A 69,672-nucleotide genomic window follows, 5' to 3' on the forward strand; every position below is an offset into this window, starting at 1 on the left:
AGAAAGAAATATGAAGAATATGGTGATTATTTTGCTTTTTTTCAAAAGAAACTATAAGATATGTTTTAGTATGATATTGTGTAGATTGAATGGTATTGTTTTGAAAAAATAAAATAAGCAAAAAATCTATTTAGTTTAAATATTTAGATAATATTATAACAAAAATTATATTTCAATAATTTTAGTATTCATATTGGAAATTTAGTCAATTTACATATTAAATGTATTTTTCCAAATTTTCCCTTTGTGTCTTTAACCCTCAAATCTTTTTTTCATACCTCGCATTTACTACTAATTCCTATTCATCTTTTATTAATTCCTATATATATATTAATTTATTCTCTTTTCCTTTGGTGCAATTTGCAGGGGTTGGCGTAGGTTCAGGCGTGTTGCTTATAGGTGCAGCCTTTTGGCTATACAAATTGATCAAAAAGCACATAAAGAGGAACCTCAGGGAAAAGTGTTTTAGGCGAAATGGTGGTATGTTACTACAGCAGCAGTTGAGTTCAGGGGAAGACTCTGTAGAGAATACAATGGTATTCACTTCAAAAGAGTTAGAGAAAGCGACAGAAGGCTTCAGTTTGGGGAGGGTGCTTGGCCGAGGTGGTCAAGGGACTGTGTATAAAGGCATGTTAACTGACGGAAGGATCGTAGCAGTTAAGAAATCCACTGTCTTGGACGAAGACAGAGTTGGGGAGTTCATAAACGAACTGATCATCTTGTCTCAGTTAAACCACCAGAACATCGTAAGAGTTCTTGGTTGCTGTTTAGAGACAAAGGTGCCGTTGCTGGTATACGAGTTTATACCCAACGGTAATCTCTTCCAGCGTCTTCAACAAGAAAGTTCTGATCAGGTCTTAACATGGGAAGTAAGAATTGATATTGCTAAAGACATAGCCCGAGGTCTCTCATACCTTCACTCTGTTGCTTCGCCTCCCGTTTTCCATAAAGACATCAAGTCCGCAAACATCATGCTTGACGAAAAATTCCGAGCAAAGTTGGCAGACTTCGGTACGTCTAGAGTGATAGCTGGTGACCACATGAGCCACATGACGACAGTGGTTTCGGGTACTCCTGGATACGTTGACCCCCAATTCTACCAGTCCGGCAGATACACTGAAAAGAGTGACGTGTATAGCTACGGAGTAGTTTTGGCTGAATTGGTAACTGGAAGAAGACCATATTTCCAAGGAGACAGCACTTTAGCATCTCTCTTCCTCCAAGAAATGAAAGAGAATAGACTTTTGGACATTCTGGATCCTCGTATCAGAAACGATTGTGACCTCGAACAAGTCATTGCCATGGCCAACATTGCGAGCTCGTGTCTGAATCTCGAGGGGGAGAAACGCCCAACGATGATACTCATTTCACTGGAGCTGGAACGTACTTTTCTTTCCCATCCGGATACCGAAACCACGGGCAAGGACAAGGAACAAGTTGCTGAAGCTAGCAGTAGCAGAGGCAAAGAACCGCTGAGCATTGACGTCGCTTCAACTTCAACGTCCCAATATGAACTTTCGTGAAGCTATGCGTGGTGCGATGATGCTGAACCCTCAACGACGACCCAACTATCTGATGTTGCACCTATCAAAAAAAAAAACTATCTGATGTTGTTTGTTAACTATGAGATTTTAAATATTCTTCCTTTTTCTTTTCATTTCGAATATTGTATTGCTAAGTGTTTGTGGACATAATCATATTACGGATATTTGGTGACTAATGACTATAATCAGTTATTTATGCTTAAAAATCAAATTGAACTTATCATTATATATTTATAACATTTTATTCATTAATATGTATTAGGGGTATCAAAATGGGTAAACCAACCCAAACCAAACAATATCCAAATGGTTTTGAGCTTATATGAGCTTATATGGGTTATGGATTAACCCATTTAAGTTAATGAGTTAATGTTTTACCCATTGAAAGTAATATTATAGTTTGAATGGTAATCAATTAAAAACATATTAAACTAGTGAATAACATATGGTTAGTATGTTATACTTTTACATAAATTTATAAATTATAATATGGTCTTAACAAATAAAATATGTTAAATATGAAAATAAAAATATATTAAAAATGATATTTTCTGATTTTTTTATAGTGGTTAGTAACTGTAGTGCATTAATTTATTTGAAGTTATTTAGTTTAAAGTGTAATAGCATAAGTGGTTGTTACTAATCAATTTAATAAAAATAGAATAAAAAGTCGATAGTCATAACAAAATTAATTTAGTTGGAATTTAAACATAAAACAAAATTGATGTTTTATATAGAGAACATACTTATATTATTAATTATTAAAATAACTATATATGAACTATAAAACTTTGACTAATATATTAAGTTTAAATAATAGAAAGATGGAATACGTTTCAAATTTTATAAAAAAGTAATGGCGAAGTGTCAATTTTTGGTAAAATAATTGGTGAGTATCTAATATATATTTCTAAAATTTCCATGTGGACTTTTAAAATATAGAGGTGCGAGTTGTATGTGTTACTTTAGTTTCAAGATCTCTCAAAAAGATGTATCTAAAAATAAAAAACATAAAATTATTTTCTATATTAGTTTTGTTATAATGGAAGATTTTGTGTATGTTCATAACGAAATTCTTGTTTGTCCACTCTTATTTAGAAATATCAACGAATATTAATATGAATCTAAATATGTTTTTTATCTAAAAAATATAAATGGTTCCTAAACTCTTCTATTTAATGGATAACTTCTATTTTAACTGAAATGGAACAATTTCACCAAATCTTCCTAGTAAAAGGTCAATTTGTTAATTAGTAAATGATATGTTAGCATCTATAACAATCATGAGAAAGACGATTTCTAACTATCTGTGACATTCGGGTTTGCTGACTTGTTGCATTTAGTAATGGTTTTCACAATAAATGGTTAGTGTGGTGCAAATAATTAATGGTGAGAGTGGTGTGTGGTTTACATCAATTTTAATAACTTTAGCAACCAGACAACGTCTTTAAATTTCTCTCAGATTGGAAGTAATGATTCTTTTTTTAGTTAAGCTTTAAGAGTATATTAATCATGTTCACGCTTTTTAAAATGTAAACGCGGATAGCATGCATCAGAGAAGTTATTAGTTTTCTTGCACAGTGTAACATGGGAAGATACCATAGAGTTTATGTGTCAACACCAATAGACCAAATATTAGTCTTTTGGACTTGAATCACCATCAATCACTAAACATTATTAGAGTGGGATGAGTGGAATTTCTAGATTTATTATATGACGGTTACGTCGATTGCGTTAAAGAAGGAGAATCGTAGAGGCTCCATTCTCCATCGTCGACATCAAATACAAAGAAACCCTATAAACCGGTATTTTGACATCCGACCCGGACATTGAACCGGACGATTTATTGGGTCTCTGGATCATTGGGTCAACCGTGGGTGAACCGCGGTTTAGTAAATGAATTAGTTTTATTATATAATAATATATTAACTACGAAAATAAATATATAAAAACCAAAGTTAATATTTTAAATGTTTTCAAACATAAAGTAATAGTTTGGATATGTATCTATTTTATGTTTAATTTTTTTTTGCAAATACATAACTTTAGTTTCCATTTTTGTATTTTTATTTGACATAAAAATATTAAAAAATAGTTTAAAATATTTAAAAAAATATGTAACATAAGAGTTATGAAATCTAAAAAAAATCAAGACATAAAATTCATAATAAATTAAACTTCCAATCTAAAATTAAAACATCATTGTAATAAATTGTCAATAACAAAAATAAACTAACACCTAACCATAATTAACACCAAAACACATTAAATAAAGTTGAGAAAAGATTTTAATTATTAAAAAGAGAATGTCCAAGGAGATAAAAAAAACTCAACTTTATTAGTATAGATTTTGGCTGAAAAGAAAAATATTGTTTAGACATTAGAAAAACATGGATTTATGGTCTTAATGGAAAATATAAATTTTCTATTTGGCGGAAGAAAACAAATTTGTAGTTTTGACGGATAAACTATATTTTACCGTTGACATAAAAATACAATTTTTGTAGGAAAACAAAATTTTATAGTTTTGACGGGAAATCTTGATTGACGGTTTTGGTGTAAAAATTCGATTTTACGGTTTTGGAAAAAACTTGATTTTGCAGTTTTTGCGGGAAATTTTGTTTTTCCAGTCTTGGTGTGAAAACTCCATTAAGTCTACAAACTCATTTTATCCATTAATCTATTTGTATCCAATTAATGGGTCAATACAAACAAATAGATTAATGAATAAAATGAGTTTGTAGACTTAATGGATTAGTATCTTTTCATGTAAAAATAAGATTAAAGAAGGTAAGGAAATTTAAAACTGATTACCTTTCTGCAGAAGTGTTTCCAAGCAGAGCTTTCAATAAATGAAAGAGGAAGTTCTCCTAGCACAATCAACTCATTTGAAGCCTCTCTGAAAACAGCCTCTGCCACTTTTGATGACTTCAGATTGCCATCAGTGTTAATCTCCATCTTACTCGTGCCTTGACTGGTAATCCATGCTTGGTACTCTTTGCAGATGGACAAATGCTTCTGGAGGTTTGATGTTCCTGACTTGGTAGCGCATGAGAAGATCTTCTGACAATAGTGGCAGATGCATCTGTCCCGATCTTCCTTGGTTCGGGTGAAATGCTTCCAGACACCAGACCTTGGCACAACGACTTTCATCACCTTCTTTGACTGAGAAGAGACACCAGAAGTTGCATCAACAGCAATGGCCTTCCCTCGGTCTTGAGTTCGTTGGTTCTCGACTCCTTGAACTTGAACATCAACGTCCATGGATTGCTCAACAGTCTGTGGGATTCGGGAGGATGAGGAAACCATCTGCAAGAGAATGAGAAACAAAATTACCATTAGTGACATCAAAAGAAACACACAATATCCGTAAAACAAAACAGCTCATTGCTACATGTAGAAACATATATATCCGTAAAACAAAAATAGTTTACTAGTGATGTTTGTTCTTGAGACAAAACCGTAAGTTCATGAATCATGAACAAATGAAACAAAACATGAGACAAAACCATCAGTGACATCAAAAGAAATGTTTGATGCTTGATTACTACAAAACAAAACAGAACCGTAAGTTCATAAAAAGTTTTATGATGCTTGATGTTTGATTACTACAAAACAGAAAGCAAGATAAAACTAGCTTGATGCTTGATTACTAGATGTTAAAACATAAACCGTAAGTTCATGAAACAAAACAGAAAGCAAGATAAAAACAGAACCTATTACTCGTGAATGTTTGATTAATATGAAACAAAACAGAAAACTTTCTATCTTAACATTTCAAAGAAAACGCAAAACCTGAAAGCAAGAAAAAAATTTGAAACAAGCATCGAGTACTCTGTAAAAGGAGGAGTACCTTTGCTTGATTACTCGAGTTATGTGATGGAGGAGACGATGATGATAGCAGAAGTATATATAGTATCTTAGACTAAGGGTTTCGGTTTCAAATCGAGGAAGAGAATCGGATACGATGTGAGAAAACAGTTGGAGATGTGATACGATAATCGGAGATAGGAAATAATTCGGTGAGAATATCTTGGGAGATCGAGATTTAGGAAAGGTTTCATGATTCTCTCCTTGAAGATCAAGAGAAATCGATTTTTGAGTATCGACAGGGAAAAGAGGGGTTAGGGTTAACAATGCTCGGGTTTCGGGTGTAACCATTAGGTCTCTCGGGTTTTACCCGCTCCGACCTGACACCCGACATTCTCAATAAATCAGGTCCATTCGGTTTTTATCACAGATCCGGTACCGACCCATACCACCTTAAACGGACCGGGTTCGGTTCGGGTGATCGGGTTCGGGACTTTTGCCCAGGCCTAGTAACGAGTTATATATAACCAAACCAATAAAAATTTATCACAAACTTACACTTAATTCAAATATATAAACAAAAAATAACTTCAAAAAAAATTATAAACCAATTTTCCTACACCAAATTTTATTAATTTTTCACATGTATATAACTAATTTTAATAAACTAAATCTAACCCAAAAAAAAACTATAACCAAGCAAATAAAAAATTGTAACCAACATAAACTCAAATCAACTATAAAAAAATCTCCAAAATTTTAATAGATATTACTAATCCAAGTTTTAATTTAATTTTATCATATATCAAAATCAATTTGAATCAACTAAATGTAACCCAATTTTTCATTAATTTTTTGTAGACACACAATTTATCAACTAAATACATATTATACGTTATTTCTTATTAAACTTTAACCTTTTTCAAAAATCCATAAAATCACGTTTTCCCGTCAAAACCGTAAAATTGAGTTTTTCCGCCAAAACCGTAAGGTTGAGTTTTCCGTCAAAATCGTAAAATCGAGTTTTCCCGCCAAAACCGTAAATTCAAGTTTTCCCGCCAAAACCGGAAAATCGAGTTTTTTCCGCCAAAACCGTAAAATCGAATTTTCTCGCCAAAACCTTAAAATTGAGTTTCTCCATCAAAACCGCAAAATCAAATCAAAATTGAAAAATCGAGTTTTATCACCAAAACCGCAAAATCAAGTTCTTCCCGCCAAAACTGTGAACTTTAGTTTTTGATTGAGTTTTCTAAAGCTAATAAAAAAGAGTTAAGTTCTTTATGTCGAATTAACTTTCAATCTTTGAGATTCTATAGGAACTAGATCCTCAGAAAAGTGTATCATACATTTTCCTCTTGGATTCTTCTGATCTAGCCAATTTCCTCGCAGCTGATGGGCTCGCAGGGTTTAATGGTACACAATGTCTTTTGAGGTCAACCCGGGCTTTCTTCTCAGTTGTTCTTCAGGTCTTCTCTCGATATATCACAACCGGAGCAGATTTTGGTGTGTTATCTTTAATTGCCTATTGAAGTATGGTAATGGCCATGTTATAATAATTAGTAACGGTCAATTATGATTTGATTATTTTGTCATTAACTACCTTTTTTTAGCATGTAACTAATTGATAATTATGTAATACTAGTGGTGTTCCGGTGCTACGCGCCGGGTTCGTACGTTTTTTCTTAAATGAATTTATGGATATGAAAATAAAATACATTGAGAGAGTTATTTTTTTTTCTTAATTTATTTTATGGTTTTAGTAAACAAAATATGTTCAAAAATATGAAAATAAAAATATATTGAAAGAGTGATATTTTTTTCCGATCTGTTTATAGTGGTTATCGACTGTGGTGTATTACTTTGTTTTAATGTTGTTTAGTTCAAAGTGGTTGTAACTAATGGATTCAATAAAAGTATAATAAGAAGCCGATATACTCAATTTTTGTCTGGAAATCTTTGTGATTTAGTTGTGCCATGCCAAAGGTTTTCGCTTTGATTGGGGTAATTATTACTTAAGTTCTACGTTCTGTAATTGCGTATTGTCATTGATTGATACCTTGGTTTTGTTTCAGAGGTATATGCAGCAGTAGCAATAATATAGTTGGATTCTTGAGTGTCGCCATTACAGCTAAAAACTCATATATCGGATGTGTATCAAATAGTACAACAAAGGGAGAACTCATCAGTGTTTTGAAAAGCAGATGAAATGTGGTGGTATGTGTTATCCTCGGCTATGAAATCTTGAAGTCCTGGTCTAGTATACCCAAATGAAGTTGTAAAGATGAGAAACAGAGTGGTTCTGTAAATAGAGTTATGGTGTAAGTAGGTTGAAAGCAAATGTGTACGCACACTTGTGAAAGATGATAGAGCAGACAATAAAATGCCAGGTAGATATGAAACAAAGTTAGTTTTTTCAGTGTCAGTAATTATTGTATCTTTGTACTATTTGCTAACTTACAAACACATGACAAATTCTCAGGAAAAAAGCCTATTAGTGATAACAATGGTCAGTGATGGTCAAGATGATTCATGATGACATAGCGAGAAAGATACGACGTACCATTGTGAAAGAAAGCAATCTATACAAAAAGAATTGTAAAAAAAAAGAAAGAAAATATTGCATAATGGAAAATCAATTTAATACAGTTTTTTCAGAAACTATCGAGCATCCGCTGAGGAACAGGAGAACTGATGACCTCCAAGATCTGAACAATCTCTGCAATTGTAGGCCGATTTGAAGGAATCTGAGAAGTACAGACAAGAGCAAGTTTCAGAAAAGAAAAAAGCCCATCCTCAGACTATTCTTCCTCCACTGTAGGATCAAAACACTCAACACATTCCCTTGTTCCAACAAAACTCGAACATTATGCTTAGTATCACAAAGCTGTCTTCACCGTACTCCACGGGTCTCCGACCAGTCATGTATTGTGCCTTATCGGCTGTTGTGACTGCACATATAGTGACCTAAAAGTCTGTCTTTATACAGAGTAAGAGACTCATTCATATTAAAACATACAAAGTAAAAGTAAGCAAGAACAAACGACCTTTGTGACAGCGCAATTAAATCTGTAATAATAATTACCAGAAGTCTCTGAATAGTTAGCTCGATCAAGAGCTCTAACATCGGACCACTGTATGCGTTGTCTCTGATTGCCTTGTAAGTTAACTGATACGGCCGAAGAGCGCCACCTTCACCGCAATTGAAGAAGTCTCACCTCCCATCTCTATCTCAGTAAACTCCACTCTCTCTCTCTGTGTTTATATCTCTTACTCTGTCTGTATATGCGATTCGTGTTGGTAAGTGGTGGTGTTTCAGAGAAGAATACGAAACTGGTGATGATTATCATGCGTTAAATATCAAGTATTGAGATGGCTGAATTGAAGGATCTTAATTACATAGATTGAATGCAGAGGAGAGGCGTTACGAAGACGTTTCCTAGCCGAAGAAGAGGATGGAATTCATATGGACTTTTGGTGGGCCAAGATTGGTTGGCGAAGAAAGAACCGTATTTTCGTCGGAAAGAGACAGTGACAAGTCGTAAGCCTATTGCAATTAAATCACTGAAACTAAAAAAAAAATCAAACGAAAACAATAAAAACAAAGAGCTGGACAGGTGGCATAAAAACCCCCACCCTTCTTGCTGATGTTGATGTGGCTGCATAAGGTGCTAGAATAGTCAACTTTATATATACTAGAGTCGGCCCGGGCTACGCCCGGGATATTTTCTATAATATTTATTTTTATTTTATATTAAGCATATATTAACATTTAATACTAAAATATAAGTCATCAGACAATTTTTTTAAAAGTGATCTTTAAAAAAAAAATGGTCTACCAAATGTGAATCTTCTACTGCTCAGTTATATGTTATTTTTATTACTGTAAATTATATATCATGTAATATGAAAAACATATAAAAATGATTTAAGCTTAGTTTAATCTGAATTTTTTTATCTTACTTATTTAAGTTTAGTTAAAAGAAATTTTGTGAACAATCCGTTTAAATTTTATTTTGCTTTGAAACCATTAAATTATAATTTTAAGGATAGTATAGCATTTATCTTTTGTTTTTTTTCCTCCTCATCCTCATCCTCCGTCTACGTTAATGTATTTGATATCTATGGGTTGGTGATCAAGATAATTATTAACAAACTAGGTGTTTTCTAGCACCATGTGCAGTAAAAAAATTTTAAAATATTTTTAAATAGATAAATATAAATTATATTATTTTTTTATTAATATTATAAATTTTCTTTTTCTTATCAGTATTTTAATATAAATTTGATTTAACTGAACATTAAAATTAAAATAAAAACAATTTTGTTTATTTTGAATTATATTTAAGAATGTGCATGTATATATTTAAAATTATAATCTTAGGTAGATTTTTATATCTATTTATTTTAATTAAATATATTAAAAAATATGTAAAATTTCATAATTGTCAAAAATTAAAATTAAACGATATTTATAAAGTCTATAGATATATATAAGAAACTAATGATTTTACGATTTAATTTGATTTTATGATTTATTTTTTTTAATTTTCTAAAAATATGTATATATTTTTGAAATATTTTTAATTTAAATGATATTTCGAAATTTGAAATACCATAATTTAATATATTTATTTTAATGATGATTTATGAGTTATTACCATATTTTTAAAAAGTCCAAAATATAAATCGACAACAAATGTAATATATGAGTTATTACCATATTTTAAAAAGTTTACCAAAAATATAAATTAACATTAAGTATAATTTTCTATGTCATATTAATATATAAGACATGTCATCAATTTTAATAGCCATGTCATATTATTTTTGTGAAAATAATTGTAGAAAAGACATGTGGCAAAATCACTTCTCAAATATGGTCTAAGGGATGTAAAATTTCATAATTGTCAAAATTAAAATTAAAAAATATTTATAAAATCTGTAGATATATATAAGAAACTAATGATTTTACGATTTAATTTGCTTTTATGATTTGATTTTTTATAATTTTCTAAAAATATGTATATATTTTGCAATATTTTTAATTTAAATGATATTTCGAAATTTGAAATGCCATAATTGAATATATTTATTTTAATGATGATTTATGAGTTATTACCATATTTTAAAAAAGTCCAAAAATATAAATCAAAAATAAATGTAATATATGAGTTATTACCTTATTTTAAAAAGTTTACTAAAAATATAAATTAACATTAAATATAATTGTCCATGTCATATTAATCTATAAAACATGTCATCAATTTTAGTAGCCATGTTATATTATTTTTGTGAGAATAATTGTAGAGAAGACATGTGGCAAAATCACTTTTCAAATATAGTCTAAGGGATTGAATTTATAAGAATCTATCACTGCCACCTCGTCTTAGCTGAAGGTATTTTTCCATTCATACACAATCATCTGAAAAAGGCTTATTGACAAAATACACTAAAAGGTCGAATGCAACAAAAGATTATCGGGAGAAAGCAACAGAGTTAAAAGACATAAACACTAATATTATTTGTTTTTAAAAAAGAACATAATTACAGAACAAAATGAAAAGAAACGTCGTATTTTTTTTTGTTTCTCAGCCTCTTCAAGCCAATTCACACATGGCATTAGACTTTTGATAAAGGGTTTGCCTGCAACATCCACCAAGAGATAAAACAAACATCACGTCCTCATCACATCTTTGTTGTGTATAACAATTAACAAAGACACATGCGTGTTTTATTGCAATCTGATGAGTTTCGATCCTATATTTTCTCTCGGACATGTCGTGAAGTTTAGGAGGATGAGACGGTGCTTCTCTTCTCACGTCGCCTACAAAGTATCTATCCACTCGTGTCCATAAAAAGTATCTCGTAGTGGCTCAGGTTCAGGACGTTTGGTATAATCCAAAGACACTGATGGGAAATCTTTGTCCCCTGGTGGAACTATCTTCGGCGGTGCCTGAAAATTAGCTTCCCGGGATGACACAATGACTCAAGTTGACCAGTTACACCGCCGTGAGTATACACTCTGCCATTCCGACATAACACAGAGAACCCGTTAGTGTGACAAAAACATAACGCATAAGTCTTTTTAACAAATCTGGCTCACCGTGTCACTCTGATTCTTGCTTGCCATATTCTTCTTCGTACACATCATAATCGTGGTAATGACAATGACCATGACCAAGTTTGGTTGGACTGTTCTTAATCTTCTTAGCTTTTTCTTTCACTTTCTTGAACACTTTATTTGCTCCACTGTTGATTCTCCTCTTCCTCTGCCCCTGACTTCTGCGTTGATATCTACATGAACCTTGGGTTATTCATATCTGATGTGCTCATTGCATCTGTTTTAATCACATTGACCAAACACCATTCCAATTCATGTTTTTGTTGTCACTCTTTAAGTTAGAATATAGATATATGACGATGAGATTAGTTTAAAAATAACCTCATCTAGTAAAAAGGAGGGTGATCCCATGAATCACCTCTCTTCTTGATAGTAGGTGAATCTCAAAATCGGAGAAGTTTGGCGAACTATCCCTTGAGAAGAGCGGTCTGAAATCATATACATTTATAAATATATATATATTTTTTTTGTCAACGATACATTTATAAATATTTTAAAAAACAATTTTGAGCAACAAATATTAAAATTATTACTTTATAACACGGCTGATGCTGGGATTAACACGATGGTTGCAACGGAGAGTAGTACCAGATTTGTCAAGCTTCCTGCTGCAGGCAGTGCAAGAAACAAAAGACCATCAATTTGTTGCAGGACCTCAACAACCCTAGGCTTACAGATACAATCAGTTTCATGTGTCACCAAGGCAGCAGATTAACTATTTAATAATTCTGTGCTAAATCATAAAAAAAATTCATCTATACAACTTTATAAGCAGAAGATGAACTTTCTTGGTTCGAGGAGTATTACCTGATCGAGACAACTTGCTTCTTTGGTATCGATACAGGGGAAAACTTCATCTACTGGGCCTTCTAAGCTGGAGCAGATGGTATAATACGATCAATTACCACACCATTAAAATTTTGGTTTAACAGAAACACCTAAAGAGTTCATACCTGGCTGTGAACTCTGAGATGGCTTGAAGGCTGGGGTCGTAATAAAACTTCGTTGCTGGCCTGGAGTTGAGGTTGATGTTACCTGCGGTAGGATGAGTATTTTGTAGATTATATGTTGGACGAAGATGATATTTTGTATAAATATATAAACAGACAAAAATTCTTCAGTATGATGGCTAAGTATACATTTAACAAACCTCCAAATATTTTGAGATGAGCAGATCAACCGAGGCGGAGACAGCATTGGATTTACAAAAATCTTTCTACGCTCAATAAAATGATAAACTCACAGTGGTTCTGAACAGCCAACCTACTCTCAGTCTCATTATATATAAGATTCGAGATGCAGGAAACGGAAACGTCGACATACATACTCGAATTAATGAGAATCACAATCATGGTCGAACGGAAAGAAATACACTGAAGCACATGGGAGGGGAAGATATAACGACAAAGGAGGTGAAGAGATGAGAGGAGAAACAGTAGGTCTACAGATCTTGAAAACCCGAGACGGCGAGATGGTGTTCTGAAGAGAAGATAACAACAGAGCCCTAGCAAAGAGAGAGAAATGTAGAGAGAGAAATTGCTCTCAGGCCCTCTTACCGAGGTGTGCGTTTTAGATCTACTTCCGTTTCAAATTTTGAATCTTCTCTCCCGGTGACCTATCTCCGACCTCCAGAGTTCGTTTTTGCCGGAATCGCCCCCGAAGAAAACAACTCTGTCTTTGTTCTCTTCATCACTTCAATCTAAACTTGAAGAGATATTTTTCCAATTGTGCCTCCATCGCTCCAGCTCTCCATATCGTTAATCCCGAAGATAAGTTGTGTTCATCGAAGACCTCTGGCCTTGCATCGTCTACCCCTGGTATATGGTGATTTGACAATGGTGCAAGTGCAATAAATCTATAACTTTTATCTCTCTTGCTATGTATCCTGAGGCCAATCCGGTAGAGGAAAACATCTAAGCATCTCCAACAAAAGTACTGGTTTGGAATACAAAAAGAGTATCAAGAAGAATATTCTGCTAATCATTCCCGCCTGTGAGGAGTGTCCGGTTAAGTTACCAAGTCCTCTTTCTCGCATTACCTTACCGCCGGCGAGTTTTCCTAGCTGTATGCTAAGTATTTAAAGTTCTACGACCCATTAATCTTCTAGCATGGTGCTATGATCTTAGCGTGGTTCCGCAAACGTTGACGTAAAACCCGTATTAGTAATCTACGCAGCTGTCCTCTGTTTCAAGGCTTTGTTCCAAGTGCCAAGAATTGTTTATTTGAGCTGTCAAGACATTTGGCGTGAGTTTAAAAAATATTATCTCTTGGGTCAAGAATTATTGTTAAGTACTGGAAGATCTCTATTATTTACCAGGAATCTCTGTTTATCCCTGCTGATTTATGCATAATTCTTGGTGGTGGTGACTGTTTTCCCGGTGATGATCTCAAATAAATTGGATTTTTTAAAGAGTTACGGAAAAAGCTACGGCTGAAGCAACGAAGCTTGCAAGTCTTTGCATTTCACTGATAAAGAACATACAAGATCATACGGGTGGTGTCTACTTCAAAAAGAAATTTGTTCTGGCTCATCACATTAGTTTTTTTACCGATGTTGATGTGTCCAGTATACATATAAATCTCTAAAAAAAACAAAAGTTTTGTAAAATGAATATTGTAGCATGGAATTGCCGAGGAGTAGGAGCTGATCTAACAAAGGAACATCTTGATGAGTTATATCATTGTTTCCTACCTAAATTTTTATTTTTATCAGAAACAAAAAATAATCGTCATGTTCTCCAAAATTTGCAAGTATCTTATGGTTACGATCAAGTTTGTACCGTAGAGCCTCGTGGACGAAGCGGTGGTCTAGCACTTTTTTATATGGATGATCCTTTGGTTACTATTTTGTATGCGGATACGCACATGATTGATATTGAAACCAGATTTGAAGGACATGCAGTTTTTATGACTTTTGTGTATGGCGACCCTGTTGTTAGACATCGAGACCTAGTTTGGGAACGATTGTCACGCATGAGTACCAACCGAAGTGGGGCGTGGTTTATGATTGGAGATTTCAATGAGATCACTGGTAACCATGAAAAGAGGGGAGGAAGACGTCGTTTAGAGAGCTCTTTCCTCCCTTTCCGTATCATGTTAGAAAATTGTGGGATGCTTGATTTCCCATATAAAGGTAATTCCTTCTCGTGGGTGGGAAGAAGAAGTACCGGAAAAGTTAAATGCAAGCTTGATAGAGCAGTGGCAAATGAAGAATGGCATGCCTTATTTGGCCAGTCAGTTGTAGAATTCCTACGACTATGGGGTTCAGATCACCGGCCGGTCCTAGCACGCATCCAATCTATCTCCCGAAGGACAAGGAAAAATTTCAGATTTGACAAAAGGTGGATAGGAAAACCAGGCTTTAAAGAAGCAGTAACCTCGGGGTGGGGACAGTTTGATGTAATTCCAGTTCGGAATTTTCATCAAAAAGTTACCTCATGTCGAAATAAAATCAGTTCTTGGAGAAAGAATAATCCTACAAACTCTGCCGTCTTGATTGAAGAATTAAAAAATAAAATAGATCTTGCCGAAGATGATGAAAACTCTACAACAGAAGAATTGGAGGATCTAAGAAGACAGCTTATTATGGCCTTTAGAGAAGAGAACTCTTTTTGGGAACAAAAGAGTAGGGACCAATGGCACAAATATGGGGATAGAAACACAAAATTCCACCATGGCATCACCAAGCAAAGGAGAGCCCAAAATCGGATCATCAGTATAAAAGACAAACATGGGAATCTAGTAGAGAGAGAGATCGAGGTGGAGAACGTGGCTGTTCAATACTTTCGAGATCTTTTCTCTACTTCCTCACCATCAGAGATAGATAATTCCCTGCGGTTCATTTCAGTGAAGGTGACCCAGGCTGACAATGGTTTACTCTTAGAGAAACCGTCAGAACAAGAAATTAGAAAAGCCCTTTTTGATATAAACCCGGATAAAGCACCCGGACCGGATGGCATGACGAGCAGATTGTTCCAGAGATTCTGGCGGGAGATGCGTCAAGATATAGTTAAACTTGTACAAGACTTTTTCGAGACTGGCCTATTCGATCCTGCTTTGAATCAAACGAATATCTGCCTCATTCCAAAAAAGAAGAAACCTCGGGATATGTCTGAATTCCGACCCATTAGCCTCTGTAATGTTAGCTACAAGATTATATCTAAGCTAATTTGCAAGAGACTGAAGAGGGTTATTCCGCGTTTGATCTCAGAGACACAATCTGCCTTTGTAGCCAAACGCTTGATCACGGATAACATCCTAATAGCACAAGAAAATTTTCATGCCTTGAGGACAAACCAGAGATGTAGACAAGACTTTATGGCTATCAAAACAGACGTGAGCAAAGCCTACGATAGAGTGGAATGGAATTTCATATCAGCTTTGATGGAGAAGATGGGCTTTGATAAAAGACTAGTTGACCTCATTATGTGTTGTGTCACGTCGGTCTCATATCAAGTCTTAGTCAACGGGCAACCGAGGGGAAAAATCCTACCAAAGAGAGGCTTGAGACAAGGAGATCCTCTCTCCCCTTTTTTGTTTATCTTGTGCACCGAATCACTGATCTCACTCCTAAATGGAGCAGAAATGGAGAAGAAGATTATTGGGCTTCAGGTTGCAAGAGCGAGCCCAAGGGTCTCCCATCTCCTTTTTGCAGATGATAGTCTTTTCTTTTGCAAGGCAGAATTAAGCCAATGCAAAGAGATCATGGACATTCTCGACATATATGGAAAAGCCTCAGGCCAAAGATTAAACACGTCAAAATCTTCCATGTTCTTTGGAAACCGAGTGGAGTCTTCTCGGAAAAAAGATATAAAAGAAGCGTTAGGGTTCTCTTCTGAAGGAGGCATGGGGATGTACCTTGGATTACCTGAACAAATTGGTGGTTCGAAGATGAAAGTGTTCTCTTTTGTACAAGATCGGCTCATTGGACGAACAAATAATTGGTCATCGAGACTTCTCTCGAAAGGAGGAAAAGAAGTCCAGATTAAATCGGTGGCTCAAGCAGTCCCGACTTATGTTATGTCATGCTACTTACTTCCACAGGGTATTACTGATAAGCTCAGGAGCACGACTTCAAACTTTTGGTGGAGCTCAAAACAAAACAGCAGAGGTTTACATTGGATAGCATGGAACGAAGTCTGTACTCCTAAAGATTTGGGAGGACTAGGTTTTCGAGATTTCCACGATTTCAACATAGCGCTTCTTGCAAAACAACTGTGGAGATTAATTCATTACCCAAACTCTTTACTGGCACGAGTTCTAAAAGGAAGGTATTATCATCACACCTCTCCTTTAGAAGATCGACGGACATACTCACCATCATATGGATGGCGTAGTATCATGGCAGCAAAACCTCTACTCCTCTCGGGTTTACGGAAGACAATTGGATCGGGCAACGATACGAGAGTATGGGGTGAGCCTTGGGTTCCAGATTCAAGGGCGCGACCACCGAGACCTGCCGAACATATTGTCTACAGGCTCCCCCAGCTCCTGGTTCAGTCCTTTATTAAGGATGATACCAAGGAGTGGGATATACCACTTTTGAGAGAATTCTTTCATCCTGATGATATACCTTTGATACTTGGGGTAAAACCCTCTCGCTCCCTATTACCAGATGGTTATGCTTGGAACCATACTAAGTCAGGAGTATATTCAGTTAAGACCGGTTATGATCTACTTCAATCAATGAAACGGAGTCTTACACAGGATGTGGTTAGTGAACCGAGCTTCACGTGTCTTCTAAGCCATGTTTGGAAGATAAAAGCTCCAAGTAAGATGAAGCATTTCCTGTGGCAAGCTCTCTCGGGCTGTGTGGCAACAGCAGAGAGGCTCACTTATAGACACCTGGGTACCGATAGGAGTTGTCCTAGATGTGCTGCCCCAGTGGAGTCGATTAATCATCTTCTTTTTGAGTGCCCCCCAGCCCTGCAGGTTTGGGCTTTATCGGACTATCCGTCCCTTCCGGGTTACTTCCCGAGTATATCTATATACCAAAACATGAACTTTCTGTTTTGGAAGACAAAAGAGGTGGCTTCCTTGAGACCACAACTCGATACCTTCCCATGGATCTGTTGGTACATCTGGAAGGCGAGGAACGACAAACTCTTCAATGGGAAAGTCGTATCCCCGATGGATACTCTTCAACATGCGACACTCGAGGCCGAATGTTGGAGGACGGCTAACGAAAAGGAGGATGAAGAGGGGGAACATGACGGTACCCATTCTTCAGAAGTGGAGACAGTGCCCCCTTGGATACCCCGAATCCCTACCTGCCGAATTGATGCTTCATGGATTGATAATGGCAGTGTTAGTGGCTTAGGGTGGAATTTCAAGGACCAAATGGGCTCTGTATCCTTTGGACAGAGGGCTTGTAGCAGGAGCCTCTCAGCACTTCACGCTGAGATGGAAGGTTTACTCTGGGCAGCTTCATGTATGAGGAACATGAGGATCACCACGATAAGTTTCGAGACGGACTGCACAGATCTGGTGGACATGATTACGAATCCGGGGGAGTGGCCAGCATTCGCGACAGAGATCGGGATTTTCCAGGGCCTCCATGAAGATTTTGAGGATGTGAGACTATCTCATATTCCTCGAAACATGAATGGACGGGCCGATGCTCTAGCTAAAGAAGCAAGAAAGAGATGATACATTTTTTCCCATATAGATCAGACCCGGTCAGATGGAGAGACTCCACGGAGACTCGGCTCGTCGGACCACCACTTGATCTAGATAAGATGGGCAGCTGACAAAAAAAAAAAAAAAAAAAAAAAACAACAGAGCCCTAGCACAAAACAAAACGCAAAGTTTTATTGATTTATCAGACCAAACACATAACCAATTCGAAAACCAGACATTAGTCTCAGACAGGCCCAAACATGAGAAGCCCAAACTAAATAAACTCGATCAGATCAGAATGACGTGGACGGATGCTGCACCCTTAGTGGTTGATTTTCCAATCTGACGTGGACAGCCTAAGAAGGGTTTATTAGCGGCTTTTAGTATAGTCTTGATACTAGGGTTGGCCCGCCCTACGGGCGGGTTGGTGAATATATAAAATAAATATTTTATGCTAAAATTATTTGAATTTTATATAAAATTCTTAAAATTATTTTAAATTTATAATCACAAACATATTTTATCAAAAATATCATATTGTAAAATTTAATAAATTTTGTTGGTTAAATTTGAAAGTAACTGTACCATCCATTCTTTTGTTAGGATACAAATATATTAAATAAAAAGAAATTCAGGAAAAAGTTTGTTTTCTTAATTTTTATTCTAAATAAGTTGCCTATTTATTTTAGATATTTATGTGTTTTGTTATTTTACGTATTTAGGGCTATGTTATATTTTCATCAAATTTAATTGTTATATAGAGATATTCAGATTTTTTTTTGTGGAAAACTTTTTTGATTATTTATTGATATTTAGTTGTTGTTTCCTTGTGGTAAATAAGAAAATACTGTAAACTAACATAAAATGTTGCAGTTTTTTTAGAACTTTAAACATTTGCATAAACTGAAACAAAGATCTATAGTACTTGCTCGTTTTATTTTACATTCATAAGCTAATCAAATGCACATAAAAGACACCAGAAAGTTAAGATTTAAGTTCAAAAACAACTGTAGAAGAAAATGCTGCGATCACATAGAAATTGCATATAAAAAGAGAACCCAATAATTATATATCTAAGCTGCTGCCATGATTAAAGAGGTAATTTCATTTATGCCCTTCATTGAATTCTCCATATATCATCTTTTACTACCGTGTTAGGCATTCTTACCATTACATGAAGACCACCAACTCACGCTTCTTTGTCACTCTCTTTTTACTCTCCTTTGATTTCTCATTAACAGATTGAAAAGCTATCCCTTCAGCTCCCCAAATAGCCTTTGACAACTAATATCACTTTTGTTGATGAGGATTCGACGCAGAAGCAGAAGCTTGTTCACCCTGTCATTGCTGTATTTGTATATTTCTTCATCATAGTCTGAAGATTCTCCTTGAACTGTCTCAAGGTAACATCAATGCTAAGAGAATTTCTAGTGGATTCTTCCCAATGTAATCAATTACACCAGAAAGTGTTTTGAACTTTGAACCTTGTTTATAGATTTTCTTGGCTCTCTTTGAACTCACGTCGGTTGAGACCCACTCCAACCAGCGCTTCCTCCTTGACAGTTAAACCTTATCGGAACTCCTTGGTTGATGATCTTCCGGCTAGGACCATATTTGTCTCTCGCCGGCGCTTGAAGATAAGGTTGGAACCCGGTTAGCACTTACGGTGGCTGGAATAAAAATTCGCCTGAAACAGAATTGAGAAGGTTTCATAATCAAGATGCGGAAGCTAAATGCTGAATGAAAATAATATAGAACAGCTAGCAATGTTGGCAGTAGGTCTTCTATTATCAAATGCTTAAGAAGAGACTCACTTCTGAGTCAAAGTAATAGCATATCAACGAACATGAGTTCATCACTGCCGCTTCCCAGAATCGCTGCAATCTGACCTCAACTATGGAAGAACATCTACCGGATTTTAAATCAGAGAGAAAAACTTTGGAGTTAGCCATTTCACAAAAAAAAATCCTTTTTTCTGTCACATAACAAAAAAAACTATTGTATTGTTTGAATAGATTGATAAGATGATTTCGAGAGGAAGAATGCTTACCTTTTTATATTCGCAGGTACAACGCCTCGCTGAAGATTTAATCATCCACATTGAAGGCTACATCATGACTGATTGAATTAATAATAGATTTAACACGAAGATTCCATAACGTTCCGGTGGTGAAGACGAAGTTCAGAGGTCGCGATGAAACGAAGAACAATGACGAACCCTAACTTATGAAGCTGGTTTGTTCAAATAGGCCCAAAACAATAGCAAGCCCACAAAAATTAAACAATGACTTTCTGAATAAATGAAACGGTATCACTGTGACACGTGTTGGCATGTCGTTCAACGAATTTCCTAGGTGGAATCTGACGTGTCAGAAGGAGAGAACCAACTCTCTTTTATAATAATAGATAGATATACTAGGGTCGGCCCGCTTTGCGGGCGGGATCTATATTATTATTTGTTATATGATTTTATAGTATGTGTTTTAAATTTTCATTTGCAAAAAATATGTATGATACACTACAAAAAGATCATATTACATCAAATAAATTAGTTTATTTATTTTCACTGTCAATAAAAATAGCACACATTTATTTTAATTGTTTAATTTACTTTTAGCTAAAAATAGTACTAAGGCTCATAAATGTTTACAGCAATTTTAACAATTCATTATAGAAATTGTATACTTGTATCATAATTATAAAATCATAAGAATAAATTTCTTTTGTTTATACATTTGTTTAAAACTAATAATTTCACTATGTAAAAGAAAGAGCTTATTCATTATAACTAAAACCATGTTAAGATAAATAAATAGATGATATGAAACTATCATTGCTCTTTATGTATACATTATACATGTATTTTTCTTAGAAAGGGTATACATATACCTATTTGTTAGAATCCTTAAATGAAAACAAAGTTAACCAATGCTATCAGAATAATTAAATAGTTTTTGAAATAAATATTACTGGCTAGCCTATAAAATATAATCCTTACAATAATTTGGGTTTTGTTAGGGTTGCAGTTATGTTTTTCTTTTTCTATTAAGTTGCGTTGTCAAAAATGTTGGTTTAGCTTTATTATAAGGAAAACAAAGAATGCTGGTCTATGTAATTGCTTGGGTTTAATTAGATTGGATTACTGATTGCGCAAGTGTTTTTTTCTGGTGAAATATTTTAAAGGTTGCGTAAGTGCTGAAGCGTAGAAGGTGGTTTGATGAAAATAATTTTGGTAATTTGCTTGTAATAGTAACATGTGTCGCACCGGTTCGTTATATTGTAGCGGAGACATGTTATAGTTGCTTTTACACTCTCATAAATGTATCAAATAATATTTAGTCCCTATTTAAATCTGGTAACTTCATGTACAATTAAAGACGGTTTTATTACTTGTAGAACTCAGCATGAATTTTCTCATTTTCGAGTAGAAGTTAATTTTCATCATATATTAGTAAAACTCCAGAATTGTAATAATGATGTGGTTAGAAATGTGAAATGGAATGGAGGTTATAACTATGGAATTTTCAAAACCTGGGATTCTTTAATTAAATATGGTCAACAATAGCGTGGCTGATTGCGTCAGATAATTTGGTTGTTTTTTTGTTCTGGAAGGTGATGACTTAGTTGCGGAGGAGTTGGTTAAGTGAAATAAACCAAGCATTCATATGTCAAAATCTTTATCAAATCCCCTAGTCTATATTTGAGAAGTGATTTTGCCACATGTCTTCTCTACAATCGTTTTCACAAAAAAATTGTGACGTGTCTATTAAGATTGATGACATGTCATATGGTTAAATATGACATGGACAATTACATTTAATGCTGATATATATTTTTGAAAATGTTTTTGGAATATGGCAATAACTCATATATTACATTTAATATTGATTTATATTTTTGGTAAACTTTGTAGAATATGGTAATAACTCATAAATTATCACTAAAATAAATATATTCAAATATGACATTTTGAATTTCGAAATATTATATAATTTTACTTTTATAATTATAAAATTTTTATTATCGAAAATTTTCTAAATTTTCTGAATTAAAAAAAAAAAATCATATTATCATTAGTTTCTTTTAGATATCTACAAATTATATAAATATTATTTAGTTTTAATTTTGGATAACTATACAATTTTATATGATTCTTAGTAATATTGTACACGTTGATTTAATATATTTAACCAAATGAAAAATATAAAATTTAACTTAAAAAAATTCATCACTACACATGGTGCAGAAAAACACCTAGATTAATAATTGTGACATGGCTAGCTACTAAAATTGATGACATGCCTTATAGATTAATATGACATGGAAAATTATATTTAATGTTAATTTATAAGTTTGGTAAACTTTTTAAAATATGGTAATAATTCATATATTACATTTATTGTCGATTTATATTTTTGGACTTTTTAAAAATATGGTAATAACTCATAAATCATCATTAAAATAAATATATTCAATTATGACATTTCAAATTTCAAAATATCATTTAAATTAAAAATATTTCAAAAATATATACATATTTTTAGAAAATTATAAAAATTAAATTACAAAATCAAATCAAATCGTAAAATCATTAGTTTTTTATATATATCTACAGATTTTATAAATATTGTTTAATTTTAATTTTTGACAATTATGCAATTTTACATATTTATTTAATATATTTAATTAAAATAAATAGATAGAAAAATCTACCTAAGATTATAATTTTAAATATATACATGCACATTCTCAAATATAATTCAAAATAAACAAAATTGTTTTTATCTTAATTTTAATGTTCAGTTAAATCAAATTTATATTAAAATATTGATTAGAAAAAAGAAAATTTATAATATTAATAAAAAAATATAATTTATATTTATCTATTAAAAATATTTTAAAATTCTTTTACTGCACATGTTGCAGAAAAACACCTAGTATAAAAGTATAAAACCTTTCCAAGAATAGGCGAGATGAGCCAAAATGAAAGCAGAAATAGCTGTAGTCATTACATGAGTTGCAGGTGAACCATAAAAAGGACGCTGAAGTTTCCTGGAACATTTGGAGCCGAAAATGTAGCACCACCCATTGATTGTTTCAGTGGCCTCTACTTTTCTTGTGGAGAGAAACTCAGCAATCTAGTGTATTAAGTCTACAAATGCTAATAATGCAACACTTGAGATAATTTAGCAGAATGGAACATGAACGGATTGCCTTATGGTGGAGAATATACAGAACGTAAAGTTTAGCTCAGAGTCCGTCACATTTTCAATTTCTGAACACCCCCACACCTTTGTCGAGTCTTGATAGGGACATATATAACCAAGCCTTCAGATCAGATAAAATGAATTAACTTTGATGTTCTTACGGTTTGAGCAGATGATGGTCAAAGGAATAAAACTAACCTTTTTATAGGTGTTGCAGACTTGCATTAATGTTAGATCGTGGCTCATGGTCGTGTTCGTTCAGTAAACTTCATCATTGATGGTAACTGCCATCGCAAGATAGTATCAGACGATTGCATTAACATGTGATGGTCAATTAGCACCATGATATCCAACTATCCATTAGCACATAATAGCAAAGAAAATGTTACCATTTCAGCTAGATTCATATCCACCTTGACGCCATCCTTCTCGGCTGTGTATTTCCAATTCCTTTGGCTATCTCCCGGAGACAGTCTTAATCAGCTTTGCTAGACAGCCAGCAACTTGTATGATTTAAGCTTTGAGTTCAGAATCATTGGCAACATGCTTGTTGTCAAGATGACGTACAACAGAGGATAACATCAACTGCTGACTCCCTAATATATAAAGAAACATAACTGTGAGTACACACAAAGCTATGTTCTAACAGAAAAGATGAGAGACAGAAGTAGATACCAAAGGTTTCCGTCAAGTATGTAGCATCAGACAGAACTATCATAGCAAGACCGTTTGGAGGAGTCCACTGGCGTTTAGAGGTAAAATAACAAAGCATAGGATCCAAGCTCTGCCGCAGAGTTGTGCTTTCTTTAGCCATATCAAACATCCTCTGGAGAGATATCTGTGCCCAAACTTTGGGCATCTCAGTCTCTTCTCTGAAAGAATCAACAATCAAGTAAATTCGAAGTAAAATGATGACAGAAAAGATTAGTGAATAGAGTTAGTTACTTAGACAATAGAGCCAGATCTTTTCTTGTATTTCTCGGTCTGATAATCATGTAGCTAGGACTATGACACCCGCTCACTGCTGTTACTCGGCCTTCACATCTGACCACTTCATTCACCCAGTAATAGTTCTGCTCTTCTCTGTCTGTCTTCATTGCTCTGAAGGATCATGTCTTGCATCATGGTCGCCTGAAATCCAGTAACAATGATACATATTAGGAATTCAATATAATGGCAATATAAGAGGTTCAAGTACAACGGAAAATATCATATCAGTGCCAATATTTAGGATAGGGTCTGTCAGAATAACAACTCCCAACAATCAGGATCTAAAATACCCTAAAAATACTTAGAAATGAAAAACAAACACTCATAGAAATGAATAAATAACAGTTTCAGAACCACTTATAGATGAAAAACCAAACATCTGTATAAAAATAAAAAAAAACAGATTCGATAATACTACTTAACGCTAAATAGATCTCAATGATATATAACAGCCTCAGATTAAAAAAGAAAAAAACAAACAGACGTAAAAAGATAAAATCCAGGATCGATACTACTCCACAATCATTATACAGAAGAGTAAAAAATCAGATCCCACTCACATTAACATCAACCATGAGTATATCAACCCACATAAACTCTCCCCGGTGGAGACTCCACCACGTTCTATTAGTGACCTGAGAAAGTCTTTTTTATGCACACATGAGTGAATTAAAGAAGCAAAAAGAGATATACACTGAACATAACAGAGGAAAGTGTTGAGATTAAAAACGAACAAACCTCTTTAAGCTTCGATCAACAATGAACATCCCTAATCACAATAACAACAACATCGTCACACATATGAGAACGATGAGAACTGATCATTTCACGGAGGGACTGTATCATATTTATTCCCCGACGGGCATGGCAATCGAAGGTTTCATAGTGCGCTTACGATTTAAGAGGATTTAAGACAAATAAATCACACCTCATACCGTTACAGAATCGGAATAGTCTAGTCCTCCGATCTCAAGAGAGTGAAGAACACGAAGATGCGCTGCGTACGCCAACTCCAGGGTTTTCTTCAAACGTGACCCAAGCCCAAAAGACGAAACCCATTACTCCGTGTTTCATTAATCCGACGTGGCGGACGCTCAGCGATCGAATTTGTGACATGGAATCCTAGCTGGACACCCCAAGAGGGATTAAAAGGTTCTTTTATATATAAAGAAGACTAGGGGTTAATCCGGGCTACGTCCGGGACAATTTTGATTTTTCAAATATTTTGTATACAATTATTTCGTTGGATGTTGTATTCTGAATTAGATATTTTTTTGTGAATTTACAAATATTTTATATTTATAGTATGCATAATAAAAAATTTGAATATTTTTTGAGTTTGAAATTATTTTATTTTACATTGATGTAAACATTTTGTGATAGTTGAATTTTTTTGTTTATATTTTTTGTGATAGTTTAACTTTTGAAAGTTTTGTATATATTTCAACTCTTATTTCTATTTTTTATGGGATCTAATAAATATTTTCCAACGGAAATTTATATTATATAATCAGAACATTTGATATTATATATGTTTTTTCTTTTGACTAAAAATATTTTTTTCCTATCATTTTGTTTTTGTTTTTGAAAATTAGCTTTCAAATTAACTAAATCAAATGTCAGTTAAAAACCAAAAACATAAACCGGATCCAAATCTCCTGTCCACATTAACATAACCAAATCAAGTGTCAATAACCAAAAACATAAACCGGATCCTAATCTCATCTCCACGTTGACGGAAATGAATCATGCCCGTAAATTAATTTTATATTTTTATCACGTCAAATTTTTCTATTATTTTACAAATCAAAAATAGAATCATGTTTTTAAAGTTTGTTCTAATTTAGTTTCTAACATTATGTCACTTCGATTATTTTTAATAAAGAAACATATAACTAATAGTTCTATCCTTAATATAAATCTGATTTAGTTTTTCGAATTTTTTTTTCACTTTTATACACAATCACATGCAAAAAGTATAATAATATTATCATAAATTAAGTTTGCCATCATTTGCATTTGTCATGGAAATTCACCCTCTGTCGATGACTTGAAAAATCGTTTTTTATAACAGATCCTTTTTTCTTCTCTTATGTGTTTGCTTCTTGAAATTTTCCGCGAAAAAATCACCAATTTCATACAGTTAAATTTTGAATTGTGAGATGTGTCAAAAAGGGTATCTCTGATTGAATTAGAGACTTAAGGGCAAGGAAATATTGGTGTAGAGAATGGGTTTTAGCGCATAGTTTGCTCTTCTCCTTCACCCTTCTTCTCACTCTCAAGCTTGTTCATGTTCTTTTTCAATCATGGTGATCAGTTTCTTTCTTTTTTTCGTAATTGCTGCCTTGACTTCTCTTTTGTATAGCTAAAGATAGGATAATTATATGAATCAGTTGATATACAACTATAAAAATTGGATCTTTGTGTGTTTAGCGATGTCTAAAGTAGAAGTTTTTATCATCATTTGGCTTTGTTTTTTTGCATTTTTACATTAATACCCTTGTAGCAGTTTCGTGCCGTGATATTTCGTGGTAGATTTCGTTGTGTGCTCCATCTATGAAATCTTTTGTGATTATCACATTTCTCTTTGTTAGCATTATGTTATTTTGTAACTTTTAAAGTTCCGGTTTGTGGCAGTGGGGTCCTTTTCATTATGTTTTGGCAACGCCACTATTTGTTGCTTTCAAGATGTTGCTATGTATACATCTTAAAGATCAATATGGTATACTCTTTAACTTGTAATATTAATAGCGACTGTGTTTATGGATGGTGTGTTTGCTTATGATATATCTGGACTTGGTTTCTTAGTTATTGTTCAATAATACTTACCATCATTCCAGAAAGTTGTAACTCGTCATTTTTTCTTTTCTTTTTGTTCTTAGGAAAGAATTATTCTTGCTTATTTGTGTGATTAGCTGAAAGGATAAGACTGAAAACATTCATGTGCATGGTAAAAAATCCATAATTTTCACTCGCCATTCTCTCCATCTTACTGGTTTGGAAACTATATATTTTATTTTGAAAATTCACTCTCTACTCTATATTTCTTTTGCAAACGCTATAACTGCAAAATTGAATAATGAGTATGTGCAAGACACTTATGCCTAGAGATAAAAAAAAACTATGAGTGATGAAACCATATGAGAAATATTTCATGTAAGGTGATTCTTCACTATTTGCATGTGAACTTATCATTTTTTTTGTAACATTTTTTTTGTAACACAAATGTGAATTTATCCAAACATATTTTTTTGTATAAAAGAGGCTTTTACTATATTTATGTAATATTTCTATTTCTCTTTACGATAGAAGTTTAATGTAAATTTTTAATTTTGTATATTTACTTATTGTTTATTTTTTTATTATATTGTATATTTACTTATTCTAATTTTCTTGCTTTTATATCAAATGATAATATTATGATATATGTTTAATGTAGTATTTCTATTTCTTATATTGTATGTTTGTTTTTCTTATAATGTTTATTTACTTATAAAAATATTTGGAAATAATAAAAGTGTACAACTATACATTTTCTGATAGATGTTAATGTAGCTTTTCCATTTCTTATATTGTTTATTTAATTATTATTTATTTTTCTTATATTGTGTATTTACTTATTCTAATTGTTTGGCATTTTATATCAAATCGTAATATTATATTTATGATAGATGTTTAATGTAATATTTCTATTTCTTAATTGTATATTTATTTATTCTAAAATTTCTTGCTTTATATTGTATGCTTATTTTTATTATATTGTATATTTACTTATAAAAATATTTGGAAATAATAAAAATGTAAAACCGTATTTTTTTAAGATAGGTGTGTAATGTAGCTTTTATATCAAATTTTAATATTATGATAGATGGTTAATGTAATATGTCTATTTCTTATATTTCATATTTACTTATTATTTATTTTACTACATATTTTCAGATATATGTTTGATGTAGTTTTTTCTATTTCTTATATTGAAAATTTACTTATTTTTTATTTTTTATCTTGTATATGCACTTATTCTAGTTTTATTTCTTTTATATCAAATTTTAATATTACGATAGATGTTTATGTAATATTTATATTTCTTATATTTTATATGTAATTATTATTCATTTTTTATATTTCATATTTACTTATTATTATTTTTAATAATGTCAGGTGGCATCTTTTGGTAAATATTATATTTAGTTTTTTTGGAAATATTAAAAATGTAAATTAAATATAAAAATGTAATACTACCATTTATTATATTGTATATATTTTTATTCTATTTTCGAATTTATTTATTCAACTTTTAAATATAAAATGGTAATAATACGTTATAGACATTTAATGTAATATTTCTTATATTATATTTAAAGAAAAAAAGTAGTGACACGTGGCATCTTTTGGAAATTTTTTTAACGCTGATGTGGACGCTCCCAGGAACTTCAAAAGCGAACTTTTAATTATATAGACTAGAGATCTTGTCCGGGCTATGCCCGGGCTTATACAAATATCATTGTATATATTTTTATTTAAATATGTATATTTATATGTTTTTTAAAACATATATTTAACCTATGTTATAAAATTATAATTGGGAAATTGAATTACATATGAGTGAAATTTTATTGTGAATTTATTCTATTTACAATCTAAAATATGTATGGGATGGTGATAAAATGTGAAATTAGTAAATAATTTTTTAAATCTTAGTTGTTATCCAAAATATTTATATATCTTACATATGTAAGTTATTATGAAAATATCTTATTAATCTTAACTGGATTAAATATATGTTACTCCTTGTACCATTATTTTCTATTTCTAGAAAAAGATAATAAATAGTTAAGCACACCAATATCACTTAGGTTAAGCATACGAACAACAACAATAATTAAAACATCGCAAATATGCTCAAATCAACATTAAATACAATAATTTTAACTTAAAAATATGAAAATTTTCTATTACTTAAACCATAAATAAAAAGTACTCATGTATTCACACAAACATACAACTCATAATACAACGTCTAAAAGAATAGTTATATAGTTAAGATTTGAAATAAAATAGCTACGAGCTGGATTTTTAAAATAATTTAAAATCCGTAATCTACATATTTTAAAATAATATTAAGAGAAATGAAATAGTAAGTAAATTTTAAACATATGCATGAAAATTGTATTAATCTTCACATAAAAGTATTTTTTTTAACTTTAGGTACTATAATTTTTGTTGTTTTGCTAAGACTTTGTAATAGTTGATCTGAAATTTATATTGTTTTGTAAAATTTATATTATTTTGTAATAGTGGCAATCAAAACAATAATATTTATCAAATCACCAATACTCTAGAATTTTGTATTATAAAATATTCTTGATTTTTAAAAAGGATGTACTTAACCCTTTTATTATAAACCATCTTAAATTTTAAAGTCAATGTGAGACAATATTTAATAGATGAATTATTCTATTTTGACTCTTATATAACTATATCTATCAATTTCTGCCTTTATATTAGTATAAATATAAAAACCAAAAATTTTACATATTTGATTATATGTTGTTATATTACGATAATTAATATAAATCAACGGAAACTTGATTACCATACATTACATAACTTTTACAATGAATGATTTAATATCATACTGTATAACAAATCTAATAAACTCATGAACGAAAATTTATAGTGGGTACTGGATTATTTTTTGGATCCAAAATTAATTATATTTGATATCCTAACATAAAATTTGAATTATATTCAAAAATTTACCAGTAAATATCTAAATATCTACAAAGAAATATAACACAAATGAAAGAAAGAAATATAAATTTATCTCCACCTCATATGCTGTTGTTAGACTATCATATCTCTTTTTGCCGCCAACTGCACTTACACTTGATCAACCCTTGGGATCTTCTGCTGCTGGGCTCAACCAAAGAAAATCCCATGATATACCAAAAACTTAACATTAACATTGATCTAAATACAGGATGAGGATATGAAGAGAAGAAAAAACATAGAAGTTAAGTCGAAAGCATATAACAACTTATTCACTACCTTTCATGTTTTTGTGTACGTAGGGAACATGATCAATCCAAACAAATATGTTAAGATTCAGAAATTAAAGTACCCTTGAATAGCTCCCTAGTACAGCTTTTCCAACATTCTGTGGAAAAAACATCAGCAAAGCTACTCTGGTTAGTAGCTACTACAATCAAACACAATGATTTTTCTATATTTAGTTGGTTTACCTTTTTTTGTTGAATGTTGCACATATACCTAGATGAATTTCTTCTTCTCTGTTTCTCATTAATTAATAGCTCTCTCACACATACACACACACACACACAAAGAAGAGGAAGCAGAGATGCAATGGCGTCCAGAGCTTCAAGCTCGCTACGTTCTTCACTTTTCTTCGGATCCAACGTCATAATCTTATCTCCCATACCCAAAACCACAAAACCCTTATTTCCCTTCTCCTTTTGAAAACCACCAGACAAACCCAAAATTCTTCCTTTACAGACAACCAATCTTAATATTATTGTTAAACAAATGGAAACACTATCACGTGGCTTCTCGCCTTAATACTTACTAAATAACTACACCACCGGATCAGAAAAGACGACGTCTGACACATCAAACAACCAAATGCACATATCAAGAGTAGTAATGTCCTTACCTTGAGATCTTTGGGAGGTTTCACCATGCAGTACTCGCTCACAAGATTATGGAGTAGCTCGTCATGCTCTGCTTTTGATTGAAGGCGCATTAAAACATCCAATGCTGACACTGCACTTTCTCCTCCAAAGACAGGTTTCTTTCTATTATGAATTCCTTTCTATGTTTCTTGTCATCAAGCCTGCCAACAATACATGAAAGCTTTGAAATTTTCTCAGCCCATGCACAATATCATTCAAGGAATCTATCAAAAGGACAGTTTATATTGCAGAAATTAGTTAGCTTTAGCATGAGAAACAATTATGGGTAAAATAAATGACGATGAGGAAGACATATATGTTGAAGATATTATATGAACATCATAAAATTGACAGAAAACCCAAAGCATTAGAAGATACACAAATAAATGAATCTAGTGATTCAAATACCGTGGAGACCTGAGTTTCCAGTTTTATATGCCGTTAACATCATTAAGAATGCTTATCTTGTTCTCTTGTTTTTGAGCCAGTGAGCTTCACCAGTTCCTGAAGAAAAGAAATACAATAAAGTTGTTAATTCAAAAGTTGCTAAGCAATCACAGAATCAATGGTTGATGGTGGAGGCATTGGTTTTTTTTTTGTTTTGCTGGAGTTTTCTTTGAACCCTTCTTTGATTGTGTAAGGTGGATGTTCCTAAGATATTAGGGTTTATAGCTACCTGTGTTTTTAGGATATTCCCATAAAAATATATTTAAATTAATAAAAATGTAAAACTATATATTTTTATAGAAATTTTTAATGCAGTATTTCTATTTTCTATAGTAAATATTAATTTAGAAATATATAATGCTATGTGTCATTTTTCGAAAGAAAGATTGTTCGCTGATGTGGACGTTCAAATATATGTTTGCGTAGTTTTTTTATATTTCATATTTAATTATTATTTATTTTATTACATATTTTCAAATATATGTTTGTGTAGTTTTTCTATTTCTTATATTGAAAATTTACTTATTTTTATTTTTTATCTTGTATATGTACTTATTCTAATTTTATTTCTTTTATATCAAATTTTAATATTAAGATAGATGTTTATGTAATATTTTTATTTCTTATATTTTATATTTAATTATTATTCATTTTCTTTATATTTCATATTTACTTTTTTTTAATAATGTCAGGTGGCATCTTTAAGGAAATATTACATTTTAGTTTTTTTGAAAAAATAATAAAAATGTAAACTACATGTAAAAAATGTAATACTACCATTTCTTATATTGTATATATTTTTATTCTAATTTTCGAATTTATTTATTTAATTTTAAATATAAAATGGTAATAATACATTATGGACATTTTAATGTAATATTTCTTATATTATATATTTTTTTAAATAATAATAGTGACACGTGTCATCTTCTGGGAGAAATTTATTTCGCTGATGTGGACGATCCGTGGAGCCTCAAAAGCGAACTTTTAATAGTTTTATTATAGAAATTTTTAATGTAGTATTTCTATTTTCTATAGTAAATATTAATTTAGAAATATATAATGCTACGTGTCATTTTTCGAAAGAAAGATTGTTCGCTGATGTGGACGTTCAAATATATGTTTGCGTAGTTTTTTATATTTCATATTTAATTATTATTTATTTTATTACATATTTTCAAATATATGTTTGTGTAGTTTTTCTATTTCTTATATTGAAAATTTACTTATTTTTATTTTTTATCTTGTATATGTACTTATTCTAATTTTATTTCTTTTATATCAAATTTTAATATTACGATAGATGTTTATGTAATATTTTTATTTCTTATATTTTATATTTAATTATTATTCATTTTCTTTATATTTCATATTTATTTTTTTTTAATAATGTCAGGTGGCATCTTTAAGGAAATATTACATTTAGTTTTTTTGAAAATAATAAAAATGTAAACTACATGTAAAAAATGTAATACTACCATTTCTTATATTGTATATATTTTTATTCTAATTTTCGAATTTATTTATTTAATTTTTAAATATAAAATGGTAATAATACATTATGGACATTTTAATGTAATATTTCTTATATTATATATTTTTTTAAATAATAATAGTGACACGTGTCATCTTCTGGGAGAAATTTATTCTGCTGATGTGGACGATCCCTGGTGCTTAAAAATTGTACTTTTAATAGTATAGATTCTCTAATTTACATTGTTTGATATTTATTGTTCAGCCTTGCTTTTCGACAATTGATCTCTCTTCAGGCCACATAAATAATTGGTTTATATATGTTTTTATAAATTTAGATAAATCCATTAAAGTTACTTTGTAATTAAGCGAAAAAACATGTTTGCCATTTAATTTGTTCTGTAACTTCTGTTTAAATACTACATCTTTGATGTTCTCAGATTCATACTAATTCAAAAATATTTTTTTGGTTTAAAAAAATGATGAAGAATCTCATATTTTTTGTATCAGTTACTGTTATGTATGCTGGATTGAGTGAGGCGCTACCACCAACAAAAAATTGCAACATAGGCATGATAGAAGTTCAAAACAAACTCGGTTCTGGTCAGAATCTGGGATATGTATGTGATAAGTATACAGAAGGTCGTCATTCTATTTTAAACGGAACCTTAAAATTTAATGAAAAATATGTATATCGTGACGAAGCGAACGTTCCAAAATGGAGTTGTTTTCTGATTAAAGGAGTTATTAATTATCCGTTAAAAAAAAAAGGACAGCCTAATTATCCATTGACAGTAGAATTATCAGCTCCGACACCTCCATGTAAAAATGGGTTACGCACATGGATTGCTAAGAGTGATGGAATTTACTTGGAGAGAGATGGAAAAGGACCTATGAAACTTGTTGGTGGATGGTAAGAGCATCCACAACCGTGGATCTCATTGAAGTCCTTAAAAAAATTGATTTTTTTTATTTTTCTTTTCGGATTTAAAAAAAAACATTAACCAACCGCGGGCTACCACGTGTCAGTGGAGCCCCCGAATAGTTAACAGGCTCAGCCATTTTAGTCTTTAACTAAGAGATTTAAAACACTGAGTTTGCACAAAAACCAAAAAACGTGGACCCCATATAATTAATTAATAACTTTTTTTGTAGGTATACCATTTAAGGACTTACCATTGCTGCTGCTCTAAGCATGTTCAATATGGTAAAAATGTTATTTAGCGTAGTTTTCTTTCTTTTATTTTTTTCGTAAAACTAATTAACGTTTATGAAGTTTGATTTTTTTGTCTTTTCAGCCAAGTTATCATTCCAGCTTGTAATAAAATATGTGTCTCATGTAATATGTAGTATTATAATTTTATAATAATATTTTTTTATATGTGATAAATTAGTTATAAAATTTCTTGCTGAAATCAGATACCGTGGATCTAGTTTAGAAGGTAGAAAAGATATGCAATTGGTATATAGCTACTTTGATTTTTTTTAGCTACTTTGAAAATTAGTTTATACTGGTTTAGAAAAATCAAGTAGTATTATTTAGAAGCTTTTAAAAAAAATGCATTCAAATTAAAATTTTGGATGAGTATTCCGAAAAATTCTGATTAGAGAAAAGTGTAGTTAACTATAATGCAAATATAGTATTTTCACAATTACAAATGAGCTATATTGTCTATTATCTATATTATGTTCAATTAAGTGGAATTAGTTGAGAATATGTAAAATTTAAATTATTTCATTATAGTTTAAATTTATACATAGTTTGCAAACCAAACGAAGACGATCCAATGGTCTTGAGCAAAATCCGGTCCCAATACGGATTCGGGTTTGAATTCTGCTTGCCACCGTCAATTTAAATGGGATGAAAAATACGGCCATCCAAGATGCCTAGTCAAGTTCGGGAAAATGGCTTATTCCCCTACGAACTAGTTGTGTCCGGCTTTTTCACACACGAACTTTTAAGCCATACCAAAAACCACACGAACAACGAAAATATTGCTTATTCCCTTATGAACTAATTATTTTCAGCTTTTTCACACACAAAATTTTAAACTTTGCCAAAAACCACATGAACTACACTATTTTTTGAATTACATATACAAACTATCAATTTTAAGTTAATTCCCTTAAAATCGTAAATTGTGTTATTTAAACATTAACTTAGTTTATGACAGGTGGATAGCCGGTTTAATTTGGGTTGATAAAAAAGGATGATACATCGTTTTGTTCTTTTTCTTTTTCTTTTTCTTTTCTTTTTGTCAACTGCTCTTCTTCTTCAAAAATCGTTTTACTCTTCATCATCAATTGGGAATAAAATTTATTATTTTGTAGAAGATTAAATGTTTTACATGATGAATAAAGAAAGAAGAGCAGCAACTACTAATTTACCAATCCACTATGTTGTTGCTCTTCTTTCTTTATGCATCATGTAAACGTTTAATCTTTTACAAAATAATAAATTTTATTATCCTTTTTTATCAACCCAAATTAAACCGGCTATCCACCTGTCATAAACTAAGCTAATGTTTAAATAACACAATTTACGATTTTAGAGGAATAGCTTAAAATTGATAGTTTGTGTATGTAATTCAAAAAATAGCGTAGTTCATACGGTTTTTGGCAAAGTTTAAAAATTTCTGTGTGAAAAAGCTGGAAATAATTAGTTCACAAGAGAATAAGCAATATTTCCGTGTAGTTTTTGGCATGGCTTAAAAGTTCGTGTGTGAAAAAACCGGGAACAACTAGTTCGTAAGGGAATAAGCCATTTCCCCAGTCAAGTTCTTTATGTTGAATTAACTTTCAATCTTTGAGATTCTATAGGAACTAGATCCTCAGAAAAGTGTATCATACATTTTCCTCTTGGATTCTTCTGATCTAGCCAACTTCCTCGCAGTTGATGGGCTCGCAGGGTTTAATGGTACACAAGGTCTTTTGAGGTCAACCCGAGCTTTCTTCTCAGTTGTTCTTCAGGTCTTCTCTCGATATATCACAACCGGAGCAGATTTTGGTGTGTTATCTTTAATTGCCTATTGAAGTATGGTTAATGGCCATGTTATAATAATTAGTAACGGTCAATTATGATTTGATTATTTTGTCATTAACTACCTTTTTTAGCATGTAACTAATTGATAATTATGTAATACTAGTGGTATTCCGGCGCTACGCGCCGGGTTCATATGTTTGATTTTTTTAATGATGTTAAATTGTTTTTTGATCCATTTGATAGTAACTAATTAGTGTATTACTTTATTTTGAATTTGTTTAAGTCAAAAAGATATAACATAAGTGTTTTTCACTAATCGATCCAATTAAAATAGAATAAATAGCTGATAATTGTACCGAAGTCATTATAGTTGAACTTAAAATATAAAGTAAAGCTGATGTTCCAAATGGAAAACATGTAAATGTATGTATTTACGATTTGATATTGTTGCGGTAACATGTAACCATATTTTTTATATTTTTATGTAATTTTATACATGTGAAATGGTAGCCTCATAAATCTAACCCAATATAGATTTTATCAAGTTATTTTTTTATATTTTTAATATATAACCTACACCAAAGATCAATAATGCAAATACGAATTTTGGTCCTTACTTAGAAAACAATTAATGGGTACCGAATGATATGACTTATTTGATTCTTGGATGAAAATAGTTTCTTTTTAGGGAGTTTTCTATTATTGTATATAACTTATATCTTAAATATAAGAAAAAATGAGACAAAATTATTGCATCTTAATTAGCCAGTAGCTTTGTTAATTAGTTGTAAGGAGTAAATAAATGTACACACGTTCGAAATGATGGTAGGAAGACCCCCATTAAATTTATATCACTGCCAAATCTAAATCTATCAAGCCTTATGAAAGGAACTCAAGAAAAAGAACACAAATAAAAAATCATGAAAAAAAATAAAACAATATAAGATGAAAAGAGCTGGTTCGTCTTTAGCTTCATTCTGAGCCTATATAGTTGACTTCTCCTTTTCCTACTTTGTAGCTTTCTTCTCTCCACTTCTTCCTCTCTTTTGCCTCTTTCGCTTTTGCTATCTCCTCCTCAAACAGACGCTGTTCCTTCAACTTGCATAGTCAAGTATTTAAAATTAATCTTAATTTAGAGATAACAGGCAAATAATCATTACAGTGATTTGACACTGTCACTCTTTATGTGTTACGTTACTAATCAAGATCACTAAAGGAGTATACGCCAACACTGTAAAACCAACTCTGCAATCCACCAAATTCTAATAAGACAGTGATGAACTAAAAGTAAAACGACGTGACGGAAACATAGGAAAGCAGAAGCTTTAAAATTTAGCTTGCCTTGGAAGAATTCATGGCAGGGAAGTATAAGTTTAGATACAGTGCACGGTAAAAACTATCACTGACAATCTTTTTCTTGGAACGGAGGGCAACCTACCGCAAATTGGTTAATGCTAGTAACGAAGGTGATTGAATGTGTTCCAGGGATGGACGAACCTTGGAAGAGAGGTGAACAAAACCAATAAGAGAGTGCTTGTTATGAGTGTGAGTTAAAACGATTGTAGAAGCTTATCACACAGACAACATCAAGAAGCTGGAAAGGTGAGCTCACCCTCTTTTCACATCAAGCGCCTATAAGAAACGTAGAAGACGTAAAAACTGAGTAACAGATGGACATATATGTATATGACGAAGACACCAAAAATAACACATAATCCGTACGCAACAGTCATAAGAAACATAAAATCATCAGAGTTACCGTCTTATCCAGGAAGAGTATGTTGACACTCATCAGTTCGCCCCCTTTCTTGACGTTCGGAGCCTCCCAAAATCGAAGAAGCATGCAAAAAGTAGTCATTACTGGAATCGAAGCTTGATGAAGTTTTTCTTAGGGATCTCCTAGAATTGTGGCTATTCATCGCAGAGAAGGAAGCCATTTATACAGAGAGCTTCAAACGGTTACCTTTGATGATAATTACGATATTTAATTCAGATAGAGTGGGATTAGTAGTGGGTTCGAAATAAATGATGAGAACTAAAGAAATGTATTACAGAAACGGACGACCTTACAGAGAGCTTCAAACGGTTACCTATGAGTTTGGAGGAGACGAAGAGTGATGAAAGAGGAGCGACCTCGATTGAGGTCGACACAGAATAAACTCTAATATTATATGGGTCTGACATGGATAATTACTGAATTGGCCCAATGAACTACCAAATTATTAACCCAAACAAAAACAGAGAAGTCAAATTGTTGATCGTTAAAGAGAAGTGCTGACGTGGCGCGTTTTGCCCATCTCTCCTAGGTGACGGGGCGGAAGGAGCAGCCAGAAAAATCTACTTTATATATATAGATTCTCTAATTTACATTGTTTGATATTTATTGTTCAGCCTTGCTTTTCAACAATTGAACTCTCTTCAGGCCACATAAATAATTGGTTTATATATGTTTTTATAAATTTAGATAAATCCATTAAAGCTACTTTGTGATTAAGCGAAAAAACATGTTTGCCATTTAATTTGTTCTGTAACTTCTGTTTAAATACTACATCTTTGATGTTCTCAGATTCATACTAATTCAAAAATATTTTTTTGGTTTAAAAAAATGATGAAGAATCTTATATTTTTTGTATCCGTTACTGCTATGTATGCTGGATTGAGTGAGGCGCTACCACCAACAAAAAATTGCAACATAGGCATGATAGAAGTTCAAAACAAACTCGGTTCTGGTCAGAATCTGGGATATATGTGTGATAAGTATAAAGAAGGTCGTACTTTTCCTATAAATGGAACCTTAAAATTTAATGAAAAATATGTAAATCGTGACGGAGCGAACGTTCCAAAATGGAATTGTATTCTGCTTAAAGGACTTTATATTTATCCATTGGTAGTAGAATTATCAGCTCCGACACCTCCATGTAAAAATGGATTGCGCTCATGGATTGCTAAAAACGATGGAATTTATTTTGAGAGAAATGGAAAAAAACCTATGAAACTAGTTGGTCGATGGCAAAACAATGGTGGCGATTAATGTGATTTTTTTTTCCTTCTGTTTTCCCTTAAAACTAATTAATGTTTATGAAACTTGAGTTTTTTTCTTCTTGTCATTTCAGCCAAGTTATCTTTCGAGCTTGGTATTAGAAGCTATACATATACACCAGATTATTGTAATAAGATATGAGTCTCATGTATATTTATGTATACTATATTTGATTCTTTAAAGAAGAAAGTCTATGTACTTAGCTGTTTGATAAAAAAAAAAAGTAAACGTCGGGTGTTGTATCTTTTAAGATCATAAGTTGGTTTACGGATAGGAGGATGAGAGAAAGTAATGATGGTAGCAGCTACTCTGGTAAAAATAAAACTGAGATCTTGCGGGCGTAAATTAGTCACTAAATGTGTCACATCAAAAATGGATGTATTACCAAATTCCAGATTTTGGGATATATATGTGATAAGTATACAAAAGGTCGTCATTCTCCTTTAAATGGAACTTTAAAATTTAATGAAAAATATGTATATCGTGACGAAGCGAACGTTCCAAAATGGAGTTGTTTTCTGTTTAAAGGACAGTTTAATTATCCATTGATAGTAGAATTATCAGCTCCGACACCTCCATGTAAAAATGGGTTACGCATATGGATTGCTAAAACTAAAAGTGATGGAATTTACCTGAAGAGAGATGGAAAAGGACCTATGAAACTTGTTGGTAGATGGTCGGCCTGTTTAATATGGTAGGTCTGTTCAATATGGTAAAAATGTTATTTAGCGTAATTTTCTTTCTTTTATTTTTTCCGTAAAACTAATTAACTTGTATAAAGTTTGATTTTTTTTTGTCTTTTCAGCCAAGTTATCATTTCAGGTTGTAATAAAATATGTGTCTCATGTAATATGTAGTATTATAATTTTATAATAATATTTTTTTATATGTGATAAATTAGTTATAAAATTTCTTGCTGAAATCAGATACCGTGGATCTAGTTTAGAAGGTAGAAAAGATATGCATTTGGTATATAGCTACTTTGAAAAAAAAATTTAGCTACTTTGAAAATTAGTTTATACTGATTTAGAGAAATCAAGTAGTATTATTTAGAAGCTTTTAAAATAAAAAATGCATTCAAATTAAAAATTTGGATGAGTATTCCGAAAAATTCTGATTAGAGAAAAGTGTAGTTAACTATAATGCAAATATAGTATTTTCAAAATTACAAATGAGCTATATTGTCTATTATCTATATTATGTTCAATTAAGTGGAATTAGTTGAAAATATGTAAAATTTAAATTATTTCATTATAGTTTAAATTTATACATAGTTTGCAAACCAAACGAAGACGACCAATGGTCTTGAGAAAAATTTGGTTCCAATACGGATTCGGGTTTAAATTCTGTTTACCACCATCAATTTAAATGGGATGAAAAAGATGATCCTCCAAGATACTTAGTCAAGTTCCCTCCGAAAACCTGGATTATTAAAATATATATATATATATATATATATATATATATATATATATATATAGTTTGCATTTACATTTGTAAATCTAAGATTACAAAATGACATGTTTATATTGTTAGTTTATGTCAAATATTAGTAGACCTGGTCTTATTTACATTTGTATATGAAACATTATTCAAATAATGGTTTATAATATTAGTATAGATAATATAATACAATATATTTTAGTTGAATTAGAATTTGACAGAATCTAAAAGTAACTAAAATATTTTTGGCACCTTTTAAGGAAGATTTTTTAACTTTTAAAAATAGATATTTTGTATTAATAGTGTAGATACTTGTTTTATTTTATCTGTTAAGTAACTAATAAAATGGTCCAACTATTTTTTTTTTTGCAAATTAGATATTTAGTACCTATTTTAATAGAGTAGATATATTTGAAAGTGAATTTTGCCAAGAAAAAAGAACAAAAAAACTCACCTATTGTCCCTTTACAATCATATTCTTGTCCACTTAGAATATTAATGTTAACCCCATTCTAACCTTCTAATTACACAGTTATATTTTTCTAAAAACAAATTAATTTAAAACATATTCAGTAGAAAAAACTTACATAGTGCAGAAAAGTGAAAAAAAAAAACCTAAAAAAACTCTATTTTATTTCACCTAGAAAGAGACGATTCTCGTCTTAGTTGACTCCGGCGTACCGTCTGCCTCTTTTTTCTTCTGTCTTCTAATGTATGCTCTTTCTCTCCTTGGCAGGCACGTGGCCGTTTCTAAATGTGATTCAGTCGAGTCTCCGACGTATTCCCCAAACATACAATTCCTCTTCATCTCCATCGTTTGTTGCCTCAACAGACTCATCCATTGAGACAAGACAATATTCAAAGACAAAACACGAAAAGGAAAAACACCACTACTTAGAGATACTTATAAAAGCAAATCAATCAATAATAGCTACTGCAATAATTATATTATATTTTCCAAGTCTACAACTAAACGAATGCTACTAAAAATCAAACCATTTGCAATTGCGCAAGATCAAAAACAAAAGAAACACCAACTTCCACGATGTAATATTCATCGGCCCTGGATCTGACGGGTCGCTGGGAGTTTTTTCGGACTGATTGAACAAGATATATTTGATAAACTGCACATTTTTGATGGATGAGTAAAAAATGTATGTAACATTAGTCCATGCACCTGCTCCACAGTTATCTTGGCACTATCCCGAGTTATCTTAGCGAGTGGAGGCTCCTCCTGGAAGAAAACACACATCATTAGAGGATTTAAACAACTCTGTATATTTTGACTAAACAAACACGCAACTGCAAACCCCTACAACTATAAAAGGTGAACCATAATGTTGGTGCAGGTAGAGATAGAGAGTGACTCTCAGCTTATATTTAAAGTAAAATACAGCCTAAGTATAAAGCGCGGGTGAAAGTTCATGGTTCAGTATCTCAGACACTGTCAAGAAACATTGAGAACATAAAACTTTTTTTTCCTGTGAAGGCCGGAAGTGAGCCAGCAGACTACTCTTGCCTTGCTCAAAATTCTCAGCTTCATTGGTGAAACTATTTGCAGAGGTAAATAACAAATTGTATCAAGCTAAAGACAAGTCTAACTGACTTGAGTGGCTCAAAGAAGTATGTAAGGCATCAAAAAATTACCAGTGGTTGCCTTAGAATGCTGGGTCTATTAGATGCCAGCAAATCTAAAAGGCGTAGCTGGTCATATCAGTTTTTGTTTAACCAAGAGTGTTTTTTTTTTTACTCAAGCCAAGAAGTGGGCATAAAAGAGAGCAAAGGGTGTTTTACATCTAAGTCTTTACGGTTACACAATGCTGATAATCACTTAACTAATCTTCCCCTCTAATGAATTTGTTTTTTTCTTTAGGACAAATGAAAGAAAATACTATACCCTTTAAAACAAAGGGTACTTTAACTGCCTCTACACATACATAGCCCAATGAAAATAATACAAAGAAAATGGATTCTCCTGACATATCCCAGTTTATCTTAGTGTGCAGTTGATTTTGAACTGAGCTCAACATGCGCCTTCTCTGCACCTCTCCTCTTCAGCACCTGCTAAAACAACAACAACCACATGAGGAAAAGGAAAACAATTGCTCGTAGCATTACATATACCTCTACAGTAGCCTTAATTGCTGCTTGCTGCCTATTGTGTTTTTCAAGTTTGCATCCTCCGCACCAGCTTGAGGAATCTTTTTGGTATCTCTTTGCCTCTCGAAAAGTTGAGCTATGCATAAAGAGAGGAAGACAATGAAAAATTCCCATGAACAAAACTTTTTACCACTTTTTGAGATGGTTAATAAAACATTTGATTGGAAAAATCATTGTGAAAAGGCTTTTTTACCTTCTACACCACATAACCAAGTTCACTAGGCGTCCAGCAGTTATAGCTCTAGCACCATGCCGGTGACGTCCATGATGAAGAACGGCTTGACCAGGTACCTGTGAGTAGTCATAATTTTCCTACAGTAATAAAAAAAATAAACTAAGAATCAATCTCACTAGTGATGATAGCTACTAAATGGCACAACAACAACAACAACAACAACTTGCTTGATTGGGTTGGTTTTCACTAGTACCTTGATTTCGGAATTCACATGGTTATCACACCTCACACCTCGAAAGTACAGCTCCCCACCAGCAAACTGATTACCCAAACAGACATTCAAAGTAACCTCTGAATCATCCACATGGAACCCTAAAAAAAAAAAAATCAAAAGTTTTAGATTTTCTCACCACCACTCCAAAAATCAAACCCGACGCCTCTCCCAGTAGTACTTACCAAGATCAGTGTCCCTATACTTTCCATACTCAATAGCATAGCCATGGTGAGAATCTAAACCGGTTCCACACACTTCCGGGAACAAACCTGACAGAAGAAATAAAACCAAACCCCATGAAGCACATACATACATACATCAATGCAAACAAATCCCCCAAAATATATATATAACCTTGAGATATAGGACTTATGAAGTCGTCAAGCAACTTCTGGAGCATGGCGTCAAGGCCAAAATCATCGAGAACAACACCGAATTTGTTTATAGTGGTTGGTCTCATCATTGAGGATTTCGAATAATGGAACCATTTCTCCATATTCTCAACCTGAGAATAAAAATATATATATAGTTTTAGAATCAGACAGAGAAAAGACAAACAGCACAACACAACACACACACATAAAAAGAACTCAAAACCTCTGCTATTAACATTTGGCAAAACTGTGGCTTAAACATATCGAAAGTGTAGATCCCAGGAGCTACACGAGCAATCACGCTTTTGAAATTCTCCTCCGATGTGTTGCTAACGGCGTTGAGAAACGAAGGGACGAAGAAGCTAGCTGGGTCAAGTGTATAGAGCTCTTCATGTAGACGCTGTTTATAAAAAAAACAAAAAAAAAACAGAGGATTAAACGAGACAATCACACAATTAAGACAAGACAAGAAGACAATCAGTTTTTTACCTGGTAAGAAGACAATATGTTCTGTCTGTACTCTCTATGCTTCTGAACCTGTTCCCCAAAAAAAATAAAAACGAAATGGGTTTTACAAATTCAAGAAACAAGAAACAGAGCAAGAGAAAGAAAAAAAGGTCGAAACTTTTATCTTTTTAATTAAGTAAAAAGGTCGAAACTTTGTACCCGTATTCGTTCACTTTCAGGCGAGTAACGGAGGAGAAGGTCACTCATGGCACGAGCCTTCTCGATGCGTGTGGAACCGAGGAGATTCTCGGGCAAGAACCGCTCGAGGGACCTGAACAGAGAAGGGTTGAAGCCGAGCTGCAGATCCTCATAGTGCTCCGGCTCGTGCTCTTCGTTGGGTGTTCTCCGGAGTTTCAATCTCGCGTTGAGGGTTTCTGGGGAGGCTCTCGGTTCCTGCTGATGAGGAGGGTCGGGTTGTTTGGATGAGGAGCCGAGAGCCATGGATCTAAGGCGGTTTAAATTGGAATTCATGTCAGAGGAGGTCATTTCTAGGGTTTTACGTTTTTTTTTTTTTTGAAAAAGGGGAGATGTTGGTTTGTTTTGTGGGTTAGGGTTTCACAATTGTAATAGAAAAGAAAAATTATGTGAAGGTAAAAGAACATATATAATGGTAAAAACTCAAAATGAGAATTTTGAAGAGGATACATATGTTTAGAAGGTAATCTAAAATAAATGGAATTATTGGAACTAATAAGATTTCGGTGACACGGTAGATAAAGATGGAGCGTCTAAAGATAAAAACTGGATTAACGAAAAAAATAGATCGGAAAGAATTAAATTTTGGTGACACGGTAGATAAAGATGGAGCATCTAAAGAAAAAAAATAAAATATAAACAATGAAAGTGTATGTATATAAAAAAGTTTCAGCAGTCACAATATGAAGGAAAAAAAAATTCCATGACACTATAGATAATGATGAATTTGTGAAAGAAAAATGATGTTTCCAGTTACTTTTCAAAAGATATCACACTATACGTAAAGAAAATAGTTTTAGTTTGATCTGTGTTTTTGTTGAACTATGAGTTTTTGGGTTGATCTATGAGTTTTTGATGTGTTTTTTCTAGCATGATTTAAAATGTTTTTTTAGACTTATCTTCATTTGTTTGGGTTTTTCTTTGTAAGAGGAGATGTTGGTTTTTTTTGGTGGGTCACAGTTTCACAATTTTATTAGAAAAAAAAAAAATATATATATATATATGTGTGTGTGAAGGTAAAAAAATTTAAAGAGGATAAATAGGTTAAGAAAGTGATCTTAAAAATGGAATTATTGGAAGAAATAAAATTTTGGTGATACAATGGATAAAGAGAAGAAAAAAACAAAATAAATAATTAGATTCGAGTAACAAAAACATCTAAATACATAAATATATATATATATATATTTCTGTTATTAGTTACAGTGCGGTGCGGTATATTTTTTATATAAAAATATTTCACGAATCATAAGAAGAAAAAAGATTTCAATGACATATGGATAAGGATGAATTTTAAGAAATAAGTTGATGTTTCTGGTTACTTTTCAAAAAATATCATACAGTACATAAAGAAATTGGTTTGAAATGTCTTTTGGGTTTAGACTTACCTTCATTTGTTTGGGGTTTTACTTCTTTCTTTCCGGTTACAAAACTATGTTTTAGTTGTGGATAGAGCTTTTGATTGGAATTAATTCTCTCTTAGTTGTTGGTTTCGTCACCTTTGAGTTGTTGTTGTATGTCTATGTTGTTATGAAGCTATCAGTTAGCCACGGATTTGGTTTGTCCAATGGTCGTAAAGTTCTTCGTAGATTGCTATTTCTAGTATTAACTTGAACTCATCAACTACTTATTAGACCCATCTTTTAATGGAGGATGTCATACTTGTGTTTCGAGTTATTAGACTCATCTTTCCGGTTGTTCAAAAAAAAAAAAAAAAGACTCATCTTTCCATTTATAAAGCAAACAAATTTTCTATTCCATTACAAAATAGAAAATGGTTAGAATATTCTTTTATTTCAAACTTTATTTCTTGAGTTAGAAATGGAATAGAGTTGGAAATATTCCACAACACTCATTCTACTGTTTGAACCTAAAACATGCTTCAAAGTCTAGAGAGAAGCAGATTCGCTTTAGCTTTCTTCCCAAAGATGTCCTACGATGAAGTTACATGTGTTTCACACACTCTCTCTCTTTCTCAAAAACTGTTTTCAAAAGAATTAAACAATTACAAAAGGAATCTTCTTTCACCCGGTGCGAACTTCCTTGCAAACACCCATTATGTCCTATTCTTCCTTGCCTCTGCTGTGTATATAATAATAGTGTCATACTTGCAGGTAAGAATGAGTTCTATGTAAAGTAACGAGTTTTCAACAACAAATGATCGATTCCGGCCATAGCTCAGAGCTGTGTGTTTCCCTTGAATAAGTAGCTGGCTTTACAGTCTATCACAGATAACGCAGAGCAGAATCCAAATCCCCTGACTCGCAAAGACCATCCATTAGAGTATTGTAAGTCACAACACTGGGACTGATGTTCCTAACTACCAACTCACCCAAACAAGAGAAAAGCCTTCTTCTAATCCTCCCCTATCTTGACGTATCCATTCATCAGAGAGGGTTGTAAGACACAACATCAGGAGCTTCCATACCAAGCAACACCCTTCTGGCATCATCCGTTCTTTTAAACTCGCAGAGCGCGCGTATGTAGATATTATACGTAGACGTGGTTGGAGATACACCCAAATCGAGCATTAGCCGATGGGAGGGAGTGTGTGTTCTGACGATGTGGCGTTATCTCAATTGTTCTCCTAACCGATCCGGTTTAATCGTAACCCAATTTTTATCCGGGGTTTCGATTTTGTCTAAAACCTCCTTTTTAAACAACTGATTAAAAACCCGCTAAATCACCCCTTCCTTCCCTCTTGGGCATTTGTGACTTTGAATCTTTTTATCAGCTGACGTGTAATGGGGCCTCCACCAGTACTAGTTATAGCTATTTGGATTAAGTGATGATTGTGTAACATATACTGTTCAGTGTGTTGTGATGGTCTTGTGAGGCTATTCACTGTGTGATGATCTTGCTTAGTTAGCAGCTTCGGTCTGATATGGGTAAAGTTGCGTCCCAGCCACACCGAAGACAAAAAAAGGTTCGAGTGACCAAGCAGATTCACCATAATAACAGAGTCTCGCATATGCAAGAGGGTCTTTCATCTATAAGACAGTATGTAGTTTTTGCTTCTCCTGTAAAAAATTCAAGAGGAAACTGGAGACTGAACAAAGCAAGACTTTATAAATCAAATCCACAATAAACATGAAAAATTCAAGCAAACAGCTATCCCAAATCTGCACAAATGAAGAAACACATAAACCAGATTCACAATGTACAGTTAACATAAACCAACAATCTGGAATGAGAAATTTTAATAAAAAAAAAACTGCACATATGTTATGATGACTTTTATTCACAAACACAACTTTTGAAGTTAAAAAAAAAAATCAATTTACAAAAGACGAGCATGCCCCTCCCGCGGAGGTGCCAGCATCGGAACCTTCCTTCCCCGCCTCAGAACAACCGAAATTAGTCACCGCGTCAGGCCCAATCAGCTGAACCGCCGCCTTATCATACGCCAAAGCAGCTTCCTCCGCCGTCTCGAACGTCCCGAGCCAGATTCGAAGAGGCCGTCCGTCGCGAGATTTGCCGCACCTGATCTCCGCCGCCCATTTCCCCCACGGCCTCTGCCTCACCCCTCGGAACTTCTCCCTCTTCTTGTTATCAACCCTCGCCGGAATCCTGATCTTGAACCGCGCCTTGCCGCGATCGCGATTGTTCTTATTGGCCGAGGAATCGGACGGGTCGATGACGATCTCGTTGACGAACCTCTTCCCTCGCCGACGACGGGGCGGCGATTCGGCGGCGTTTGTCTGTTCGTCTTCTTCGCTGCTGGAGGAATCGGTGGCTTCCGCGTCGGTGAACGATATCCTCACGATTCTCTTCATCGTCACGCCGTGAATAATTGGGATTTAACGGTGTTAGTTAGGGTTTGTTTCCGATCGCTTAAAATGAAGGATGTGTGTTTTATCCTGGCTTGTGCGATACTTCATCCCATTTTTAAGTCGGTTTTGAAACATAGCGACAAATTAAAAGATTGCAGAGTAAATACATTTGTACTTACGGGTCAAGAAAAAAATTCGAGTTGTTGCAAATGTTTTTGTAACAGTCAGCATTCCGCATATTCATCGTAATATACTTTCTCAAAAAATATATCTTTTTTTTTTTGGTCGATAATCATCTTTGTTGATGAAGCCCAACTAGGGCAGATTACATGGGTATCAAATCGAAACACTAACAAGGCCCAACAATGATTACAAACTTTACGATTAAAAAGAAAGCCCAATTTAAAACGGCACAAGTTAAACCGTTTCACTTGTCGGAGACCTCGAACCGGTGGTCCGTGGTTTTCCCGACAGACACCATCGCAGTATAACCTGTCAATTCTCTTTTGAGATTTTTACATCATGGGTCGCATTATGAATTTCTCTATCATGAAAGATCACTCTGTGCTACTAAGGCTTTATGGATGTTGGAATACCAAATTGTCCCTGATACATTTACTTATTTACTTTCTTCTTTTTAACATGAATTTGGATGACTTAATAAATTGTGATAATTGATTTTGTTCCAGCATTTTTTAAGGTTCTCAATTAAGTAAATAGAAACCATCTACTCTAATCGTTTCAAGAATAAACTCATATAATTTGAACTGCTCCATCAACTATTTTTTTCTGATAATAATAATTTAAGAAACCGAGAAATTGGAGGGGATGTTTGAATCATGGGAAAACTTGTGTGTTTGTTTGTGTTTTAACTATAATCGGTTAATTTATACAACATCTATAAGTTTTGAATGTAAAATCGCCAAAAAAAAATAATTTCATGAAAAAATCAATTACGGCTCGGAAATGAGTTGCAAAAATCGTAGGAAACCCTAATTTGAAGAAGACGAGTTAATTACAAAATTGCCATTCTAAAAAAATATTAAAATTAAGCATAAATGAAGTGTACATGTGTACAAACCGTTGAGTGTACATGTGTACATTATCTCTATATATTTGCGTCTTATATGTATAATGTACATGTGTACATATATATATGTTACTTAAATTTAAATAATTGTGTACATTACCTCTATAATGATGTTTGTCTGAAAATCAAACATCAAAATTGCAAGAATTTTCTATAAAATGCGTGAAAACCACATGTACATCTATACACATATCTATACACATGTACGCCTTCGATTTAAGTAAACAAACTTGATACAATAAATTGATTTTGTATTGCTTACATCACATTGTTATATGCTTGTACATGTGTACATTTGTTATTGTGTACAATATTTTTCAGGGTACACATTGATATCTCATGTTTTTATAAGTTTTTAGATTCATATTTTAGATTATTATGATCATTTTAGATTGCATTTAGGTCACTAAATTGCATTTGGATACTCATTTGCATTTAATAGGGATTGGAGTGCACAATTTAGAGTTTGGGGCGAAAATCAGTGGTTAAATCTGTAATTTTGGAAGTTATGGGGCCAGATTGAGAACAGGCCAGAAGACGAGGGACCAAGGTTGCACAGAGGCCAATTAGCAAGGATGTCCCTACAATTTCAATAGTTTTGGGGTCAGTTCGTGAAAGCTGAAAATAGAAGGGCCAGATGTGCAAAAAGCTGAGATCTGGCCATGGTTGATCCTCGAGCTTCTTCTGCGACTTGATTCCGGAGGCGCCATGATCGGACGATGAGCCATCGTTTCCGCAAACATGTACATCGCCCACACAAAGCTCTCTATCACATTGCATTTTCATCTACTCATAAGATATTAAATTTCAGAAGTGGTAAAAAGACAAAGTTTTTGTAGATCAAAAACATAAGTTCAGAACTTTTGTGACGAGGATGACAATGAATCATATTTGACTGAATCTCAAAAATCTGATCACTATTGTGTGAGCACATTTGTCCAAAAACAAAAATACAAGAGAGAGAAGACACAGGTTTTGTAGCCACTTTAGATTCAATCTAGGAACAACAAAGTTTCATCTAGTAGAGTTTGATCAGAAACGTAAGCAAAAAGAAAACACACAATCAGGTTAGAAGCATGAATTAAACTCAGAGAAAAAATCAAAACAAGATAATATTGAAATCTCACTAATTATACTTATAAAAAAAAACCCAGATGTAAAATTTGTTTAACAAAATACTAGGTAAGAGAGGTATACGCAATTTGAATAAAGGTTATAACTCTAAAAAGCTTCTGAAACCTTGGCGGAAGAGAGATAAAGAGGATGAAAGAGATAAAATTTTTATTAGAAAAATAATTGATTTTAGTCACATAATTTATTTGGTGAAAATTAGTCAAATATAAGTTAAATATTAATGAGATGAAAAAAGTAAGAGAAATAGCAGAAAGGTAACATTGGTTTTTCTACATGCTGGATGATGAAAAAGCTTCTTGGAAACCAAAAATGTGTCTAGATAGCTGAAAGTGATCTATAGGGTAATATAAAAGATGAAATGTGACCTTGAACGTAAATCTTTCTTCTCTTTTCTTCTTCTTTCCTAAAAATACTTTTCCAAATAGAATGATGTAGGACATACTGGTACTAGAATATCGATTATTCCTAATTATTGTGGTGGTGTACCACGTGATAATGCAGCCACGCACACGAGCATACCACCATTCCTTCTGAATCATAATCATTTTATTATCAACTTTTCTATAACCATTTATTTATCCAACTTTACTTCTCTAGTTATGAGTGAGATGTACTGTTCTACCAGCTTTTCCTCTTGTTGAAGTGCAATAAATTTTTTAATAATAATATCTATATTTTGTTCGAAGACAAACAATGAAACTAGTATAGTGCTAAATTAAATCCCAAAATAATTTATAAAAGGGAAAATCATGATATTTATTGAAAAAAATTACAGTTGAAAAATTAATACTTCCTTCGTTTCAATATAGACGATGTTTAATTGATTGTTATTGTTTCATAATAGATGATATTTTCACATATCTAAATAATTTTAACTTTATTTTAACGAAAAATATGTAGTTAATTGTGTTTTTACTATTGTGTTTATAATTAAATAAATTAGTTTTAAATTATACTTTCAAAACAAAGTTAAAAAAAAATTCTTAATATGTGTGTAAAGAGATAAAATTTCATCTATTATCAAAGAAGGAGTGACTAAATCTGAAGTTTTTAGTGGATAGCTTGTTAGTTGTTATATTTATTTGGGTCAATTTGCTTAATAATTATAGTAGTACCATATATAAAGAATATAGCCATGCATCAAAAGTTATGTCAATTTAACACAAAATTAGATAACACTCTCTTTTTCCGCGAGTGAGAAATAATTAAAACACCGCTCAACATCATACTATACTATATTTTTCCAATATATAGAACAATACAATTATTTTATAACAACAACTATTATGAAGAAGATGAAAAAAAAGGCTAAAAAAATGAAAGCTTTGTAAAGAGTACACTATACCCTAAACTCAAACTATATACTCAAACTATATATCCTAAACTCAAACCCGAAACCCAAACCATATACACTAAACCCTAAACCCAAACCATATACCCTAAACCCAAACTATATACCCAAACACTAAACCTTAAACTCAAACCATATATCCTAAACCCAAATCTTAAACCCTAAACCTAGATCATATATCCTAAATCCAAATCATAAACCATAAACAATAAATCCAAACTCTAAACACTAAACCCAAACTATATACCCTAAACCTAAACTCTAAACCCAAACCATATACCAAAACCATATAGCCTAAACCCAAACTCTAAACCCAAACCATATACCAAAACCATATACCCTAAACCCAAACCCTAATCCTAAATCCTAAACCCAAATCTTTATCCATTTCATGACTATGCTATACATATTATGGTATGGAATACTCGACACACCCACAAATTTTGTATATATGAAATTCTCTAAAATTTTCTTAGAAAGAAAAATAATGAGTGGCGACAGTGTTGGAGAACATAACAATGTAACTGATCAAGTAGTGAGTAAGAAGAATCAGGAGGTAGAGAAAGAGATATAAATTACAAAAGAAGAGAAAAAAAAATTATCAGACTATATTGTAATTTAAAATAGTATGGATTCAAAATTGCGATTATGAAATATTATATAAAATTTATAAAATATATGTTTATTTTGAAATTTTCAAAACATATTATGTGTAGAAAAAAACTTATTTTTATTATATAAATAACAAAATTGTACAATTGTTTTTACAAATATTAAAAGGAATTAAAAATCGAAGGGAAAACCATATTTATAAAAGAAGAAAAAAGAAAAAAACTCATCCAAGGACAATATAGCAAATATTACATAAATATCATAGTCTTTGCTTTGCTATGTACATATGCTTTATTTAAATCTTACAATGTATATGTAATCAAATTTCCCTATTTATTTCTACTTTCACCCGTATATCACATGTCTGCACGTTAATCTTAGGATACGGGACAATGATGTTAGTAGTTACTTATGAAATAAATGCATACGAGAAAATGCAAAAGCATGACACGGAATTTTCTCCAGAGGTAAGTAATAGGTACAAAGAGATGGATTAACTAGTACTTCAAAGTAATGACATTGACAACGTTGCTTTCTTCATCTAGGTCCATTTCTTTCTATGTTAGAAACGCATGCAAACTTCATTCAAAAAGAAATGCAAAAAAGTATTAATTGTTCAAGGACAAATTTTATTCAAAAAAAAAGGATGATCGGTATATTTTTAATACCAACCCATATCATTAATTCAATTCCCTTCCATCCGTTTTGTTTGCTGACTATATCTGATTCCCAAAGGCATTTTCGATAATTGGTATTAAAACTGCTGGTGCACGGAGTTCACTACAGGTTTTGTGCGAGGTATGTTGGTCTTAAGATTGCGTAAAGGTTACTTTTGTCAATGGCTGGTTTAATCTGTTATTGTTGATTATTCGTTGCAAGACATTTTCGTTCTCTGGAAGGTTAAGATGAGCGTTGAGAATGTTCCCTTCTACTTCGGCATCTAATTCAATACATACGTAAATTCGCATGTTATACGGAACCCCACGATCATTCACTCACGACAATATTCAAAACTTATACAGTGCTGAACCAATTATCTGTCCTATGTTTCCCTATCATTATATGTTTCTATTTCAGCCGGAAGATAGGGATTGTCTTTATCTTACGAAAATTGAATACAAAATTCAGATGGATCAGAATGCAAGTATCTAACCTATATTTTTTTTTTCTCCTCGCAGGTTATTAATCGACAGGATTCAGAAAAAAAAAATTCCATAGGGTTTAATTAGTGTGTTGGTCCTTTCTTCACCGCAAAATAATGAGTAGTGGTCTGAGACTCAACGTAATTAATTTGTTCTTTGTGTTTTTCTAAATGCATGTTTTTAAAAAAGATTATACATTAAAAACATGTTAAATTTTAATTATAAGTGCATCATTTTAAAATTTCTGTAACTTCGAACATATAGATTCAGTACATGCAATCAACATGTATTTTTCTAAAACGGATAGAATACATTAATATATAGTAATCCTCGGAGACTCCAAGAAAATTAGTAACAGTCTGAAGTGACTCGATTGGCAAAATGGTTGAGTTTCATGTGAAGGTTCGATGGTTGATTTGTTTTTCCCTCTGATGCTATTTATAAGTTGACTTCAAAAATATTTCCCTAGTCTTTGCAAATTATGTGATTTGTTTTTGTCAACAATAAAGTGATATTATAAGAAAATCAATAAACTACAACTACAACCTCGTTTTTTCATATTTCAGATTGATATTCTTCATTATTTTCTTGCTACTAAACTACTTTTCCGGTGGGCTGGTGGTTGTAGGCTACCTAACATGCTATCGCTGTCTAATCGGTCATGTCAATAAAAAATGTTAAGTAGAACCGATAATCTTAGTTCAAATCGTCTTCTCTAGGAACAATGAATAGAAGATGAGAAATGATAGCATACAAAACCACACTTTCGGCAAAAACAACCTACACACTCGGTAACAAAGAACTCAACTTTTTATCACTGCCTCAATGACTACCTAATTGATCAGAAAGTAAAAAATGCAAAATCAGATACATCATCAGACGCTTTTTCTTTTGTTGGTTGTTTTGTCTTGTTGCCCTTGTTTTGCGCTTCTTGTCTCTATCATTGTCATCCTCTTCTAATCTCTAGGAAAATATTGGAAAGAAAAGAGCATTTTGATCCTCAAATCAAATATTGGTCACTAACTTTACTAAACCTCGTGTTACATTCTCTAGTTTTATTCAACTAAATTTGGAAATTTGGAATTCTCTTGTTTTTCTGAGGCAAAACCTATCCATTACAGAGCTTCGAGCCCAAGTAAAATGTAGTAAGCAAGTGTGATTGGTAGTGCAATAAGCATTCCAAACATTACCCTGCAATATCAACATTATTAATTATGGGCTTTAAAAGTTTCTCGTTATTTAATATAAAATACTTACCCTGTACTTAAGATTGCCGGATGAACATTATATTCTTTTGCAAACACGAATGGCACGATTCCTTGAGGCAATGCAGCCTACAAAGCGGTACCACAAAAACTCGTTTAGTGGTTTATTATAATGAAATTAGCAAAGATTATTTCAAATATATTTACTTGAACTATGGCCACACGTAATAGATCTCGACGTAATCCAATAGCCATGGCAGCAACGGCCATCACTGCTGGTCCTGTCAAGAACCTCACCGCCATTGCAAAAGTGGCAGTAGAGTTTCCACAAGCGATTAATCTAGGTTGCAATGCCATGAACAACCCTAGACCATTTGTGCAACCAATTGATAAATTTCCGTTCAACACACAATAAATGATGATAGGATATATCATGTAAATGCAATCTGCTAATCCAATAAATGATGATAGGATACATCATGTAATTGCAATATAAATCCAATAAATGATGATAGCATACACGTAAATGTGAATGTCATGAAAACTCCAGTTAACTTCCAGTTAGTATCGGGGACCACGACAACAATCAATAACACGAGCTATGTAACACAACGACTACTTATGTAATGTGACGTCTCGTCGTTGACCCTACGTGGATACTATCAACCAAAAAAAATGCAACATCTTGCATACCAAGTGAAGAAGATGGGACTCACCCAAACTGAACATTGCCATACCAAGGCCAGTATCAGAGAGGATTGAGATTGATTGCTGAATGATTTTAGGCGTTTCCACGTTCCAGCTTACATATTTCATCATTATACAATCATCACAAACCCGTTTGTAATCCCATAATAATAATGATAGTTAAGTATTTGTTTTATCATTGGTTATTTAGTTAATTACCGGAAAGCAACGAGAGCCCATATGAGACCAATGAGACTGGAGTAAGTGCTAGGGTTCCTGATCAGTTTCCTCCACACCATTATCAGTATCAACCTAGTCATCACAATCGTTGGCGGCATATGGTTTACTTGTCCAGTTTCCGCCGCTTCTCTAGGGTTTAGCTCCGCCATGGAGTTACACCGACTCTTCACTCTCTCAGACTCTTCTTCGCTGCCAAAGTCTATATTTCTCGGACCAGTAGTAGCTGTCGCTATAAGCAACTTCGTTTAAGATTTTGTGTCAATATAGTTCTATAAAAAGTTATATATGAAAAAAAAAACCTTTAGTTTCTGCGTTTTGAGGAGGATCAGGGACTATCATTCGGATCTCTTTTGCTCCCTGGTCGGATCCTCCGGTTTTTTCATTAGCTCTCTCTGAGACGGGTGACCCGTTGGAGCCCCATACGGACATGTGGAGCTCCTTAGCATCATGGTTATTTGACTTTCCTCCAGTATGATGGTTTCCTCTAAAGGAGGAGAACTCCGCATTCAGGGTTGAGTATGACCCGGAAGTACCCGGGTCATACCCTAACCCATGGGACGAAGCCGTACCACAACTCACCTCGAAGTCAGAAGGCCTAGGAGTTTGTCCCCTAGACGACTGACCAAAGTTTGAGAGACGGCCACCAGAAAACCCCATAACTGAACATAAGTCCGAGTGATTAAAGTTGGAACCTCTTGGACTCGTGTCAAGACTGTAGATCTCAGCTCCAGTGATATTCGACGGACGTGGAGTCATACTTGAACTGCATAAAGATCTCCGGGAAGCGTTTGACTTCCTCACCGTGACGTGTAACATCCCATCACCTCCTATCTCAGCGTCCGTTTCAAGTACGTCGTTGTTCCCGTCCAACGAAACGACGTCGGACTTGACTTTGAAAGAGACTATACAAGCAGCCGTCTCCGGGAACTGCTCCATGATCAGAATCTTAGCTCCTCGGTACTCGAACAAGAAGAGGAGAACCGTGTCCCAGATTACACACTGGAGAACGACCACCTGGACCATGAGCGAGGCTGAGTACTCTCCGTACATGGCGTTCAACAGAGGGATACCCATCACGAGCGTGTTGGGAAGCGTGGAGAGGGAGAAGATGGTGATGGTCCACTCGAGACTACCTGAGCGGGTGAAGTTAGCCCATAGGGTTAGGAGAGTTAGAATAATTAGTTTCTGAAGAGTGTCGGCGGCGATGAAGCGGAGGTTCATGGCGTAAGGGTTGGTGGTGGAGATGAAGTGGAAGGAGAGGAGAGGGACGGCGAATATGGCGACGAAGCGGTTGATTCCCGAGCATTGGTCCGGTGAGAAGATTTTCCACCAACGGACGGAGCCGTAGGCGAGGATCATGGCTACGTAGAGTGGTATCACCGCCGTGAGCACCGTGTAGAGGTCGTGCCATGTGATCATCATTATCGTCGGATAAAACTATTTTGTAACCCTTTTCCAACTACCTGACGTTTCTGAAAAATACATAACATAGATTTCCTTTAATATATAGTTATATATGGAATTGTGTTTGAAATAGGCTACGTATGAGGAGTTATGAATTTGTTTTGAAATTCGGTTAGAATGGATTGTGTAAACTTGGTGGAGTATTAAAAGCATGTTTGTGACAAATTTCTTATTTGGTTAAACATGTTACTTTATATTTTTATATGTAAATACTTTGGTTTTTTTTCTTGACATCATGTATATTTGTATTTGAAAAAATGTTAACATGTTTTAAAAGTTACGTTTATAATGTATAAAGCTACTAATAATGTTTTTAAAGTTCTAACTATGGTTTATCATATAGTGACTTGGCCATATGGCCCATATCTAGCTTATCATATGTTCAACCCCAAATTTCCACTGTGTGATAGAATGAATGATTTGTATGAACAGGTTTGTCAACCTCAAAAAAATTAGCAAGAAAAGAGGCGTGCTATATTGACTTAACCGAGATAATAACTATATGATCTTGTTTTCTCAGCTATAACTATTTAAGTTGGATAAGCAAAGGTTCAGTTTGTATTATTTGAAAGTGTTGACAATGGGTAATGCCTTGGTGGTGATTTATATACGTGACTAAAAGGAGTTGATTGCTAAAGAAAGGGAGTGCAGTTTTCGCCAAACTTGGTTGATCTAACTTATTCTTTTTTTTATTGCACGGTAGGACTCTTTTAGGAAGCGAGGAAATGTTTTTGTTGAATGTCCCAATATTTTTGAAAATCAACAGGAGACTAGAGATGATTAACCCCGATCTTTTAACGGAGATTCTTAGTTTCGGATATGAAATGGTTTTTATTTCTTTTTAGATTTTAATTAAGAAAAGCTAAAAACCTTTTATTAAATAAGAGATATAAGAGTTATTTTTTATTTAAAAATATAAAAAATGTCAAAATCATAAATTAAAAACTCCGGCTAAGAAATCAAGATTAATCATGTTCTCGTAGTCTGATGACTTAATCCTCAATGCCACCAGGCTCACTATTGGCGAAGTCCACTCCTAGATAGCAAAAACTCATACTAAAGCATACATCTTGAGATTCTTGACCAAATCAATATAAGTTTTTTGTTCATCAAAAGAACACATAAAAAAGAAAATGACAAAAAGTTAAATACAAAATTAAAAGACCATTCTATCCTTATTTGATAGATATATGAATATTTTATAGATATGCAAACATAAATAATTATTTAAATAAAAAGTATTTTAATTTTTTTGAATAAAACGTTTTTAGTTCGATTTTTTATATTTTTCTTTCGATTTTCCAAGATTTTAATTTGAAATCTGAAAACTATTATGAAATTTTTTATTTTATTTTGAATTTTAATTTATTTATTTTTAAATCATAAACCCTATCCCCCTACAAAAAAAGAAAATTTCACCTCTAAAATCTAAATTTCAAATATAAATTAGTTAACTCTATAAATATATATGTTTATTTATCTTTTTAATAAAACAAATTGGTCATTTTGACCTTTGTATAATATATGATAAAAAAATTAGTGTTATAGTGTGGAATTTCTCTATCAATAATGGAGAAAGATATAGGAATGGTAAATTACAAATGTATTTATTGTACATTAATTAGTTTTTTTTCCAATTTTACATGAATAACAAAGAAAAATTAATTATGGAGGACTAATATTTTTTTTACTGTCTTTGGTTTTACCTTTTTACACTTTTACATGAATAATACATAACCTAGTATAAATAAATATGAAGTAAGAGATGTTCTAACACAATTTTATATCTCATTCCATTTTTTAAGTTTACGCCATAAATAAAGTAATCAAATTTTTGTTTACTCACTATTCTATTATGGAGTAAATAATAAAGTATAATTGAAGCATTCTACAAGTACTTTTTTGTAGATTGGAGAAACTAGGGGTGGGCACTTTACCCGATATCCGAAGCCGCATCCGAATCTGATCCGAAAAACCCAAACCAAAATCCAAATCGAAATAACAAAATATCCGAATGGGTATTGATTTTGGAGAGATTGGATATCCGAACCCGAATGAATATCCGAAGATAACCGAACATATATATACTTACCCTTATATTCTAGTTTTCATCTCTCATTTTATTTAAAATATTTATATTTTGATGTCACACATATTTTAAAATTATATAATATGCAATATATTGATGTCACATATACTTTAAAATTATATAATATACATATAATTACGGAAAAAAAATATTTGATATTCACTTAAAATGAATATCAAGCTTTTTGTTTCATGTATTAACAAAAGTTACATCCAAATTCTAAAAATAATAACCAAATAGATGTCTATTTATTTTGAAATTTACCTCCAAATCTATTAATAATTCAATCTATTAAAAAAATAAAAAGTCAGTTAACCGAAAACTAAATTTTTAAATACAAGAACCTTATAAAATGAAAAAAAAATAATTTATTTTTCTTCAAAATCTAAATATCCGAACCCGACCCGAAATAATCGAACCCAAACTAAAAATACCCGAATCCGACCCGAAGTTCAGAAATACCCGAACAGATATTATACTCTTATACCGAAATACCCGAAAATCCGAAATACCCGATCTAAACCCGAACGGTATCTGAACGGCCACCCTTAGGAGAAACTAATCCGCTCTAATGGGCCTGGGCTGCGTAAAAGTCCAAGTTCCAGTTTGTTTTCTCTTTCCATTTCCGCAAATATAGCACTTATTGAGTTATCGGTATACATAGAATGCAATTACTCTTTTTTTTGCAATTATTCTTTTTTTTTTTGTAAACTATTCTTTCTTCTATACTAGTTCCAGTTTGTTTTCTCTTTCGATGTGAATTCAGAACTTTCTAGCATTTCCACGACCACGACGATGGATATGTTATAGAAGGCTCTGAGATGTACAAAAAAAGGGGCTCTGAGACTAAATCACAATTGCTTCTTCTTTTATTTGGCGATGATCAGTCTCCCCGGACCTTTGAGAAGATCAAAGATTCTTAGTTTATTCTACTCTTATCTTTTGTTACGTAGAAGTGGTCAATACTGGAACCGATTCTATAAACTTATAAGACGACAGGAATATTAAAAGTTGTTGTCCACAAGTTGGCATAATACCACTCCATATCCAAGATCTTATCAATCAACTTTTTCTCTAAATATGCCGCAGGCCTTCATTCAAGTAGCTTCACACATAGCCACCAGTTTTTCCAATTATATTATATATTTTTTTCGTCTTCCAGTTATATTTGAAGGCGTTGCAAGTTTAACAACTTAAGAATTATATTATTTTCTTTTCGTTAATTTATAATTTAATTATCAAAGCCAAAGAAGGAAGGAATAAAGCGGGTACCAAAATCAAACAGAAATCTTTTATATTTAAAATTTTATTGACGCCTAAAAGTGTTATTCAGTTATTCCAAATTCGGCACACTTTCATCCATGCCGAAATCAATCTAATTATATACCTAATGTAGAGACATTTTTTATGTCCATTTATAGGCATAACCGCATAAATACAAAAAAAATCTCAAAATCCTGATATAACGAAATCAAATAAAAAACTCCCCATACGGCCATACCTACCTAAGAACATGAGTATTGGTGTCCTTTGAGGCATTCCTTAAACGGGACGAGGACCACGAAATACAAAAATCGAGGAGAAAAAAGGAAGAAAATCCATTATATAAGAATATCTCTTGTCTAATCCCGAACAAAAAAAAAGTTAAGGGACTTCCTTAATTAAGGGACTTGTGCAAGTCCCACCAATGCATATGCCCTAAGGCCTTGTTTAATTTCCTGCACACAGCAACAATTATTTTACTGTCAATTGTTTTTTGCCTTTATATTTTATTTGTTAATTGTGATTTATATATATATATATATATATATACACTGTATTACATTTTGAAGATTTTCTCTTTATTAAAAATATTATATGGAGTAATTCTTGAGGCCACAAAATGGAAAAAGAAAAGGTCTTTGCGAAAGAAAAAAACATTAGCTTCCAATGTTTCGCAGTTAACCTGAAACCAAAAAAATGGATTACTAAATTAAAAAAGTATCAAGAGCCGTGTGCTGTGTACAGTTTAGATGTTAAAATCTTTAATTCGTAAATCAATTCATAAGGTATGAGTATGACGAAGAAAAGTCTACAAGCCATTTTTAAGTCTACAAAAACATGTAGTATTATATTAAGAAAAATCAAGAAACCTAATCTTTATCGAACTGATAAAATCTCACACGGAATCCATGTTATGTAACAACTAGCAAAGACTGATTGTTTGTTGACAATTGAGATAATATCAACTATCCTTAAAACAAAACTTATGCAAGTTTTTATATAAAATAGCTACAAACCTTTGATTAGTGCTGGCTGACACATGCTCTATGTACAAACTTATCAATCAATAGGATACGGATCACAACTGCAAAGCAAATAATCTCCTATTTTAAAAATATTTCAAATTCAAAACCCAAATAAATTACAAACATACGTAACCACTCCAACTCATAGATAAAGACATTACAAGAAAATATTATATAACCCTTCCCCAAATCTGATCCGTCCAAGAGGTTGCCACTCTCCGTCTATAAATTAGAAAGGGGATACGAACCCGTAAGCATCAAGTCTACCAAAGCACTTTCGTTGGCAAATATAGAGATGGCACAGTCTTCTCTACTAGGAGAACTTGAGGTTGAAGTTGAGATCAAATCTCCGGCGGCGAAGTTCTACCACATGTACGCCGGAAGACCACATCATGTGGCCAAAGCCACTCCACGCAATGTGCAGGCATGTGATCTGCACGACGGAGAGTGGGGCGAAGTTGGCAGTATTATCTTTTGGAACTACATTCATGGTATTTAATGCCACACTATAATCTATAATCTCTAGTAGATATTTGTGAATACATGCATAATTGGACATAGAGCCGGTCCTAAAATTCATAGGGTTTGAAACAATTAGACTTTCAGTAATCATTTGGAGGTCGAAACGAATGTTTCATTTTGCTATGCCCAAAAACCGACTCTAAATTTGTGCAACAAGATATAAGATTTTGATCGGTAATTAACGTTTTGGATGTAGATGGACAAGCCAAGGTGGCGAAGGAGAGGATCGAAGCGGTGGAACCTGAGAAGAAACTGGTGAAGTTTAGGGTTTTAGAGGGAGATCTGATGGAAGAGTTCAAGAGCTTTTTGATTACGATCCAAGTTAACCCTAAGCAAGGAGGAAACGAAAGTATTGTGAAGTGGCACTTCGAGTATGAGAAGATTGATGAGAACGTGTCTCACCCTGAGACTTTGCTCCCTTTCTTTGCGGAGATGATCAAAGATATCGACGAACACCTCTTGTCCGAGGCATAGAGGAGAAATTAATGTTATTTTCTCCATGCGTTTTATATAAAGTTCATGTCTGTCTCAATAAAGATTAAGATAAAATGTCCGCATGTTATAGTGTTATAAATGTATTGAGTTGATGTTATGTTTTATGTTGTAAGTTGCAAATATGAAACTTCTGAGTGTATGATGTGATTATAATATTTATAATAAAAGCGAGTATCATACTTTTTTTTTGAAAATTAAAAGCGAGTATCATACTTGCTTGCTTGTCTTTCTCTTTGCTTTGAGATCGAGATAATGTCAAACGTACGTACCCTATAATATCCCGGTTTTCGAAATGTCATGGTGTATGTAGAGAAATTCGGAAAATGATTTTGCTACATATATTATCGTTAGCTAGCACTTTTGAGCTAGAATGATTTAAGAACTGTAATTTACTGAACAACTATTATTAAAACCATGTAAATAAGACTAAAACATGATAATGTAACGATGTAATTCGAAACCAATAGATGCTTAAAATATTCCAAAATATATATTTTGGCTTCGAGAAGTGTACATATCAGCCGCTGGATGAGAATGTAGCTTGTTATGTCTTCAATCCATAAAATCGATATCCATTAACTAAAAAGAAAATTTAAGTGTATGGATCAAGACTGGTTCTTAGTAGACAACTTCAACAATTTCTAGAAAAACATACAATCTTTTTAAAATGGTAACAACCCTTGATTATTATAAACCAACATGCCAGCTAGTATGATGAAGAGTCTGCTCGCTGACATTTGCTTGATATATTTTTTAGAAATTTTCTGGACTTTAACTGTTTATCCATTCATAATACCCTAGTCATAGTCATTTATATGATATATACTTTTTTTTTTCTTTTACAAAAGTCAAAACTGAAACTTATCGGTAGATGACTTTCCCGTATATTTTGTATGTGTTTTAAATGTATGTCTCGGTATTGTGCTTTATCTCTAGATTCAGACAAGATGTCAGCGAGTGCAAATGATAGTGGATGTTTCGTTTATTTCGATATGTTTTGGGATCCGCCACTGGAGTTTTTCCTTTGTGAATCAACCGCCGAGAGTAAATATACTTAATAAATTAAGTTGTATACTAGCTATTTGATTTAAAAAATATTACTATTATTTTATGTCGGCGCCATTAGTGTATATCAACAATCTAACGTAAGAAGCCATCTCTCTTTTCTCGAATATGGTAAAATATTAAGACAAGACAAGACAACACGAGATCTCAAATTGTAGAGCCATGGCGAGCGTTCAGACTCTCGACCTGGAGATCCAAGTTAACATGACGGCCGATAGATTTTTCAACACTTTCAAGAAGAAAGAAGGAAATTTCACAGACAAGACAGAGGCAGTTTCTGTTCATCGTGACGATCCCAAATCCAACTCCTCGATTCAGATCTGGAACTTCATCGTAGGTATGTAATTACATAACTTTTTTTTCGGATTCTTGAAAAAAGGAGTTCCTCTTCTTTATCAACTTCTTGTATTTTCATTGATTACTTTTGGATTTATTATAGATGGAAAGATGGAGCAGATTAAGGAGAAGATAGAGGTTGATGAAGAGAACAAGTCGGTTTCTTTCTTAGCTATTGAAGGAGATGTGTTGGAGCAGTACAAGAGCTACAAGATAACACTTGACGTTGTTCCTAGAGATGCTGGAGTTTGTATTGCCAAGTGGAAATGGGAGTACGAGAAGCTCAACGACGACGTTCCTCCCCCTACCAAATACATTGCTTTCGTTGCAGATTACACGCGTGACCTCGAGACTAGGTTGTTGTCTGAATCATAAATTAACTCATCAACGTCGTCTTTGAGTTTCCTTCTTAAAACAAATGAAATCTTATAGTCCCCTGTTTTGGTTCTTTGGACTTGTTTACAGTCTATTTGTAGTTAGAATGTGTTGGTGCAATCTCTACATGCACGAATCCAAATCAAGACATCAGTTTCTACTATTATCGAAAAGTTTTTGTAGATGGCTCTACTTTTAGTTATTTTTGTTTGATAGCCTTTTGTGCGGAGACACGTCACTGAATCAAATACCCACAATCATAGAGTACAAGAATCTTTTTTAGTTGCTATCAGCAAGTTGGTAGGATTCCTTCACTTAAGGACCATATATATTCCAACATTCCACAACTCTCATGTTATGAAATGATTATTCCAACTTGAAGTTTTAACAAATTGTCAGCAATTATCTTGTGGTAGATTTCATTTCCATATATGTTTTAAGGTGTCGAAGGTTTAACCACTTAAAAGAACAATGTCCTAACTATATAAAATTCAAACATATAAACATACCACTAAACTATGAGGAAGTTACAAATAGAAGCATGCGTTACCAAATGCTAATCTCAAAGTATTTAAAGTCCTAGATGATAGATAATTCGACAATACTTAAATAATTAAGTGATATATGAGTATGTGCAATTATTCAGATTTAAAGGATACAAAAATGCCATCATCAGAAAATAAACATAATTAAGTCAATCAATCTACCGCCTTTTGACAGTTGATCACTCCTTTCTCTATATAAGGAGCTAAGAACTCTAAAGGTACTCATCACTAACTCATTCTCATTCTATAAGTAATCCAGAGAAGTATTTGCCCATCTGTAAGAAATGGCACAAGCGATCGATGTTGAAGCCTTCTCTACAAGGAGAGATTGAGGCAGACGTTGAGATCAAAGCTCCAGCCACGAAGTTCTATCACATGTTCGCAGTGAGACCACAAGACTTGCCTAAAGCCAGTCCTGAAAACCTCAAGGGATGTCGTGTGGAAGAGGGAGATACGGGCAAAGTTGGCACTCTCCTCACCTGGAACTATGTCCAGGGTAAGCAAAACTTTTATATATATATATATATATATATATATATATATATATATATCATTTTCTTTACGGTGGAAGATTTGATAAAAATGTGCTGTGGTTGCAGATGGCAAGCCAATGGTGGCCTATCAGAGGATCGAGGCAGTGGAACCGAAGAACAATATGATAAAGTATAGAGTACTAGAGGGAGATATGATGAAAGAGTTCAAGAGCTTCCTATGCACTATCCAGGTGACCCCGAAGCAAGGAGGATCTGGAGGTGTGGTGAAATGGCGCATGGAATACGAGAGGATTGACGAAAACGTGGCTCCCCCGGAGTCTCTGCTCCGAGTGGCTGTCAAAACGACCAAAGAAACCGAACAAATGCTTTTGTCTAATGAGTAGATACTCATTGAATATCTATATACGTATCTATCTTTATGTATTTGGGTGTTTTATAACAATAATGTACTCTCTAGATCTAAAGAGATGTGATATGAAAGTGTTACGAGATATATCTATCTAGTTAAATAAAACTATATCTTTATGCTTTTTGGGTGTTTTGTATACATCAAAGATGTCTTGATGAAATCCTGCTCTCTCTCTAGATTTCAAATAAGGAGTGTGTTAAATGTCTGGCATTGCATAGTTCTATCCCCTTTTATACACGTTAACTAAATGGATAAATAGGTGGCTAACTGAAAACAGTTATGAAATCTAGCAATATCTATACTTTACGAGAAATATTAAATCAAAACTACCTATATAATAAATGGATATAATATTATTGTTTGATTATCAAAAAAAAGAAGAAAAGATTAGTACTCTCACGATATACTGAATCAGCGAATTGAAGTGGTATAACAGGCCTTGGATAAGTGTCGGTTCTGACTTTTTGAAAAAGAAAAATAAATCACACCAAGCAAATGTCAGCGAGCAGACTCTTCATCCATACGTGACACTTTATAATAAATTAATAATCAAGGGTTGTTACCATTCTAAAAATTTTATGTGTTTTTTCCTCAAAATTGATGAAGTTGTCTACTAAGAAATAGTCTTGATGCACACCTTAATGGTTATCAAGTTTATGCATTGAGGACATAGCAAGCTACATTCTCATCTGCCGGCTGATATATGTCCCTTTCTCGAAGTATTAAAGATATATAAGACAACACAAGAGTAACTGTGATAAACTAGAAAATTGTGGAGCCATGGCGGTAATTGAGACTCTCGACCTAGAGATCCAAGTGAACATGCCGGCCGATAGATTTTTCAACAGTTTCAAGAATAAAGAAGGAAGTTTCACAGACAAGACAGAAGCAGTTTCCATTCATCATGACGATACCAACTCCAACTCTTCGATTCAAATCTGGAATCTCATCGTAGGTATATGTAACTAATTGTTTGTATTTTTCAGATTCTTGAAAAAGGGGTTCCTCTTCTTTATCGAGTTCGTGTATTTTCATTGGTTACTTTGGAATCTTGGATTTATTATAGATGGAAAGATGGAGCAGATTAAGGAGAAGACAGAGGTTGATGAAGAGAACATGTCGGTTTCTTTCTTAGCTATGGAAGGAGATGTGTTAGAGCAGTACAAGAGCTACAAGATAACACTTGACGTTGTTCCTAAAGATGATGGAGTTTGTATTGCCAAGTGGAAATGGGAATACGAGAAGCTAAACGACGGCGTTCCTCCTCCTACCAAATATGTTGCCTTCGTTGCAGATTACACGCGTGACCTCGAGACTAGGTTGTTGTCTGAATCATAAACATCTCACTACCGTCGTCTTCGAGTTTGCTTGTTAAAATAAAATCAAATCTTGTTATCCAAGGATCTTTGTTTTGGTGCCTCTTGGGACTTGTTTACAGTTTTTAATAATGTATGACCTTATCATACTTGAAATAAAATCTGATTAAAATCTTGTTTTCGGACAACATTTTTAGAATCATTGAGTTTAGATTTAAAATAGAGATAATTGGCACCTATAGGCAAAATATACCCTCTAATTGGCCATCTACTATTATTTATGAGAAACCAATTTTTGTGACTAAATTACCCCTACACATTACTCCTCGTATACTGCGCTAGAGTCTGATTCTTCTGACAATGTGGCAGATGCCAACTCTCCTGCTATGTCAGATTCATCTTTTACTTTTCTCTTTCTTCTCTGCATAAATCTTTCAAAAAATTAATGTAAAATAATTATAAAAACAACTAAAACCATACAATTTAAAAATTGAAATGAAAATCGCCATATGAGTCTTTAGTTTTTTATTTCTTTTAAAAACCTCTTTAATTTGAACGTCAAAATTTTTAATTTTTAATCAATGGAATTGTTACACAACAAATATTTACATTTGCTTTAAAAGCAGCCGGGGAAGGTATGGCAATCTCTGAGTTCCTTAGCTTTGAGTTTTCCAAGGAGGACAGTTCATTTAAAGTTTGTAATGTGTCATGTTACAGGGAATCCTGTATTGGCTAAAGAAGCTGCTGCAGTCACTATCTGGGCTATCACCCAAAATGTTGACTGCTGCAAGCACTGGGTAGGGACTCAACTCTTTTGTTATCCCACATATGAGTTATTTGTGACTGGGTTCTTACTTTTTGGTTCAACAGGAGAATCTATATAACGACAACCTGGAAACTAGTGTCACTGTTCTTAAAAAGCTCATAGACGAGTGGAAGGAGCGTTCTGTCAAGCTGACTCCTGCTGATACCCTTATTCTCAACCGAACAATGAAGAGCTTGAGGCTAAAGGTTTTGGAACTAATTATATAGTTCTGCCAATGATTAACTGTTAATACCGATTTTAACACTATGCTTAACTAAAACTACAGAACGAGGAAGCTCTTGCTGAGGGAGGAGCCAGTGGTAGAAGCCAGTCCCTGTACAAAGATGCAGACAAATGCTGCAAGGTGATCTCTGGGAAACTCTCCAGCGGCAGTGGCTGCATCAAAGGTATAGCTGTCGCTGCAGCTCTTGCTGCTGCAGGTGCTGCTACTCTATCTGCCAACCCTTAGGCTATAGCCGAGCTGAAAAACCAGATGGAGTCGTGGGACCTCAACAAATTCACCGAGTCAGTAATGATAGCTTTTAAGAACTAAAAGTAAAAAACACATGGGTGGTGACGATAAGCTAAAGAGAAAGTAAGTCTTCCTTATCGTATGGGTTTAGAGAAGTGTTTAGAAAAAGCTTTTGTCTTTGTGTATGCTCTCTGATGACAAAAGTTTTTGAAAGGTGAGCAGAGGAATTAGGAGAGGGTAGGGTGATGAGTGAGAGAAGAGGTTTCTATCTGTCTTTATAATCGGTTGTATTTGGGGGAGTTTTGTTCAAACAGAGCTCACAAGTTGTAGTAAGGTGTTGAGAATGTTGTTTTCTAATTTGAGAGATAATGGCGGTTTTATGTTTTTTTCTTAACCTTTGTGGGAACAATAAAAGTTATATTTCACTTTGCTCTTTATGTTAAGCTAGTACTTGTCATTGGTTTGGACATTATTCTCTTTTACATCAAGACAGAAAATTTCTTTTACTCAGTTTGCAGGGACCGATCAGTCCTGGCCTCTCTGAACTTGTAGATCACTTTCTACAATGCCTTTTGCCTATTTGTTAACCAGAACATCCTGAAACCTGCAGTGACACATCTCCATTTTCAGCCAGATGCACACTGTCAAAAAGTTCTTGAGCTCTAGAAAAGACTTCAATGTATAGTGTAAGGCTGTAAGCCACTAGTCTCATCATCATTCACTATTTTGAGGTCAGAGGTTTTCTGAGGCGAGCCATTAACAATTTGTACAAACAAAAAACCTGAAATGCAAATGCAAGTTCAAGATTAGTATGTTGGATGGAACTGATAAATACCTGTAACTAAACATCACACGAAACATTGTAAACATTCCTTCTGAATCTAAATCAGAATGCACACAGCACTCACGTCACAGGCTGCCTGTAACAGACACAGGACTGTAGCAGACACAACACCTCAATATTAATTTTAAACTCAACATCACTTAACCGTAACATTAGACCCGGTTTATCAGCCTCTTAACCAAACCGGTTTATTAGGCTGAAAGAAAGAAAAACATCGACTAGATTCGTCTTCAGTTTATCATCTCTCTCTCTCTCTCTCTCTCTCTCTCTCTCTCTCTCTCTCTCTCACCCAGCGACCTTCAGACAGAAGTCCCGTTCGAGTTTGTGATGTCACTCTCCGCAGTAACTTCCACCGTCGGCGTTCTCGAGCTCCCTTGTTCCCGTCTATCACCAACCTCAACCAATCAAATCAAGTTCCTCACTATCTTAGCCAAAAGACAACCTAGAAGAAGAAGACGCGACCTCTCCTCCTTCACCCCCTTACTTATCCACTCAAATCATCATCATCTCCTTCACGGTCCCTCCAAACCCAAGCCCAAATCCATTTTTCATCGTCCCCACTGTAGTGGAGAAGCTGAACACTCCGACACCACTGAAACAAGTTCTAAAACTTCTGTAAGTTCCTCTCTTTGTGTTAGTAATTTGGAACATAAAACATTCGATTTTGTAGCTTAAAGCTTGATTCTTTTTTCATTTTAATCCCTACAAGCTTAGGTTGATGATAATGAAGAAGCGAGGAGAAGCGAAAGCTATGTAGCCCTGTTCGTACGAATGCTCGGTTTAGACAACGACCCTCTCGACAGAGAACAAGCCGTAGAAGCGCTGTGGAAGTACTCTCTAGGCGGGAAGAAATGCGTCGACGCGAT

The 69,672-nt window shown here is 33.2% G+C and overlaps 9 protein-coding genes and 5 long non-coding RNA genes across 24 annotated transcripts in view; 6 read left to right on the forward strand and 8 right to left on the reverse strand.

Annotated features, from left to right (window-relative positions):
• LOC108819738 (wall-associated receptor kinase-like 17) overlaps window positions 1-1,614 on the forward strand; it is a 6,621-nt gene extending 5,007 nt beyond the window's left edge. Inside the window, exon 3 of the mRNA XM_056992405.1 lies at window positions 367-1,614. Coding sequence (XP_056848385.1) covers window positions 367-1,523 — 1,157 coding nt within the window. The 3' untranslated portion in view covers window positions 1,524-1,614. The remainder of the gene's footprint in view (window positions 1-366) is intronic.
• Window positions 1,615-7,865: 6,251 nt separating this feature from the next.
• On the reverse strand, window positions 7,866-8,999 carry LOC108820806 (uncharacterized). Its single transcript, XR_008937394.1, has 2 exons — window positions 8,751-8,999; window positions 7,866-8,630 (listed from the first exon to the last, which is right to left on the reverse strand). It is a non-coding gene; the product is annotated as an uncharacterized LOC108820806 (long non-coding RNA).
• Window positions 9,000-10,809: 1,810 nt separating this feature from the next.
• On the reverse strand, window positions 10,810-13,086 carry LOC108821898 (uncharacterized). Of its 3 annotated transcripts, none has more exons than XR_001944667.2 (7): window positions 12,615-13,086; window positions 12,429-12,510; window positions 12,283-12,349; window positions 12,009-12,083; window positions 11,797-11,903; window positions 11,458-11,692; window positions 10,810-11,376 (listed from the first exon to the last, which is right to left on the reverse strand). It is a non-coding gene; the product is annotated as an uncharacterized LOC108821898 (long non-coding RNA). The 3 variants fall into 3 exon arrangements; XR_001944666.2 differs by having other exon boundaries at window positions 12,009-12,080; window positions 12,626-13,085; XR_001944665.2 differs by having other exon boundaries at window positions 12,626-13,084.
• Window positions 13,087-19,026: 5,940 nt separating this feature from the next.
• Window positions 19,027-20,667, reverse strand: LOC130498589 (uncharacterized). The gene is made up of 3 exons (XR_008937474.1): window positions 20,144-20,667; window positions 19,908-20,001; window positions 19,027-19,780 (listed from the first exon to the last, which is right to left on the reverse strand). It is a non-coding gene; the product is annotated as an uncharacterized LOC130498589 (long non-coding RNA).
• A 2,366-nt stretch (window positions 20,668-23,033) lies between these two features.
• On the reverse strand, window positions 23,034-25,338 carry LOC108820773 (uncharacterized). 6 transcript variants are annotated; one of them, XR_001944384.2, is made up of 8 exons: window positions 25,219-25,338; window positions 25,029-25,059; window positions 24,851-24,935; window positions 24,246-24,431; window positions 23,976-24,172; window positions 23,690-23,896; window positions 23,499-23,584; window positions 23,034-23,421 (listed from the first exon to the last, which is right to left on the reverse strand). It is a non-coding gene; the product is annotated as an uncharacterized LOC108820773 (long non-coding RNA). The 6 variants fall into 6 exon arrangements; XR_001944387.2 differs by having other exon boundaries at window positions 24,851-24,925; window positions 25,226-25,331; XR_001944385.2 differs by having other exon boundaries at window positions 25,226-25,331.
• Window positions 25,339-36,647: 11,309 nt separating this feature from the next.
• Window positions 36,648-38,055, reverse strand: LOC108821117 (uncharacterized). Of its 3 annotated transcripts, none has more exons than XR_001944479.2 (3): window positions 37,976-38,055; window positions 37,645-37,848; window positions 36,648-37,517 (listed from the first exon to the last, which is right to left on the reverse strand). It is a non-coding gene; the product is annotated as an uncharacterized LOC108821117 (long non-coding RNA). The 3 variants fall into 3 exon arrangements; XR_008937615.1 differs by having other exon boundaries at window positions 37,951-38,012; XR_008937614.1 differs by having other exon boundaries at window positions 37,645-38,026.
• Window positions 38,056-42,085: 4,030 nt separating this feature from the next.
• Window positions 42,086-44,430, reverse strand: LOC130498374 (2-oxoglutarate and iron-dependent oxygenase domain-containing protein ICU11-like). The gene is made up of 9 exons (XM_056991697.1): window positions 44,018-44,430; window positions 43,841-43,888; window positions 43,575-43,751; window positions 43,332-43,482; window positions 43,160-43,246; window positions 42,957-43,075; window positions 42,722-42,840; window positions 42,493-42,604; window positions 42,086-42,429 (listed from the first exon to the last, which is right to left on the reverse strand). Exons 1-9 carry the CDS (start codon window positions 44,342-44,344, stop codon window positions 42,364-42,366), a joined length of 1,206 nt encoding a protein of 401 aa, XP_056847677.1. The 5' UTR covers window positions 44,345-44,430; the 3' UTR covers window positions 42,086-42,363.
• A 2,673-nt stretch (window positions 44,431-47,103) lies between these two features.
• LOC108837593 (ethylene-responsive transcription factor ERF069) lies at window positions 47,104-48,038 on the reverse strand. Its single transcript, XM_018610625.2, has one exon. It carries the CDS (start codon window positions 47,827-47,829, stop codon window positions 47,329-47,331), a length of 501 nt encoding a protein of 166 aa, XP_018466127.1. The 5' UTR covers window positions 47,830-48,038; the 3' UTR covers window positions 47,104-47,328.
• A 6,028-nt stretch (window positions 48,039-54,066) lies between these two features.
• LOC108819741 (auxin efflux carrier component 7-like) lies at window positions 54,067-56,749 on the reverse strand. The gene is made up of 6 exons (XM_018592783.2): window positions 55,587-56,749; window positions 55,267-55,516; window positions 55,077-55,162; window positions 54,568-54,725; window positions 54,413-54,489; window positions 54,067-54,346 (listed from the first exon to the last, which is right to left on the reverse strand). The coding sequence occupies exons 1-6, from the start codon at window positions 56,707-56,709 to the stop codon at window positions 54,271-54,273; spliced, it is 1,770 nt and encodes a 589-aa protein (XP_018448285.2). The 5' UTR covers window positions 56,710-56,749; the 3' UTR covers window positions 54,067-54,270.
• A 4,579-nt stretch (window positions 56,750-61,328) lies between these two features.
• On the forward strand, window positions 61,329-62,324 carry LOC108819228 (MLP-like protein 31). The gene is made up of 2 exons (XM_018592226.2): window positions 61,329-61,619; window positions 61,847-62,324. The coding sequence occupies exons 1-2, from the start codon at window positions 61,424-61,426 to the stop codon at window positions 62,122-62,124; spliced, it is 474 nt and encodes a 157-aa protein (XP_018447728.1). The 5' UTR covers window positions 61,329-61,423; the 3' UTR covers window positions 62,125-62,324.
• A 974-nt stretch (window positions 62,325-63,298) lies between these two features.
• LOC108819229 (MLP-like protein 34) lies at window positions 63,299-64,123 on the forward strand. Its single transcript, XM_018592227.2, has 2 exons — window positions 63,299-63,547; window positions 63,650-64,123. The coding sequence occupies exons 1-2, from the start codon at window positions 63,373-63,375 to the stop codon at window positions 63,919-63,921; spliced, it is 447 nt and encodes a 148-aa protein (XP_018447729.1). The 5' UTR covers window positions 63,299-63,372; the 3' UTR covers window positions 63,922-64,123.
• A 559-nt stretch (window positions 64,124-64,682) lies between these two features.
• On the forward strand, window positions 64,683-65,490 carry LOC108819227 (MLP-like protein 31). Its single transcript, XM_018592225.2, has 2 exons — window positions 64,683-64,962; window positions 65,066-65,490. Exons 1-2 carry the CDS (start codon window positions 64,767-64,769, stop codon window positions 65,341-65,343), a joined length of 474 nt encoding a protein of 157 aa, XP_018447727.2. The 5' UTR covers window positions 64,683-64,766; the 3' UTR covers window positions 65,344-65,490.
• Window positions 65,491-65,910: 420 nt separating this feature from the next.
• Window positions 65,911-66,800, forward strand: LOC108834851 (MLP-like protein 328). Its single transcript, XM_018608172.2, has 2 exons — window positions 65,911-66,324; window positions 66,436-66,800. Exons 1-2 carry the CDS (start codon window positions 66,150-66,152, stop codon window positions 66,705-66,707), a joined length of 447 nt encoding a protein of 148 aa, XP_018463674.1. The 5' UTR covers window positions 65,911-66,149; the 3' UTR covers window positions 66,708-66,800.
• Window positions 66,801-69,057: 2,257 nt separating this feature from the next.
• LOC108822588 (uncharacterized) overlaps window positions 69,058-69,672 on the forward strand; it is a 3,522-nt gene continuing 2,907 nt past the window's right edge. Inside the window, exons 1-2 of one of the 2 annotated variants that reach the window (XM_056993148.1) lie at window positions 69,058-69,421; window positions 69,521-69,672. The exon at window positions 69,521-69,672 is cut by the window's right edge and continues 190 nt beyond it. In XM_056993148.1, coding sequence (XP_056849128.1) covers window positions 69,134-69,421; window positions 69,521-69,672 — 440 coding nt within the window. In that variant the 5' untranslated portion in view covers window positions 69,058-69,133. Of the gene's footprint in view, window positions 69,422-69,515 lie in introns of both variants that reach the window. The other variant, XM_056993149.1, reaches the window with a different exon arrangement.

This window comes from Raphanus sativus, chromosome 8 (assembly GCF_000801105.2).
Source record: "Raphanus sativus cultivar WK10039 chromosome 8, ASM80110v3, whole genome shotgun sequence".
NCBI classification, from domain to species: Eukaryota; Viridiplantae; Streptophyta; class Magnoliopsida; order Brassicales; family Brassicaceae; genus Raphanus; species Raphanus sativus.

Excerpts from the sequence above, each read along its gene's own strand:
- LOC130498374 (XM_056991697.1), bottom strand. The coding sequence starts at position 44,344 with ATGACCTCCTCTGACATGAATTCCAATTTAAACCGCCTTAGATCCATG. Across the intron at positions 43,889-44,017 it reads CTGAAAGTGAACGAATACGG|GTTCAGAAGCATAGAGAGTA; the intron begins GTACAAAGTTTC and ends TTTGGGGAACAG. Across the intron at positions 42,841-42,956 it reads ATGTGAATTCCGAAATCAAG|GAAAATTATGACTACTCACA; the intron begins GTACTAGTGAAA and ends TTATTACTGTAG.
- LOC108837593 (XM_018610625.2), bottom strand. The coding sequence starts at position 47,829 with ATGAAGAGAATCGTGAGGATATCGTTCACCGACGCGGAAGCCACCGAT.
- LOC108819741 (XM_018592783.2), bottom strand. The coding sequence starts at position 56,709 with ATGATGATCACATGGCACGACCTCTACACGGTGCTCACGGCGGTGATA. Across the intron at positions 55,517-55,586 it reads TCAAAACGCAGAAACTAAAG|CGACAGCTACTACTGGTCCG; the intron begins GTTTTTTTTTTC and ends AGTTGCTTATAG. Across the intron at positions 55,163-55,266 it reads TGGGCTCTCGTTGCTTTCCG|CTGGAACGTGGAAACGCCTA; the intron begins GTAATTAACTAA and ends GAAATATGTAAG.
- LOC108819228 (XM_018592226.2), top strand. The coding sequence starts at position 61,424 with ATGGCACAGTCTTCTCTACTAGGAGAACTTGAGGTTGAAGTTGAGATC. Across the intron at positions 61,620-61,846 it reads CTTTTGGAACTACATTCATG|ATGGACAAGCCAAGGTGGCG; the intron begins GTATTTAATGCC and ends TTTTGGATGTAG.
- LOC108819229 (XM_018592227.2), top strand. The coding sequence starts at position 63,373 with ATGGCGAGCGTTCAGACTCTCGACCTGGAGATCCAAGTTAACATGACG. Across the intron at positions 63,548-63,649 it reads GATCTGGAACTTCATCGTAG|ATGGAAAGATGGAGCAGATT; the intron begins GTATGTAATTAC and ends GATTTATTATAG.
- LOC108819227 (XM_018592225.2), top strand. The coding sequence starts at position 64,767 with ATGTTGAAGCCTTCTCTACAAGGAGAGATTGAGGCAGACGTTGAGATC. Across the intron at positions 64,963-65,065 it reads CACCTGGAACTATGTCCAGG|ATGGCAAGCCAATGGTGGCC; the intron begins GTAAGCAAAACT and ends CTGTGGTTGCAG.
- LOC108834851 (XM_018608172.2), top strand. The coding sequence starts at position 66,150 with ATGGCGGTAATTGAGACTCTCGACCTAGAGATCCAAGTGAACATGCCG. Across the intron at positions 66,325-66,435 it reads AATCTGGAATCTCATCGTAG|ATGGAAAGATGGAGCAGATT; the intron begins GTATATGTAACT and ends GATTTATTATAG.